At 41.4% G+C, this 72,089-nt stretch overlaps 1 long non-coding RNA gene and 2 pseudogenes across 3 annotated transcripts; 2 read left to right on the top strand and 1 right to left on the bottom strand.

The window, feature by feature from the left end:
* Positions 1-1,315: 1,315 nt before the first annotated feature.
* Positions 1,316-1,956, top strand: LOC311589313 (high mobility group protein B1-like; annotated as a pseudogene). Its single transcript has one exon. The product of its transcript is annotated as a high mobility group protein B1-like (transcript).
* A 45,019-nt stretch (positions 1,957-46,975) lies between these two features.
* Positions 46,976-63,978, top strand: LOC311589191. Its single transcript, XR_014776441.1, has 3 exons — positions 46,976-47,014; positions 61,345-61,410; positions 62,919-63,978. It is a non-coding gene; the product is annotated as an uncharacterized lncRNA (long non-coding RNA).
* Positions 53,949-54,490, bottom strand: LOC311589549 (large ribosomal subunit protein eL18-like; annotated as a pseudogene). The gene has a single exon. The product of its transcript is annotated as a large ribosomal subunit protein eL18-like (transcript).
* Positions 63,979-72,089: the final 8,111 nt, after the last annotated feature.

Below are 72,089 nucleotides of genomic sequence, written 5' to 3'. Positions count from 1 at the left end.
CAGTGAAACTTCCTGGAGGCTGAAAAGTCTACAGTACATAATGTATTGGTTTTGGCTAAATTAATCCAACTTTTTATCTCATCCAAGTCCACTGGAGTCTAAGTTTGAATTTGAAGTCCCTGTACTAATTTCTTCTATGTAGCCATAGGCAAGCTGGGAAAGGCACTACAGTTCTCTCTCTTATATAAGAAAGCACAGTTGATTACATTCACCACAAAATGTTAGTAATGGCTGAGCTACAATTGTGGCCCTGTGTGTATTACAGGGAATACAATTAGGATGCTAATCAGGTGAGTGCAAAGGGATAAAGATCCAAGAAGGACAGAGAATAGAAAACAGGTTACACAAGTGATTTGATGACCTTTATTATAAACAGGCTATTAGGACACACTTAAATAATGAATTGCAAGGTAAGAATTCTGATGGGCCTTACAATTAACATCAGCTGATTCATTGTATCTCATATTTCTATATCTACCAGGAGTAGAAGGAGAGAAACACAGATAAAGAATTTGCATAGCTATTCTTCCTCTGAGTGTCACCAGGCCTCCCCATCAAGGGTAGCAGCAGGCTACCAAGAAGAGACTTGATACCCTATGAGCATATATAGGAGGAGGAGGTCCCCCTCAGTCACAGTCATAGGGGAGAGAGTAGGGGGAAAGCAGAAGGGAGGAAGGAATGGGAGGATACAAGGGATGGGATAACAATTTAGATGTAATATGAATAAATTAATAAAATAAAAAATTAAGATAAAAAAATCAATCGGCAAAATTTCAGAAAATTTCACCAATGTTTATTTTCCCCAATAACCGAACTAGAAGTTAAAAGCTGAAAGGTTTATTTCAGAAATAAAATTGTGTTCCATATATGTAAAAAAAAGAATTTGCATAGTTATTACACCTAGGATATATATTCTTGTGATAAAAATAGACTAGTAATTGATATGACCATGATTTAATCAACAAACAATTAACTTGTATAACTTACTTGTCCTAAACAGCCGACAATAACACTTTCAAAGTATTGGCAGTAAACTTTGTATTATAATTGAGTTATATGGGTACAATACCTCATATTAGATTAGAAATATATATATATAATGTGGGTAAAGACCAGATAGTTTAGTTTACAATTAAGCTTAGTTGTTTAGGGGTTAAGATGTTTTTAGGTCTAGATAGATTCTTTAAGTAGATAGGGCCCCCTGTTCTTTAGGGCTGGGTGTGCTCAATTTACTAAGAGCCTGGTACCTTGCATGATTGAGGCCATTGAACCACTAGCCAAGATCCCTCCGCTGCTGACTGAAAATCAACTAAACATGGGCAAAGGAGATCCTAGGAAGCCAAGAGGCAAAATGTCTTCATACGCATTCTTTGTGCAAACTTACCGGGAGGAGCACCAGAAGAAGCACTCGGATGCTGCTGTCAGCTTCTCAGAGTTCTCCAAGAAGTGCTCAGAGAGGTGGAAGACCATGTCTACCAAAGAAAAGGGGAAATCTGAAGACATGGCAAAGGCCGACAGGGCTCGTTACGAAAGAGAAATGAAAACCTACATTCCCACACACACACACACAAAAGGGAGACCAAAAAGAAGTTCAAGGACCCCAATGCATCCAAGAGGCCTCCTTCGGCCTTCTTCTTGTTCTGTTCTGAGTACCGCCCCAAAATCAAGGGAAAACACGCCGGCTTATCCATTGGTGGACTTTGCAAAGAAGGTAGGAGAGATGTGGAACAACACCGCCGCGGATGACAAGAGAAGAAGGCGGCCACGCTGAAGGAGAAAGCACAAAAAGGATACTGCTGCGTACAGAGCTAAAGGAAAGTCTGATGCAGCGAAAAAGGGGATGGTCAGGGCTGAAAAGAGCAGGAAAAAGAAGAAAGAGGAAGACGATGAGGAGGATGAAGAAGATGAGGAAGAGGAGGAGGAAGAGGAGGAAGAAGATGATGATGAATAAGTTGGTTCTAGAGCAGTTTTTTTTCTTGTCTATAAAGCATTTAACCCCATCCCCGTACACAACTCACTCCTTTTAAAGAAAAAAAAAATTGAAATGTAAGGATGTTGTTTTTAAACTGTACAGTGTCTTTTTTTTTTTTTTAATAGTTAACGCATTACCGAATGTGTCTTTAGCTAGCCCTTTCCTGGTGGTATTTTCAATGACCACTAACCTTGCCTGGTACAGTCTGGGGATTGTAAATTGGCATGAAAATTTAAAGCAGGTTCTCGGTGCACAGCACAAATTAGTTATATATGGAGACGGTAGGTTTTGTTGTGTGTGTTTTTTTTTTCTTTTTTACCCCCTCTTTTTTTGTTTGTTTGTTTTTGGTTTTTTCCATCTTCAGTTGTCTATGATGCAGGTTATACCAAGATAATTGTTCTGTTAACTGAATACCACTCTGTAATTGCAAAAAAAAATTGCAGCTGTTTTGTTGACATTCGGAATGCTTCTAAGTAAATACAATTTTTTATTTTTAAAAAAAGTAGATAATAACAAGATATGCTAGATATTGACTTACATTCAGAATTTTAGATGCACCAAGATAGGGAAGATGTTTTCTTCAAGGCTGACAAAGACAAATAGCCAAAACACTATGAATGCAACATTTATATAATTCCTGACTTTTTATGGTTCTTCTTGCTGTAAGTACTTTAATGTGTGTGTGTGTGTGTGTGTGTGTGTGTGTGTGTGTGCGCGCGCGCACGCATGCACATGTGTGTAATAATATAAAAGTATATGTAAAAAACTCAAGAAAAGAATTTGCATAGCTAAATCAGTACATTCACATTGTGTTGGTCCCATGCATGCATCCTGCTGGAATAGTGAACTCACAGCATATTCCCCTGTATGCTTATTTATATACAATATTATACTTATATATAAATATATAAGTATAATATAAATAGTATATATACACATATCCTTTCTTGTATAGAGGTCTTAAATAGAGCAAATTATTCTTCCACCAAAAATTTTTAAATGCTCTATATTCCATCTCATGAAAATTCCTACCTCTACTTCAGAGACTTCTACACTAAATCCTCTCTCAAGCTTTATGGAGATGCAGAAGTTGATAAAGAGAATGTCTGAACAGTACTCCTTCTCATCACTGGATGCCATGCAAACAACCTTCGCTCATGGAACACTTTCTGGTCTAATCGAAATGTCAGCTCTGAAAATCCAGCATAATGATAAACCCATACTGCATTACTCACTCCTAAAGGAACATTTCAGTGCAAACCCCAATGGCTGGACATGTGCAATCTCTCAAAAGGAATAAATTAGCTATTGAGTCTCACCCCAGCAGTCAGTGAAGCACATTAAGCTCCTAAATAAATACACTGGCTGAGAAATTTTATTCACTTCATAACAAAAACAGATTAAATTGCCGCTTTGAACTGAAGAATAATTACTCTTGAACCAAGTATAATGGACCAGATGCACCAGCTTCATAAAAAAGGTCGGGGTTGGGGGGAGATAAATAGAAAATATAATTTCTCAGTCAGAAAGAAGTGAAAAGAAAAATAAGGAATGTGATAAGTCACGCGTGTATGACAGTGAGGGAGGCAAATGTTTGCCATGTTTTCTAGTCAAATTGTTGTTGTTGTTGTTGTTGTTGTTTTTGGTGATTTAAAAAGAAGTTACAAAACACGTGCTTTTCAAATTGGGTCCCAAAATAATTAACATTTTTGTCAAGTATGTAAAACTTAAGCTATTCCTATGAGAGTATGTAGTGTTAATCTATAACCCAATGATATAGTTAGAAATAGTTTCGTTTGCCAAATTTATTTCTATCTCCAAATGAATAGGTTAAAATAATGTATTTTTACTTTTGTGCCACTGTGACCAAAATCCTAGTAACTTAAGGGAAGAATTATTTCTGAGTGCTCATGACACAGAGGGTTCCAAAGGATGTCAGTGTGTACCACTGCCTTTCTCTTTCTCACCCTATTATTTACCCTGGATCCAACCCATGGGCTATTGCTTCCACATCCAGTATGGGTCCTCTCGTCCATTACTCATCTCTAAAAACAGACACACACACACACACACACACACACACACACACACACACACACACACATGTGCATGCCCACACAGGCACACCTAACTTGTCTAAGTCTGTTAAGGTTGACTGTGAGATTGACAGTCACAAATAATACTGAGATTTGCAGTGGTTTTTAACAAAGACTATAGAGACAAGCTTAATAAAATGAAAAGGAAAAATTCAAAATTATATGTAGCAGATAAATTATACTATGAAGAATACAATGCTATTGCAGATAATCAACAAATTTGGCTGGAGTGTCTGTTGCACAATAATGGGAGGCACTTCATTTAAATTATCTCAAAGAGGAAACCATCTCCTTGGGGTTACAATATATTCCTAGACAGTAAATCTGAAAAATAACACAGAATGTTTGTGTAACAGAGTACTGAGTAGACTAAGGGACACAAGTCTACAAAAAAGAGTGTTTTTGTTATTGTCATTTTTCAGATCATTTGTGTTAGTAACAGATCTTAAAGCCATGCTTACAGCATAATGCAAGATGCATCACACATAAATAAGGCAACATAGTGCATGCATTAGCTTTTTGGTGGTCTAGCTTGATCAGTGATTAGGGAAAACATATCCTAGTGACTACCTTCTTTAAACACCACATTTAAAGAAGGATAAAAAGACTCACAGCTGAGGCTGTACCTGAGGCAGAAGCCCACACATTTTATTTTGAAGGGAAAAAAAAAAAAGAATGTGTTCCTACGTGCTAATTCTTTTGGACTAAGACCAGCTTGCCAGCCCCAGTGCTCATTCTAAACCACTAATTTCTTAGAGCCTTGGACAATCTACAAATTGCCTGCCACAACAACAAATCTAGCCACTGGGGTTTTTCATCTTCAAATATTGTTCCCATATTGAAGCCTTTGAAAGGACAGGAAAGTGCCAGGCTCAGTAGTGCACACCTTTAATCCTAGAATTCAGAGAGTCAGAGGCAGGCTGATCTCTGTGGGTTAGAGGCCAGCCTGGCCGACAAAGAGAATCCAGAACAGCGAAGGCTACAGAGAGAAACCCTGCCTTAAAAAAGCAGGAGGAAGAGGAGGAAGAGGAGGAAGAGGGGAAGGAGGAGAAGAAGGAGGGGGAGGGGGAGGAGGAGGGGGGAGGAGGAGGGGGAGGAGGAGGAGGAGGAGAAGAAGAACAAGAACAAGAAGAAAAAGAACAAGAAGAACAACAAAAACAAGAAGAAAAAGAAGAGGAAGATGAGGAGAAAGAGGAGGAGGAAGGAAGGAAGGAAAGAGGGAAGGGAGAGAGGGAGGGAGGACAGGAAAAATGGTGTCTGTGTGCATATGCATGTTAGGTCAACTCTATATAAGGGCATCACATATGTGAGAATGAGATCATCAATGAATGGAAAATTTGGCCTTCCCCATCCCCAGTGCTTTTACATGAAGTTGTTTTTGGGTATCCACCAGGAAAGACTGCCCAAATGGGTTTTAAAGTCTTCATTATGCAGGAGATTATGCTGAGTGATCAGGACCCCAGAGAGGCTCAGTGCTACACTGAACTCTTAAGCACAAAAACCATGTTAACAAGAACACTTAGCCAGAAGCAGAACGACAGAAGCCGAAAGGCTAGGTTAGCGCATTTAGAGATTTTCTCAGATCTATGGACTTTGATGGATGAGATCTTTGCTTTCATTTCGGCTGGTGTGGCTGCATACATATAGCCTGAAAGGTACTTCCATCATGGAGTCAGTTGTGCTAAGGTCTGGGGGCCTAGCACAAAGTTAGATTGGTGGTATAGAAATAGAAACCTACATCATTCCTTCATTGACCCCAACTCATAAAGACTGACTTGGTACCTACCTTACACTTGTTGAATGTTGCTGCTTCAGAATAATCAATTTCATCTACACATTTTCCTTCAGCCTGCTCAGCTTCAACAATTGAAAATGAAGCAAGCCAGGCAGCACATGATAAGACCTTGCCTCTCAATCTGTTTCTCCACTTGTGTTCATCTAAAAGTGTTTCCCCTGTGACTCGCACCAAGCAACGATATAACTTTCCCACCCACCATATATGCAGTGGCCATTATAGAAGGACTTTTATGTGGTAGCATGCATGTAAAGACTTTTACCTCTCTACAAATTTAACACAGGAGTCCAAGCTATGACCACATGATGCTGAGTGCTCAGAAAATGTGACCCCAAAATTACTGGAAGATTTCCTGTTCTTGTGCATATTATGATGCTGACTCAATGCTCAGGTTGCTCGTATATATAAGTCAAGACCCTTCCCTATAAATGCTTAAGCATTCTTGGTTTTGCTCTTTTGATGTGGGAGACAGTGGGAGTTACGGATGTTGACATTAATTCCTCAAGCTGTGCCCTCTCACAAGCCGGTGTACAGACCCAAGCAGTTTCCTTGTCTTGCCTAAGAAATGAGGTCATACTTGATACCCTATGAGCATATAAAGGGGGAAGAAGTCCCCTTCAGTCACAGTCATAGGGGAGGGAGGAATGGGAGGATACAAGGGATGGGATAATCATTGAGATGTAATATGAATAAACTAATAAAATAAAAAAGAAATGAGGTCACATACATAACTTTTCTGAATTGATCATTTTCTCAGAAGAGAACAGAGACAGTGTCACTCCTCACATCTCCTTCCTCTTCTCATTGCCGTCCACTTGTAAATTAACACAGGACCACTTAAAAGTAAAATTGAACTTGCCTGCATGACACAGTTTCATTTTCAGGAAGTCACATCTCCACATCTCCAGAAAAGCCTATTTTCCAAAATCTATTGGCATTTAACAATGTGTGTGTGTGTGTGTGTGTGTGTGTGTGTGTGTGTGTGTGTGTGTGTACTCAGTTGGAACTCTGAGTTCAAGGCCAGCCTAGTCTACAAAGCAACTTTCAGGACAGCAAAGCTACACAGAGAAATTCTGTCTCTACACATTCCTTCCATATAGTTAGGTCTCAGTAAAAGTCTACAATATTTCTTAACATTGAATTCAAGAAATGAATATCACTATGTTCAAGTACAGTAACTTATATTAACAGTCCAATATAAAAATTGAGTCTTTAGATAGGTTATGGCCCTAGGGGGAACCTACTGATATTTTACTAAATGAACACAGCAATAGAATGATTCCTAATGACATATTTCCATATCCATAGAGCAGCCCATCACTCAGCCCTCATCTGAGACACTTCTTCTTTCAGTAGATGGGAAATAACACAGAAACCCACAACTGGACAATGTACAGAGGGTGAGAGACTTTGGGCACTCAGTTCTAAATTCGATGTGTTCGTCAAACCCTCCTCTCAAGGTTCAGTGACTTATGTGGAAGAGGAGGCAGGAAGATTATAAGAGCCTGAGGTGCTAGAAGACTTGAAGGAGACAGAATTTTCCAGACCCAATGAGCAAGATACACATATGAACTCACAGACTTTGACAGCATGCTCATCTCAGTACTGAGAAGAGGAAGTGGTCACAAAGTCCTACCACTAGCCAAGAAGCCATTGGAAATTGATACCTGCTGGGAGAGGCTGAGTTTTCTCCAATGAAATGACCACACTTTGGTGGTTATCAACCACGTTCCAGAGGAGACCCCATGCACAGGAATAGTTGTTTGAAACAAATTGAACTCTGTGTGGGGGGCGGGGGTGTGGGGGGGGGTCTGTGTGTGTGTGTGTTTGTGTGTGGTGTGTTTTGGTTTGATTTGTCTTTTTTGTCATTTTGTTGTGTTGTTTTGCTTTTGGAACACATGAAGCTGGGTGGGAGACTCTAGTGTGCTATGGGGGAGGGAAAAGAGTATGATCAAAATATTATACAAACAGTTTAAAAATAAAATTTTACATGTGAAAAAGAGAGAAAAGATGACTACAAAAAAGAAAAAGAAAAAAATGGTGTCTAACCCTTATTAGGTTTGAAAGTAAATACTACTTAAAACTTCTGATAAATATTATTTTTAAAAGTGAATTTTCTGTGATCAGAATTAAAATTTTTGCATTTGTTGGGAAATCTTCAAAGCATCTTTTATGGCAGTGGATTCCATCTTAGGAATGACAAAGGCAACCCCCACGTTTAAGATGTTCTGAATTCAGGCCATCTCATAGTCCTGGAATCTCTACTATTCTAGAGTCACCACTGTAACTGAGGCTGCACTCGCACCAGTGGCCTCTCTTCAGGCAAGCTTCAATCCTGCCACTCAGTGCCACAGTTTAGTTGCTTTCCATGATCCCTTTGTGTGGGAGTTGCTCACACATAATCTGCCAAGTTCTTTAGCCAGATTGGTATACAGTTTTAATCCCACACTGGGGCACAGCCTGTGCTAGCCCTGAGAAAGGAAGTACTCCCCAGTCCATTTCATGCTGGTCTCATATTAATCACAGCTGATTTTTCAACCTCGGCTAACCAGAATCTACCATGCTAGCAAAGCAAATGTTTTACCTCTGCATATTCTCAATCCAAACATATTATACAAAAGTCTTGATAGAGTCTAAGAAGGGTTCTCAAACTTCCCTGTTGTAGTTAAATTAATGTTATTATTATGCCCCACATTGGGCACCACTTGTTGTTTTTAAAGTATTAATAGGGCCTAATAATTGTTATTATCAGGCCTATAATTATTATTACTACATCAGTAAAACCCACTAGCAATCAATCAAGACACAAACACATGTTATACTTTAAAATAGCCTTAGTTAACCTGGGGCAGGGCAGACATTAATCCCCTAAACCACTTCCCATAGTGAAGCAAGTACGGAATGCCTGCCTCAGTCTCATGCCATTTGCTTCTAATAATGTCTATCAAGCTACCTCGCATCGATAATCCGAAATACTTGCTAATGTCCTTCATCTGGGCTGAATCTTCCATTCATGCTGGCCACATGCTTTCTTCCACCTAACCCATGATGACCTTTCTCTCTTCTTGGGACCCTGTCCTTGGCCTCTCTCTTCTTCCTCTCATCCTTTTTTCTTCTTCCCAGGATTCTCTCTGTATCTCTCTAAGCCTAGGAACCTTAGCCACACCTATCTCCTTTGCCCTGCCCAAGTGTGTGTCCTTTTATTGGTCAAAAGGTGGGACACAGAGACAGCAAGCAGTAATTACCATCAAAATACATCAGCTCATCCTCCAACAATTCCCTAAATAATTGTCTAAAATAAAAGGCCATTTCTTTTTTATATATACAGTAAATAATTCCACAAGCCATGAAAGCCTCTGTCTCCTGCATATCACTCAGTTCTTATCTTACAAACTCTAGCTACAAAAAAAAAAAAAAAGGCCATTTGTGAGACTTAACTGGCTTTATAGCCTAAAGTTCCAAAGGTTTCCACAGTCCTCTCCAAAATAACATGGTCAGGTCCATTGCATCAACTTCTTGTGCTCTGGTACTAATTTCTGTTCTAGTTTGCTTTCTGTTGCTATGGGGAGGGAGGAGAAAGCATTGACTAAAACCAACTTAAGAAGTAAAGGGTTTATTCCAGTTTACAGGTTACAGACTGTAGTCAAGAAAATGAGGGGAGGAGCTAAGGCAGAAACTGGAGCAGAGGCTGTGAACAACTGCTGTTCCCTGCCTACTCTACATGGTTTGCTCAGCCATCTTCCTTACGTAGCCCAGGCCTACCATCCCAGGGATGACACTGCCCACAGTTCAATGGGACATTCTCCATCACTTAAGCAATTTAAAAAGTGTCACCACAGACATGCCCACAGGCCAATCTGACAGATGCAAACCCTAAACTGAGGTTCCATCTTCCCAGATGATTCTACTCTGTGTCAAGTTGACAAAAAATTAACCAGTGCCTTTCTCCTCCAGAGTGTCACAGGATAGCACCACCTCATGGCTTACTGGATGTCTTGCTCATAGTTGTGGAATTCTGCCTGGCACTCCTCTGCTGCTCAGCAAGAAGAGCTGGCCTGAATATACAGAATACATTATTCTACAGTCTCCTATAGTACTGTAAAGTCACTACTACAAGTTGAGGGGCTAACTAGCCACTTAAAATTGAGCAATTGAGCTCTTGGTATGAAGATAGGATCTCTTGCCCATCAGGATATTGTAATTATGCCCCACAAAGAACTGTATCTGTCATTTGGTACAGCCCCCAATAGACAGAATATCTTTAAGTAGGAATCAAGTAGTACAAGAGTAGGAAAACCTTAACTTTCCATCAATTCCAGTGATTCATTTGAAAGTGTTCTTCCCATCCTATCTCTTTAAGGTTCAGATTATGAAAATCATTCTCACACAAAGGACACAGTAAAACTAAAAGTAATGAGTGTCTCACCACATGCTGGCGAGGATGTGGAGAGAAAGGAACACTCCTTCGTTGCTGGTAGGAATGCAAACTAGTACAACCACTTTGGAACTCTATCTGGCGCTATCTCAGAAAACTGGGAATAGGGCTTCCTCAAGACCCAGCTATTCCACTCCTTGGAATATACCCAGAAGATGCTCCAACACACAAGGACATATGCTCAACCATGTTCATAGCCCAAGGGACATGTTCCACGAAAGTCTTGACTTACCAGGAAAGTGGGACAGGTGAGGCCATCCTGTTGGGACTCTGGGTGAGAGAAGTATGGGAGAATGGGAAAATAGAAGGACCCAAAGGGTCCTAGAAACCTACAAGAAGAACACTATGAAAGGTGGATCTGGTCCCAGAGGTTCCACTCAAACTATGGCACCAATCAAGGATAATACCTGCTGTGAGCATCAAACCTCTACCCAGATCTAACCAAAGGACAGGACATTCTCCACAGTTAAGTGGGAGTGGGGACTGACTTTCACATGAACTCTGGTACCCCATATTTGACCATGTTACCTTTATGAGGAGGCCTGGTGGCACTCAGAGGAAGGATAGCAGACTACCAAGAAGAGACTTGATATCCTATGATCATATTCAGGGAGAGGAGGTTCCCCTCAGTCATAGTCATAGGGAAGGGGAATAGGGTGAAAGCAGGAGGGAGGGAGGAATGGGAGGATACATGGGATGGGATAACAATTGAGATGTAATATGAATGAATTAATTTAAAAACATAAAAAAAAAGTAATGAGTGCCTCATAGTCACACCAGGTTCCTTACATGAACAGACAACAAAGATGACCAGGAAGCTACACAAACTGAGCATCACAAATAACTACCACTTACAAACTAACGAAGCATAAGTTTATATGTCTGAAACTTTGCTAATCAGCCTCTTGGGATCTATTAATGATTATAAAATAGGCAAAAATAAGAACCCACTTCTAAGAGGCATGGAAACCAAGAGTTCATATGCCTAGAGGATGGAAGTTACACCTACACAAGCCAGGGATGTCTGCTTAATGTGAAGCAAGCAAAAAAAAAAAAAATTGGTGACTCAGAAAGGAGTTGGCCAGTATCAGCTAGAACATTCACACCAACTGTAGAAGAGAAGGTTGTGGTTTATCCCGCCAACCCACCTAGCAAGTAATTTCTTCTGGAATTCTAGTCTCAGAGTCCTTATGGATGGAGTGAACATAAAGCATGAGGCAAACTCATCTATGTAGTACAAGGGTGGGTAAATGTTCCTCTTATGCCCCATTCAGATCCTCTTCACCAGACCACTGTCTCCAACTACTGTGAAAATTATCCTCTACTAACAAGAATGGACTCACTAGAGAAGATTTACAGTACTCTTGACCCACCCTTGCCTCCAAAGGACTGGCTAAAGCAAGGTGCTAAATACAGCTAGTGTCTCCTCAGACTGGGATGACTCCACAGCCTGCTTCCATAGACAATAGCAAGGCAGGGTTTTCACTTCATGACACCAATGCTGTTTCTTTGTCCTTATCTCATTTCACCCACAACTTCCTAAGTTTTTCTAAAAACACTTCCACAGTAAATCACGTTATTATTAAAGCTATCCATCAAAGGTTATCCTCCTATGGAACTGGAACCAATTGGGTAAGAAATAACAGAAAGGGTTAGTTTAAGGCAGGTGTAGTGGCTCAAATCGGTAAGTGCAGTATTTGAGAGGCTCAGGGTAGACCATCACCATGTGTTTGACAGCACCCTGGGTGATATATTTAGTTCCAGGCCAGTCTAGGCTACAGAATGAGACTGTCTCAAAAAAAAAGCCAGTAGTTGGTCTGTGCTGGGGGCATGCCTTTAATCCCAGCACTTGGGAGGCAGAGGCAGGCAGAGCTCTGTGAGTTCAAGGCCAGCCTGGTCTACAAAGCAAGGCTAGGACAGCCAAGGCTAGAGAGAGAAACCTGGTCTTGAAAAACAAAAAATAAATAAAAAATAGAAAGAAAGAAAGAAAGAAAGAAAGAAAGAAAGAAAGAAAGAAAAGAAGGAAGGAAGGAAGGAAGGAAGGAAGGAAGGAAGGAAGGAAAAAAGTATTTTAAAAGCCAATAGTAAGACAGGACAGAAGAGATTATTTTGTCCTACCTCCAGAGACGTAAATTTTATAACTGTCTCATAAAGATGAGAATTGGGCATTTTAAACCAGCACTAAATATGGATTCAACAGAGTATCCCACTGACCACTCTATGGATCACTGGTCTGAACTATCCATCCGTGCACACTATCAACAACAGAAAGCTAGGAGCATCACTGCTGTGGCAACAACACTCAGCGAATGCAGCTGAGAACAAGTTTCTCTATAGTTACTGCCAGGACTTTCCAATTCCCCTAGCTTCAACTTTATGATATGACTTCCACTCTGCTCGTGTTTACAACTTCAAAATGTTAATAAAACATGATAAGTGCAAAAGTCAAAATAAAGTAGAAGAGGTGACATGTAAGTAATGGACTGCACAGTCTTAATTTAAATCATATATATTTATTCACTCACTGAATCCTAACCAAATGAATTTGTAATATATTCCAGTCTAGTTTTATTAGGATTTGTGCTGTATGGGTAAATGTGAAAACAAAGAAAATATATTGCTACATCAACTTGTATTATTCATGCATATAAAGTTCTGTGTACCTGCCCACACGATTGAGAAGATGCATTAGGAAGTCGATTACAATAACAAGAAAAGGTTATTTGAGTCAAATCAAAACAATAGATGGGCTAGAGAAGAATTGTAAAATATTTGTTTAACATTTTCCTCCAGTGACACATAAAGCATTATCTTCTTCTCTAAGAGATTATGAACATTTCTGCTCTGTCATGTGGCATAAAGTAGTGATTTGTTGAGAATCATTTTTATCTCTAAAGTTACACAAGCCTCCTGGTACTTTAGAAAAACTATAATTTTGATTATCTTGATTGTGGAGTATTACGGTTTTATTTATAATTACTCTTAGCTGGACAGAAGTATAAAATATACGTTAACAAAACTCGAATTTGCTAATGTATTAGATTCACCACATTTTGGCATTCCCTCTTTGATGCACCCACATATGTTGACAGGGTGCACAGCACTGGTCCCTGGTTGGCTACTCTTATGGCCATCCATGTTCTTCTCTTGAAGGTGGTGTATCCCTTCAAGCATTAGCTGTGTGTGTGCACAATGGTGCCTCTCATCTGTCTTTTACCTTATTGTATTTTGTTAAATTCTAGAGAATCATGTGAAAGATGGTTCTAAAGCTAATAGATGTTTCCCTGAAAACTGAGATGAGTGTTTTGAAGAAACTTGTTAATTTAAAGCATATATTAAAAACTCTAAGAAAGAAATCAAGAAAAATATTATTCAAATAGCTTTTTAAAAAAAAAAAAAAAGGCCTGTAGGAATAAACCTAGCCAAGAAGGAAAAAGACATTTACAGTGAAAACTTTAAGGCACTGAAGACAGACATTGAAAAAGATGCCAGGAAATGAAACACTTTTCCATACTTATAGATTGACAGAATTAATATTTTAAACAACAGCAGCTATATAGCTAAAAGCAAGCTAAGATTCATCGTTCCAATTACCTTCTCCATGGAGCTAGAAAAAAACAATCCTAAGATTGTTTATGGAAACACAAAAGACACCAAGTAGTCAAAGCAATGGCAATAGAATGAGCAGGGCAAAAGAACACTGATACCTGATCTCAAATTATATCACAGAGGCACAGTAACAAAACGGCATGGCAACCGCACAAAAACAGATGTGTAGAACAGCGGGACAGAATAAAGGAACCAGAAATAAACTCACACAACTACAACCATCTCATACCTGACCAAAGCTAAAAATGACTGCCTCTTTAACAAAATAGAAAAACTGGATCTGCACAGGTAAAAAAATGAAACTTATCCCTCTCACTGTACACAAAAGTTATTTCCAAATGGGCCAAATACCTTACTGTAAGACATTACACGCTGAAATTTCTAGAGCACACTGACTCAAGGCTCAAGGACTTTCTCAAAAGAACTCCAAATACCATGAGGAATGATTCCAAAAATTAGCAAATAGGATTATATAAAATTACAGTTTCTGCATAGGAAAGGAAACAATCACCACAGTAAAGAGACAGTGCATAGAATGTGAAAATGTCTCTGCCAACTGACTTTTGAAGTACATAAGCACTACACTGGGCTCAGAGTAAAGCTCAGTGGTAGAGTGCTTTTTCTGCCACATGTAAGACCCTGGACTCAATCACTAGCACTATCAGGAAAAAATGGTGGCCTTGGGATGTGGCTCAATTGGAAATTGTCCTGGTATTCATGAAGACCTATGTTTGATCACCAGAACCACAAAAAAACTAAGTATGAAGAAACATCTCTGTACTCTCAATGCCTAGGAGAGAAAAAGGAGACCATGAAACAGGAGAAAATGATGTGTATAGACAAAAAAAAAAGGATGGAATGCATGTGATATAAAAGCAGAAGAGAAATCATTTGTTGGGAACAAAATAGTGAAACCCATTATTTGTATTCTAACAGAAAAAAGTTATTCAAAGAAAACATGCCAATGCAAACATATACAAAATGCTCTCATGCCTGAGACACAGAACACTGCATAAGAAGGGCAGAAGTACTGTTACTGCCAGAGGAGCAGGACATTTCCTGTGAGACTTTTTCCCCTAGTAATATCAGAAGCTACCCCCATATAGTCTCGCCAGCATGGCTGCCTAACAGGAGCTGAGCAAGGACATGCAAGGAGGACAGGGGACAGCCCAGGAGGTTATATAGCACTATATAAAGAGCTACTGGAAACTTAGGGATGCTGAGAGTGGGGAAATAGGCTTCCCCCGTGAAGAGCACACCAACTGGTTACCCAATACCAAATGGTCAGCTCTGAAACCATACATATAAATAATAATACATGCATGTATGTACATACATGCACGTGACAACAATTAATAAGAAGACATGCACTTGAAAGAAAGCAAGGAAAGGCATATAAGAGGATTTTTAGTGAGGAAATGGAAGGAAGAAATAATGTAATTATAATCTCAAAAAGAAAAGAAAGAAATTAAAAATCCATGAAAATGCTCTCAAATCATATCTATAAAATACAAGGAGATAAACAATAAAGCATATCAAGGTTCTTTTTTTTTTGTCTTTTTAAAAAAAAAATTCTTAATTGAAAATCATCAAGGATCTAACATTGGTGTAATGTATACAGTAAATGCATTCCACACAGCCTTTCTAATGAGACTCATGCACACTCCCATCTTCCTTACTAATTTATATGTTTGTATATCTTGTATTTTTATTGAAACCTTAAATTTTTTAATAAATTGCAAACTTCAGGTGTTAAAAGCACTACATGCAATTAGCTTTACCATACATTCCTTTAACATAGGGTGCCACTCTCATTCTTCTTCAGTTATAGTCTTCAAGACAAAGACCGTGGCTGCGCATGTCTTTTAGGTGTCCCACCTACCCATCCACTCTGACTGAGTCTTAAGCTCTGGCAAGTTACGAGGTAACTACCTGTGTTGACAGGATGTACCTGTACATGAACATTCTGGGTCATGGTTCATGATCATCTTTCACTTTATAACATATTGCCCAATGGTTCCCCAAAATGTAAGTTAGAAAGTGCATCCTCGTGTCCAGGCTATGATCCCAGTTTCCTTAAATCCTTGTCTGCATTTATCATTGTCAAAATCAAGCCTTTGCCACTCTGCTAGATATAAAACTTTATTGTTTTATCTACTTAATAGAGCAACCTTTTAGTCATAAAACATCAGCCATTTGAATCTGTTCCTCCATCAATTGCTTTCCCCTTCCCCAAGTGAGCATTCCTCCTACTTGTAGATGTGTTGGGTACACTAAAAACATTGAAAATTACAAAGCTTACTAAAATGAAAGTAGAAATTCTTTGTCTGTCATCCACTCCTGGATTTTTTTCTCCAGAGATTCAATCACCTTATTTACTTTGAGCTGTTTTTCATAAAATTTATCTCCCCTATTTTGAAATAATGTGATTATATGTTGTTATTATTATTGATTTCCTATATAGAGGGTGAGGGTTTAACATTCTTACACCATTATCTCATCCTCCCAATAAAATTATAACTCATTTTCTTCTTAAAATATTATAATTTAGGATGGTAGATTATATAAAAATCGACCAATGCCTGGATCATTACTACCATTATTGCCTTTCCTTTTTTAACATTAGTTTTTCCTGAAATAAATAATAATTGCCTCATTTCCCCCCTATGGTGTCCTTCACTGATTCTTCCTATACTCTCAGCTCAATTTCCACACAACCATATCTAAATTATTCTCCATTTCTTTGTGAGAAGCCTCCTGTTCTTCTGCTCCAATTTGTATTGTTCCCTCTGCCCTGGTCCCCCTCCCCTGGGACTCCGAGGCCTGCTTCACCCTGGGAATTCTGCCAGTGTCTCCCTGTGTGGAGAGGTCTCTGGCTCCTGGATTTCCCTCCAGTGCTTTAGAAGGCATCCTCCAATGCACTGAATAGCTTTTTATCAAATGAGAACATTTCATCCTCCAACCTGTGTCTTGATCTACAACTCCTTCTTCTCTGTTTTGTTTTCCTTCTTTTTTGACTGTTTTTAAGTGTTGTTAAAGAGTTTACTGTAAATATGACTCAAGCCCACCCCACCTCACCTCCATATTTGGTCATTTTCTTCTCTGGTCTGGTAGCTTTGAGAGGTCCTTGTTTATCCGCAGTGTTCTGAAATCTCATGATGTTGGGGAAGAGGTTGTCTTGTTACTGTTTGAAGGATTGGTTCTGGTTTGGGTTTTGCTTTTTGATAGGATCTCTCTATGCATCCCATACAAAACAGGAATATCCCAAAATAAAACAAGTTTATTTCTCAGAATTTGGGGCAAGCAAGACTCAAGATTAAAATGCTACTAGCCATAGTGTGTGATGAGGGCCCATTTACAACTGTGTCAATGACTACCTTCTCGTTGAATTTTCATAAGGATGAGGGGCAAAAATACACCAAAGCAAATATGAGAGAAAGGAGCTTAATAGAGGTGTCAGTCAATAAAGCTTTTGTTATGCACGCCTGAATGCCTGAGTTTAATCTCCAGCACCCACACAAAAAGGTGGGTGTGGTGACCTGTGCTTGCAATCTAAGCCTAGGGAGGATGAGATAGGTAGATCCCAGGGATTACTGGCCAGGTACACAAGACTAATATGTGAACCCCAGGTCCCAATGAAAGACCTTGACTCAAAATAAATAAATAAATAAATGAATGAATAAATGGTGGAAAGTTTCTCAGTGGTACCCAAGGTTGAACTCTAGCCTCCACATATATAAATGCACGTGCGTGCACACACACACACACACACACACACACACACACACGTAAACCTATCTCATCTCTTGGATGAGGGAACTAACTCTATTCATGAATGTTCCACCCTCACGTCCTACATATCTCCCCAAGATACCTGACTCCTAATGCTGGCCTCAGCATAAGAATGCCGGGTGTACACAAACACTCTAAAGGCATGGCCTATGGAGATATGTTGTTTTTCACAGAATCCTAGTTTCCTTCACTAGACTAACATCCTCTCACCTGATACTTCCCTACACAGACCATATTACACCTGCTCCTCAGAACTGTGTCATTTCCCCCACCCTTTTCTGTTAGAGGCTTTCCTTGAATGTATGATGAGCCTTGACTATGCATTGTAATTAGGAGCAGATTACCAGCCAGCTGTTTGGAAGCTTTGTGACAAAGAACAAGGTTTATTAACTCCAAGGTGAGGTTGCAGAGCTGTTTGATTCAGAAGAACCATGAGCATCCATGTCTCTATTTTCTTTGTTACTATTGTGTTGGGGAGGAGGTCTTTCAGAAATGGAAAAGACCACTGTGATCATTATCATTGGTTTTTAACTTCACAGAATCCAGACTGTCTGAAGAGGCAATCTCCTGGCCATGCATGTGAGAGATCATCTAGGTTAGGTTAATAGAGATTGGCTTAAGTAAAACACACTCTAGATGTATATGGTGGTTTGAATAAAAATGGCCCCCATAGCCTCGTATATGTGAATGCTTAGTCATCAGGAAGTGGCACTACTTCAGAAGGGTTAGGAGGGGTGGCCTTGTTGGAGTAGGTGTGGCTTTGCTAGAATGTGTCAGCGGGATGGGCTTTGAGGCTTCAAAAGCCAGACCCAGAGTCTCTCTCTTGTTGCTGCCTACATATCTGGATATGGAACTCACAGCTCCTTCTCCAGCACCATGTCTGCCTGCATTCTGCCATGTTCCCCACCATAATGACAATGGAATAAATAAACCTGAGAAACTGTAAGCAAGCCCCAGTTAAATAAGGCAAACAGTCTGAGAAAGAAATTAGGAGAACTATGCCCTTCACAATAGGCACAATAAAACATCAAGTATCTTGTTGTAACTCTAACCAAGCAAGTGAAAGACTTGTATGGAAAAACAAAAACAAAAACTTCAAGTCTCTGAAGAAAGAACATAAAGAATATACCAGAAGATGGAAAGATCGGATGCTGATGTACAGGTGGGAATAACATAGTAAAAACTGACATCTTACCAAAAGCAACCTAGAGAGTCAATGCAGTCCCCATCAAAATACCTACGCAATTCTTTATAGATCTTGAAAGATCAATTCTCACCTTCATATGGAAAAACAAAACACCCAGAGTAGCTAGAAGAATCCTGTATAATGAAAGATCTTCCAAAGTATTCTCCATCCCTTATCTCATGCTGCACTGTTGAGCAACAATAATAAAAACGGCATGGTACTGGCATAGAAAAAGGCTGGTTGATCAATGGAATTGAATTGAAGAAATAAACCCACACACCTATGGATATTTGATTTTTGACAAAGAAGCTAAAACCATACAATGGAAAGAAAGATAGCATCTTCAACAAATGATCTGACTGTGCTGGTCTAACTGGATGTCTACTTGTAGAAAAAATGCAAATAGATCCATATTTATCACCCTGCACAAAACTAAAGTCCAAGTGGATTAACACCTCAAGATAAAACCAGACACACTAAATCTGTTAGAAGAAAAAGTGCGAAAGAACCTTGAACTCATTGGCACAGGAGACTATCAAACAAGGGAATTCTGAAATCTGCAATCAAATGAATGGAACTAGATAAGATCATCCTGAGTGAGGTAACCTGGACCTAGAAAGACGTGTGTGATATATACTCACTTTTAAGTGGATATTAGCCCAACATAGAGGTTCTCTGAGAAACTCCACCCAGAGGGGATTTGGGACAGATACTAAGACTTGCAGCCAGACTCTGGGAAGAGAGCTGAGAGTTGAATGGAAGAGCATGTAGGGAGGAGGAAGAGAGGGGACTGCTTCTGACATGAACTCTGGTTCTTGTAATTTGATCTCTGCCCTTTGGTGGGGCGGCCTTGTAGGCACACAGAGGAAGAAGATGCAGGCTACCCTGATGAGACCTGATAGACTGTGATCATATGGGGGGGAGGTGTTCACCTCTCCTTTTAAAGGTCTAAGGGAGGAGAATAGGGCAGAAAAGGGAGGGAGATTGGGAACAGGAATGTAAGAGCAAGGGGAGGTAATGTGAATAATAAATAAATATAAATAAATAAATGTTTTTAAGTTGCAGCGATGATGCTGTCTCTTCACAGCACTGGAACACTGACTGAGACAATGTAGAAAGTATATTCCATGGGCTAGAGTCCTTGAATGCATAGAAAGGACAAAGCTAGCTGAGAGCCAGCATTCATCACACTTTGCTTCTCACTGTGGATGCAATGTGCTACCAGAATCTTCATGTATTTCCTACCATTGCCCTCTTTGTCATGATGGATTGCACCCTCCAACTATAAATGAAAATAAACCCTCCTTTGGTTGCTTCTCGATCTCAGAAGCAACAACAGAAAAAAAGTATCTATACGCACACATTACCAAGATTTTATACATCAATCTTGAGAGCTGTGAAGCATCTTTCTCAAATCAGCCACTAGAATTAAATTTAATGCTCCTGCTTCCGACAGGAAGCCTAAGTCCACCCAACAGTTTCTCTGGAGAACAAGCCTGACTTCTCCGGCTGGGACTGGAAGAGTGAGTGTGCAGGATGGAAGTGGGAGGAAGGGACATAAGGTCTTCACACAGCATTTGAGCTCCTGCTCTTTCCTTTCTGCCTCCTAAGGCCCCAATGCCATCCTCCTGAGACCCCTGAGGTCTTTGAAGGGGATCAGCCCTCTCACTGGGAAGCCTCCCTTTAGCGTCTGTCTTGGGTACTTCTTTTCTCTGTTCTCCTACATCATCCTCCCTCATTCAATGCATTTTTCATCTTCCATATATATTAAATTTACTTTTGCCTGTGGCCATTTCCTTACATTATCCTTGTGGCTAGAGGAGGAGTAATGATAAATACTTGGATCTATGCATCACGTTTAAGTCAAAACTCCACGGCAAACACGTTCTCCTAATCTACAACCTTGTCTCTGCATTTGATCTTCTATTCCTATCAACATTATAGTCTTCGTATCCTTATCTTTAAAATGTTCTTGTGAGGCTCCAAAAGAAATGATACTTCCTAAACTATCATCAGTTCTAATTGCCGATGTGTATGTTAATCTCCTGTTGCTGTGGTGGCATGGTGTGCCATGGTGTGCTATGGCTTGCTATGATCTGGGATGGTATTAGGCATAAGAACAATTATACAGCTATACTTATGCACTTTGGAAGATGGAAGCGTGAGAGAATATTCTCTGTGAAGCCAAGGATGGATTACTGAAGGTCAACTGGATCTTTTTTGAGAAGCGTTTTTGAAGGAACTATGCTAACTGGATTTTGAAATGCCTCACAGGGTACTGCTTACCTTGCTCTTTTCCAAGTGACTGAAAACATTCTAATTAATTTTAAGTAAAAATTGTCAGAAAAACACTAAGCTATCCTCATTTCTGAGTGAAATTATCTGTCTACTTGGCCAGACTACAAAGGTATTGTCTTAAGGAGTGTAGGCTGGAGGATATATATTTTATAGTATAAAGAAAGAGATAATTAATATAAATTTTTAAAAGGCTGGTTGTGCAGGTTGATATTAGTCAGTGGTGTGGCATTTGATCTTCTGCAGCAGATACCAAGGTGATCTTTGCTTCAAAAGAGCTTCAGCTAGCTACTTTCCCAAGCATTTTCATAAAGAGAACCCCACTCAGTCCTTACCATAATCCTTTAAGTGTCTAGACTCTTAAGTGTCTAGACCCTAGACAGGGGTCAAAAGGCAAAGCCATTTGTCAAGCCTAATGATAACTTGAATCCAGACCCCCAGATGCCAAAGACAATATCTTGTTGGCCACTCCAGAGTCCAGCCACCAGAATTTCTTCCAACTGTGTCACTGTGGAAACATATCAAGTCCCATACCAGGTGAGGGAACAAAGTAGAGACACTGTCAGCCAAGGAGATTGTTGGCAGATGTTTCCTAGCATATGCCAGCACATTCTGTCAGCCCTTAGGGCACCAGGGCATCAGGTGACCAAAAGGACATGTTGCAAAAAGACCCACACTCATTACAAATGGCTCTTCTTCCCCTTTGTCTCATTCATTCTGAGCATCTGGTACCTTCCAGTGAAGTGTCAGAATTATACTTAAGACATAGTACATCATTAAAATAAAGCTCAGGGCTAATAATTATGTCTTGTTCAGGTGTTTTATGACTAAAGATTCTGATTTTCCCCTCAAGGTTTCCAACTCACTCTTCAAAATTGCTTTTCTCGGGGCATTTGTTACATTGTGGATGTGTCCCCAACAATTAAATAGCAATTTAGTTCTCTATCTCTGGATATTTCTATTCGAAGCAGTATCCTGGAGCTCAAGCTACTTCAGCTTTTAAGATGGTGTTTATGGAGTCCTCAATCAGCCCTGTAAGTGTGACTGCAGAGTGGAAAGTCAGCACCCAGCCTACATGCTGCGCACACCCCACAAATTTATCTCTTTATCAGGAGCCAGGTCAGCCCCTGCCTTCATCTCACCAATTATTATTCAATAGCTATCAAGACCTCCTGAACCCTAAGTTTCACTCACCAAAAGAGAAAAGAGCATGGGAGCTGGATTATACAAACACGAGCTCTTACTCTCAACATTCAAATGTATGTGTTAAATGCTCCCCCAAAGATCCGCATGTTAGGTTTGTGCCAGAGTGCTGCTTTGGGGAAATAGGGCTTTATGGAGGTTTTGGGGTGACTGAAAGCGCGCTGCTGAAGGAGATTGGAGGACCTACACCTCTCCTTTTTTTCCCTCTGTTCCCTAAGTCACTGGACCGATGGTGTGCTCTGCCACACACTCCCACTATAACACACTTCCCACACCAGAAGCTCAAACTAACAGTGGCGTTCTATCTCGGCCAGGACCAAGAACCAGGAGTAAAATAAATCTTTTGTCTTTATGAGTGAGTTGCCTCCAGGAACTCATTATAATGATGGACAGCTAGCGTGCTTAGTTGTTTTAGGGTTTACATTATTATTGTGAAAAACCAAATAAGATTGTAAGAGTGGGCATCTTTAATTATTTGGTAAGTTATAAAGAAGCAGTACTTCAGGGCTGGTAATAGCATTTTCATACAGACTGCCTCATTGAGTGCTGTTCGGGAACTGATAACCCCGGTAGTTTGTGTAATAGACCAGGACCATTACTCTGTGTAATGTAACAGAAAGATGCTTCTCGCTGCTTTACATTTAAAATGCTTCTTTAATGGAAAGCCTTCTTCTGCTGTTTCCGTCTGTGGGTTGGTGTCTAACTTGACTCTGCCAGGTAGTAAAACAACTAGCACATATTGGGGCAGCTCCTCCAGGCGCAGACGGCAAAAGCAGTGAACGTATGTTAAGAGCTTAGACACAGAGCAACGCCAACTCAGCCTTCCTCCATACGTTTACAGGAAGCAGTCTCTGAAAATAGTGTTTCACAAATTTTTAATTTATGTGTTAAACTGCTTAGCTTTCCTACTGTATGGGGAGAGTGAGAAAAGCATTCTGACTGAAACTTTCAATCACCCCCTCCCCTGAAATTCTGTTCTGTTCACCCTGGTTAGATCTTGAGAAGCGATGAGCTGAGCTTTCGCGATTTTATGGTCACAGTTAGAAATGAACACATGTCGCTGTGGGGATCCAAGTCTCAGAAGCCTATACACGTTTTCTTTCTCAGGTGGTTTGGACCTGTCCTGAGTTCTATTAGCAACCCTTTCCTGCTTCTTTTCGGGGCTGTGAGCTGCGGATTCAGGGATATAAAACCAAGTCCTGTGCAGCCTTCATGAGGTTCAAAAGTATTTAGCAGAGAAATCAGTGTCTCTGGAGGAAAGAGTCTTCGTTGTGTGACTCCCTTGACCTTTAGTGTCTCTGGCTCTACTGAACTTAGGTAAGTTCAGCTAACTCTAAGATACTTCTTACAGAATTACTCTAGCAGCTCATATCGTTATGTTGATGATATAGCTCTTGTTATTATTTTAATGAAAACAAGGCAGACTAGAAACCACACTTGCTCCTGTAAGTTCCCTTTGACTGATGGAAAATGTTCATGTTGATGAAATCAGCAAGGCTGGGAACTCACGCACTGTGACCTCAGTCATTCTCAAATTGGTTAATGTTGAAACACCAGAAAAAAAAAACTATGAACAAATACATAAATCATATTCCCTGGTATTTAGTAAATATTAACCGGCGTGACATGTTCTTCACATAGGTTATTTTTCCTAATGTTCATGATAAAATGAGTAACATGATATGAGATGAAGATTATCTCACATGTGGTGGGAGCTAAGCTGCTAACGTGTGTAGCCCCTGACATATTAGTGAAGCAAGAGCAACGCTTGTATGTCCTTATGCATTTGTTTTCACTTGCTGCGTGTTGAGTTTCTGCTGCATGTAAATCACTATGCTGACTTCTGGAAAGCGGTGTAAAAATGAAGAAGACATTATTTCTACTCTCCAAACCTTTCAAAGTCCAAAGGAGCGCACAGGATGAATAGGGAGCCGTGAGGCAGAGGATCAGTGGTTGGGAGGGTCCTTGATGAGAAACAGAAATGATCATGAGCATCGAGGTCACTCGGTCCTATTGCTTTAGGCACTGGGACAGAACATGTAGTGGGGAAAGCCTGTTCATCTCAGGGCAACAGCATAGCAAGGTCCCAGCATCTCCTCCCCACCACCTCAAGTCGATCTGTTCTCCTCTCACTATGTCTCACCTCTTACAGTTTCCCACACCTCCCAATACTGCCATATGCTGGTGATCAAACCTTTACTAAACACATACTGCTCTCAGGGAACATTCAATGACCAAACTAGAGCAGGTATTTTGAATTCTTTCCTCCAAAATATAGCTAACATACAGTGTTCCCCTCAGAATCTCAGACAAAAGAAAGCACTGTGTAAGGGAAAGGTCATCATGACCAGATGAAGAACAGCATCCTTCCACCACAGGTCTCCTGTGTCTCCCCTAGCTGCATCTCTATCTAGACGCTTGTGACCACTGTGACCCACACAGCATCCTTCTAGCATGGGTCTCCTGTGTCTCCCCTCGGTGCATCCCTATCTGGCTGCTTGTGACCACTGGCCCCCACACACTCAAGCCAGGCACAATGAGTCAATCTCCTCATGCATACTGCCACCAGACGAAGATGGCCTGAAAACCTGAGAAAGGCAAGAGAGGATTTTCCCTAGAGTCCTCAGAGAGAACACGGTCCTCCTAAGACCTTGACCTGTGACGCCTGGTTTCCACAATTGCCAGGGGGTATATTTTGTTGTTTCTAAGGCACTCATTTGTGCAACTTTATTAGAAGAGTCCTAAAAGAGTAATGATATCCAAGCTTTAAGGTCAATAATTAATAAATGGGAACTTACGAGGCTGAGAAGCTTCTATAAGGCAGAAGACACTGTCAAGAGAACAAAGAGACAGCCTACAGACTGGGAAAAGATCTTCGCCAACTCTACATCTGACAAAGGACTAATATCCAAAATATATAAAGAACTCAAGAAATTAAATACCACCAAACCAAATAACCCAATTAAGAAATGGGGCTCACAGAACTTGGAAACAACCTACGTGTCCCTCTATAGAAGAATGGATAAAGAAACTGTGGTACATTTACACTATGGAATACTACTCAGCTATTAAAAACAAGGAATTTCCAAAATTTGTGGACAAATGGATTGAACTAGAAATTGTCATAATGAGTGAGTTCACACAGAAGCAAAAAGAGCTAAATGGTATATACTCACTTATATCGAGACACTAGTCCAAGGTGTACGTCCCCATGAAAAACTGTACCTACCAGAATAGTGGGTAAGAGGGGAGGACATCCTATTGAAACTTTAGGTGTGAGAAGCCTGGGAGAAAGAGGAAATGGAAGGACCCAGTGGGTCCTGGAAAACTACAGGCGAGTCTGGGCCCTGGGGCCCTCCGCAAACTGTGGCAACAGCCAAGGAAAAAATAGGCAGTAAAAACCTTGAACCCCTACCCAGACTAGCCGATGGACATTCTCCACTGTTGAGTGGAGAAGGAGATCTAACTTTCACACAAACTCTGGTGCCCCATATTTGAACATGTCCCTTGGACGGAGATGCCTGGTGGCACTCAGAGGAAAGATAATAGGTCACCAAGGAGAGACTTGATACCGTATGAGCATATTCAGGGGGAGGAGGTCCTCCTCAGACACAGACTTAGGGGAGGGGAGGGGAGTAGGGGGGAAGTGGGAGGAAGGGAGGAGTGGGAGGATACATGGGATGGGCTAACAACTGAGATGTAATATGTATAAATTAATAAAAATGTATTTTAAAAAAAAAAAAGAAATGGGGCTCAGAACTAAACAAGAGAATTCTCAATAGAGAAATATTGAATGACTGAGAAACACTTAAAGAAATGCTCAATGTCTTTAGTAATCAGAGAAATGCAAATCAAAACAACTCTGAGATTCCATCTTACATCCATTAGAATGGCCAAGATCAAAAACTCAAGTGACAGCACATGCTGGCAAGGATGTAGAGAAAGGAGAACACTCCTTCATTGCTGGTGGGAATGCAAACTTGTACAACCACTTTGGAAATCAATCTGGCACTTTCTCAGAAAACTGGGAATAGGGCTACCCCAAGACCCAGCTATTCCATTTCTTGGAACATACCCAAAAGATGCTCCCACACAACAAGGACATATGCTCAACCATGTTCATAGCAGCCTTATTCATAATAGCCAGAACATGGAAACAGCCTAAATGTCCCTCAGTCAAAGAATGGATAAAGAAACTGTGGTACATTTACACTATGGAATACTACTCAGCTATTAAAAACAAGATAATCTTGAAATTTGCAGGCAAATGCATGGAATTTATCATCCTGAGTTAATTAACCTAGACCCAGAAAGATAGGCACAGTATATACTCACTTATAATTGGACACTAGCCCAACAGGGATGTCCTCTGTGAGTCTTTATTTAGCAGAGGATTGGGATAGATGCTGGGACTTCCTATTGGGACTCCAGGTGAGAGAGATATGAGAGAATGGGGAAACGGAAGGACCCAGAGGGTCCTAGAAACCTACAAGAAGACCATCAAGGCTGGCAGATCTGGACCCAGGGGGCTCAGCTCAAACTACTGTACCAACCAAGGACAATACATGCAGTAAACCTAGACCCCCTATTCAGATCTAGCCAGTGGACAGCACATTCTCCATAGCTGTCCTCAGAGACTCTGACATGAACTCTGGTGCCCCTATTTGACCACTTCCCCTTGGTGGGGAGACCTAGTGACACTCAGAGGAAGGGTAAGCAGGCTATCTGGATGAGACCAGATGGCCTGTGATCATATGGTAGGGAAGGAGGTCCCCTTCTGTCACAGGCCTAGGGGAGGGGAATAGGATGAAAGAGGGAGGGAGGGGAGAACATGCAGATACAAGTGAGGGGATAAAAATTTAGATGTAATCTGAATAAATTATTTAAATAAAAAAATAAAATAAAAGAGTAATGATATAAGAAATGGAAATGTAGCTAAAATCTTCAGAAAAAGCAGGAAGGTAGAACAATACAATGTAGACTGGGCATGCTGGGCTGCACCAGGTCATGGCTGTCAGCATTTCTCTGGCATCTCCTGAAATGAAGGTTCATTGAGAAATACCATAAGGAAAAGATAACCCATTCGTAGCTGTAAAACCTCATGGTCATAGCAAGGGACCTTCAGTCCCTCACAGTTAAACATCACTTCCCAAATGATCTGCCATCTCATCTACAAAGTCCTCTGTCGCCACAGTACCGCCCTGGTGGTGACAACCCTCCTGTTGTAAGAGAGCAAGCAGTTCACACCTTTGCATCCTAGCCTTCTATGTCTCATGTGCTGGCTTTAAACTCTGGACACAAGCTAGGCTCTAGGGGGATGAACAAGCAGTAGTCTGTGCCCTCAAAGCCCTACAGAGCATATGCATATACAAATGGGCATAGCTTCAACAATGCATAAAATAAAGTCTGAGAACCAGGCAAGGATAGGACGGGCCTCTCCTATCACAGTACCCTGATGTGTGCTTAGGAGGTAGGAACAGGCTCTCTAAAGCCTTTAAGTGACTTTGAAAGAACTGCTGCTTTCAAGTGGGGAAGGGGAGGAGCAGTGAGATAACATGTGGGAGGCAAGCTGGGGTAACAGAGGGCTGAGGGGCGTGGCTCAGTGGTACAGTACTTGCCCCACAAATTCCAGACCTTGGGTTGGACTCCTACCGCTGCAAAAAGAAATCTCTTGTCTGACAAGAGTTTGTGTTAAGTTTCAGAAGGGTTAGGGCATACACTAATTACTACTCTCTAGAACTGAGTACTTGATTTTGAATATATCTCTAAATATTCTCATTCCCACGGTTTCTTTTCCTCAGTGGACCATACATTGGTTATGACTGCTGTAAAACTCCTTTGTAACAGTGAATGCTGGCTAAATGATACTTTTTATAGCCAGAGAGAGTTTTCCACAACATACAGAGTCTGAACACACTTGGGCAACAAGTTTAGGACTCAGTGATAACAAAGGGCCGGAGAGACATTCACGACAACACATGTGCCCACATTCGGATGTCAGATCCTTTTATTAAATCTCTCAAATCCAGCAGCCTCTGAGCATAGTCGGAGCAGCAAACACATTCTCAAGGGTCCTAATCGACACCAAGGCAGGTGGGTCTCAGTAATTTGAAGGCATATTTTTTTTTAAATGCCAGAGATATAAAAACTGGGTGGTGGTGGTGCACGCCTTTAATCCCAGCACTTGGGAGGCAGAGGCAGGTGGATCGCTATGAGTCCAAGGCCAACCTGGTCTACAAAGCAAGTCCAGCACAGCCAAGGCTACACAGAGACACCCTGTTTCGAAAAATCCAAAAAAGAAAAAGAAAAAGAAAAAGAAGAAGAAGAAGAAGAAGAAGAAGAAGAAGAAGAAGAGGAAGAAGAAGAAATGACCAAATTATGTTTGTAATCCATCTGCCCATTAAGCAATGGTCACATGACTAGTATTTGCTGAAGAAAGAGGAAAAGAGAGGAAAGAAAGAAAAAATAGGAGGGAGAGTAATTTAAATTGGCAGGAATAGGAAGAAAACGCTGGAATAAAAAAGAAAAATGGAAAGGGCAGAGAGATCCAATCAACTTTAAATTGCCAGTCTGATCTGCATAATTGGAAAGACCCAGGCCTGCAAGATCCTGGGGTGCTCCTTAGGAGGAAAACCAGAGACAGCTTTTTAATGGGGTGGGCAGAAATTTACCGGGAAAGACAAGGAGGGATGGGAGTGGGGTGTTGGGATGGTCGTGGAAGCAAAGAGACACGCGTGAGCATGTTAATCACGCTCCCAGCAATGTCTCCCAGAGCAAAGCATCCTCGGTGTGCACACCAACACTGATGACATCAGAGCTGCCTTCTGCTGAGCTCTCGCCTCAGTAGGCAGGAGCATTTATGTGGAAGCAAAATGTGTCTTATCCAGAGCTCCCCCAGTGCGCACTGGCCTCAGAGATGCCATTGCCGCAGAGTGATGGACGGGGGTAGCCACCTGCGGTTTCCCAGGGAACCAGAGCATTATCACAGCAAGTTGGATCGGGAGAGGAGGAAAATGCTGGGCACGTTTGATTATGAGTAAGACTAGAGAGCACAGACACTCCCCGAGGACTTCTAGAATTACTGGAAAGAAATCGCCATTGGCTACAGGTCCCTCCAAATGCACTGGGAGAGACTGCGAGGTAGGGGAATACTGCTTTACAGCTTTGTGACTGTTACTGTGACTCCTGGGATTCTGCTCTGGAAAATATGAGACACACGAGCAAAGCAAACAAAGTTCTGTCAGGGCATCTGACCTGGAGTCTGAACTTGTCCTGACCCTGACGTCAGAGGGCCCCAGAGAGGACAAGTCCCCACTGCCTGCTGCAGCTGGCAGCCACCAGCATAAAAAGACAGCCAGCTCCAATGAGTCAGGAAACAAGAGCTGCGATCAAACACTTAGGGGAATACAGACATCTTCCTTGAGGCAAGGCACCAGATACTGTATAACAGAATACAGCTGCCTACATAAACCCATCCTCATTTCAAAAACCTCCGCTGGCAGAGTTCTGCTGTGTGGACCATTCAAGCTGAAAACAAAACTCCATACTAGAGCAGCAGCAAAAAGAACAAAGGTGCTTGATCTCTTTTTTTTTTTTTTTCCAGAACATCAACAATACATAGTAATGCAAATGGTACTCAATGCCGACTGTTAAGATTAATCCCGGAAATAGAATAAAACTTTCTAAAGGGATTAAAGGAAAAATTGCAACAGGAGGATTAAATAGGGGGTGGAGTATCATAAAGGAGGAAGTATTGGGAGGGATAACTAAATACTAAAGGCCATTTGAAAAGCCACAAGGAGCCAAGCCGTGATGGCATATACCTTTAACCCCAGCACTCTGGAAGCAGAGGCAGGTGGACCTGTCTGAGTCAATGCCACAACTAGACACCATTATGTCAAATAAAAACCCCAGGTACGGTTTACATTGGCCAAAGGGATCCCATAGACTTTCCCTAACATCACAGGCTATTTCCATTGCTACAGGTTACCCTCCACAACCTGACCATAAGACTCTACTGCTGAAGACACCATATACTTAAGTCACCAAACATGGAGAAATTGAGCTACCACCCAACCAGAACTAGCATTCATAGTCCTGGCAAGTGCTATACGTGCCACAGGGTCGAAGTGATAATCAATATGAACTGTATGAGTTACAACAATTACCTGACTGCAAATTATAACCACTGATACTATAGAGGCACAAGTGTTAGGGGAGTAACTATCCACTTTTTAATGAAAATTGAGGTCTGCCCCGTGAGATAAAAACCAATATCTGGCATCGTTAATTAGGCCAAGAACATGAGACTAGATAGGTCACGGGCTCTGGGGAGAAACCTGTTATTTTTATTCTGCTAAATGAACATAGCAATAAAATAATTCCATATTTTTATAACACATTGCTCTATCCACAGATTAGCTCATCACTTAGCCCTCATCAGAAACACTTCTTGCAGTTGATGGGATTTAACACAGAGACCTACAACTCGTCTACGCGTGGAGAGTGAGGGACTTTGGAGCGCTCAGCTCTAAATGGGTTCTCTATAGCAAAGCCCTCCCTCAAGGCTCAGGGATCTATGCAGAAGAGGAAGAGGAGAGAGTATAAGAGCAGTGGTGGATGACCCCAAGGAAACAGCATTTTCCGGGTGTATATATGAACTCACACAGACTGCACCGTGCGCGCGCGCGCACACACACACACACACACACACACACACACACACACAACTTGCACAAGCTCAGGCCAGATAAAATTCTAGTATGGAGAAGGAGAAGTGGCCACAAAAGTCCCACCCCTAGCCAAGAAGCTATTTGAAACTAATAATGCGAGAGAGAGAGAGAGAGAGAGAGAGAGAGAGAGAGAGAGAGAGACAGAGAGAGAGAGGGAGAGAGAGACAGAGAGAGACAGAGAGAGGGGGGGGGAAGAGAGGGAGAGAGAGAGAGACAGAGAGACAGAGAGAGGGCGGAAGAGAGAGAGAGGGAGGAAGAGAGAGAAATCCGTTTTCTTCAATGAAATAATCAAGTACACGCCAGGGCATGCCCCATGCTCAGAAGCAGTTGGCTAACACAAGTCAGACTCCATTTGCATGTTCTGGAGGCATGTTTGGTTTGGGGCTTTATTTTCATTTCAGTTTTTAAAAGAGATGAGGAATATAAAGTTAGAGGGGAAGGGAGGTGGGGGAGAACCTGGAGGACTTAGGGGAAAGGAAAATATAATTAAACTATATTGTATAAAATTTTCAAAAAAAAATAAGTCTAGGGCCTAGAGAGGGCTCAGCAGCAAAGAATACTGGCTGTCCTTCTAGGCTCCAGCACCCACGTCATAATAATCCCAGTCTTGTTCCAAGAGTTCATCTGGCCTCAGATGCACTGCATGTACATGGGACCCAGATATGCAGGCAAAACCTCCAAATATATGACATAAAAATAAATAAATCTTTCGAGAGAGAACGAGAGAGACAGCACCCAGTTCTATGAGATGTAGGCTTAGGGGGGAATTTGCTTGATTCAGAGACAATGGAAAAGAAAACCCCAGTGCTCCCCCTAAGACGTGGCATCACAAAAAAGATGTACTTTCTTGGTCTTGCATTATTTTTCCAGGCGTGAAAAGAAAACACAATTTGCTGGATTGTGTAAATGTTTACATTCTTGTAATCCAATTGCCATTTGGCCCAAAATTTAATGCACTGGATTTTATTGTTTTTGTAAGCTTTTACTCTTATAAGACAATATCTGGGTTCTTTTTAAAATAATAATATTTCCCTTCAAGTCACCCACTTTAGTAACATTTATGAGATTCAAGGTGGCAAAATTGCATCTCAGTGTTTTAAAAAAACCTGACTCCTTTGTGAAACACTAGTAAAAATTAAAGTTATAGGGCTTATCGAACTAGGGAGGAAGGCAGCCTATTTAGCAAGAGAAAGTTTGTATTTGCAAGAAATTATTGCTCAGAAGTGTGATCTCGGGTGTCAGGCTCTCCTGGCATGACCCCACCATACAGTCTCTTCTGTCCCTGGCTGAGGCCTTTGGCTGCAGAGAGATGGTATTTTCTGGAGACTTTGACTCCTCTGGCCAGCATCCCAGAAGTATTGATCAGCTCTGAGTCACTGTCTTACTCCCCACCAGAACGGCGCCAGGGTGATCTGAAACCCAAAGTTTATCTCGCCACCACCACATAAATCCCAATAGTTTTTCCTTGTCATCCCAGATGAAAAGGCTCAGCATCCTTAGAAGGGCTGAAAGGCAGTCCTAAGTGCTGGGTACCACCCTGTTCCCACTTCTCCTGAAGGAAAATGTGAGTCATTCTGGTAAATACCCCTCGCAAGGCCAGCACTAATGGGTGGCATCCATTGCAAACACTGGACTGCGTAATGACGGTTATCTCTTACCCCCACGCAACCATTCCCTCAACAAAAGATGAAACTTACCATTTTCAGAATCACTTGAAAAATGCAAATAGCATGTTATTCTTTGCTTATTAATTATTTCAAAACTTTTTAGTCAAGGTTGAAGGCCGGTAACAAATGGTGGGACTGAAAAGCCATTCCAGTTCACTTGAGAATAATCTGCTTTCTCCTGCTCTCTTCTTTCATCTGACAGTTTTAACTCGGTATTTATTTTTTCATTCCCAAACACTGCAGTCTGCCTGGGTACTTTCTTTAAGATGATATTTCCTAGATTGTGACAATTGTGACTTATGTTTACACATTTACTGTTAAAGGGCTAACGCTTTTCAACTTTCTGGTGGCAACAAGAATGGATGCAGGGGAAAAAATTCCTCTGTGGTCACTTGGTCAGCCTCCTCCTTTTATCTTAGTTCTTCCATTGCTCTGGGTGCTCTCTCTGCACAACAAGCTTTGTTGCTCTAAATTTTCCACCAAGATTTCAAAAGATCCAAAGGCAAAGCATCTGGAGGCTGCTCAGAGGAAGAGTGCAAGTATTACTCAGCCAAGGGTTGCCCTTGAGTGATACAAAGGTCACTGGCCCAATGGCCTCTTCAGCAATGTTGCTTGTCTAGCAAGTGACCACTGATCTCTGGGCAATTGAGGAACTCTGTCACCTGGTGTCTGTTGATGTGGCAGAGACCTGGGAACTTCCACCGGGCTTGCTCTGGACTAGAGATCCCTAAAGAGGACTGCCTTCCTTGCCTGCTGCTCTTGAACTAGAGGCCTTCCTATAAAAAGGAGCTTGGCTTTCTTTCCCGTTTCAGCTGGTGAAAAAGGTGTGTGTTTCCAGTTCATCTGTGTGTTTGGTCAAGGTATTCTATTTAGATAAAGAGTAGATAGAACTAGCTGAATGTCCCATCAAAATTATAAAATAAGTACATCAGTCAATGAAATATATTGTATTTTAGAATTTATTTTAATGAAAATATTGCATACTTAGAATTACTATAACAGTCTTTTCAGTCTACATTAATGTATATGTTTACCCTATATGATGACGTGTTATAAGGAGTGTTGAGTCCTGAATCTGTACTGAGAAATACCGATCTTTCCCCCATGATACCTGATCACCACCCAATAGCAGACCATAGCCACCCAACACTCAGCCACAGAACATTAACACAATGACATACAGGTAGATGACAGTGATGCGGGACTTTCTAGGTCATTTCTGGTCCTCAACGACTGGGCATGAAGCCTAGTCTCCCCAGAACATCCCCCTTGTTCCTGAAGAGGCTTCAAAAGCCAAGATGCTTTTGAATCTGGCCACAAGCCGCCTGAGGCTTGCGGACAAAGTCATACAGGCTGAGTTTCCAGGCCTTGACCAATCACAGGAGACTAGTTCAATCAGATGACAAATGTTACAATAAATTGTATCCCTTCCGCCTACAAAGCAAATTAACTGATATAGGGAGACTGAAACGTACTTTAAAGCTGCCAGCACTTTGCCGGGCAGAGTCTAAACTGATTCTAATCTACTTGTAAACTAAACAAACTACTCTAAACCTTATAACATACATATAGTCCAAGCACTTGCTACTATGACCCACCGGCTGGTCCCATCAAGTCCCCACCATCCTCCTCCAATTGTCAAACTTTCTGTCCTCTCCCAACCGTCAAACTTTCTCCTTCTGCCCAGCTGATTGGCTAAGCAGTGCTTTATTGATGACTGATACATTCACTCAGCATTCCTCCACAGACAAAAGCCACTGTCAGGACAAAGGACATCACCTCAGGGATCAAACAGGCAAGAGATGGGCTGAGAACGCTGCCTGGGCCTCCAGGGCTCTTCCTCCGGTCAGGAGCTCTTCCCAGGACAGGACAGATGACCACACTCTTTGGGCAGAGAAGAGAAGTTTACTAAAGGGCGCTGTTTTAATTGTATGTAACTGGTGTTCAAACCAAATTATACTAATAGTTACATTTTCCTAGCTCTTTTCTCAAAAGCTTCAAACTGGATGGCTTGCTTTTCTTGGCTAATCTCAGTGCCATGCATATAAATTACAGGCATACCTATGGAAATGAACTTTAAAAGCATTAATCGCACTCTGAAGCTTCCTCTAATGGCAGAGAGATTCTTCATCAGCTAGTGCCTCTGGATGGCTCCACATGCCAATCAGAGACATCCTCCAAGTTGTCACTCAATGAAGCTCGAATGTGTAAGCATCCTAGAGGGAGGGAGTAGCAGCCATGGTAAAAAAAAAAAAAAAAAAAAAAAAAAAAAAAAAAAAAGGAGGAAGGGACCCCCATGAGATTAAAAGTGGAAAGAAATTGTTAACAGGTAAGAGAAATTGTGTCTACGTTTTCCAGTTTCGGGCCTATTGAATATTAACAAAGGCTGTCTTTGTAATTATTATTTGTTTTAAGTGTGAGACTGGGCACTGAGAAAACCGTATGAAAATCTTTCCATGCGCTGAACATAAGAGCTTCCAGGTACCGAGTCCACGGGCCTAGACATCTATAGGGATTACTCTATATACTGTATTAGTTTTTGCTGGAACACAAAAGATACCTTGTACCTCAGAGTCTTCCAGAAGTTTAGAAACTTCAGATCTTGTGCATCCTGTCTCAAGTGTAAAATTACCATGCCCTATGCCCAATCTCTCCCTCGTGCTCTGTCACTCTGATGACAATGTGGGGAACATGTGCTAATCTGCTTGGGGAATCAGGGAAAGGTGTAGGAAGAACAGAACGTATTCCCCAGGAAGCCATTTGAGTCTGCTCAACAACAACAACAAAAAATAACATACAGACTTACTCCTCATTCACTCTGAAGTGCTGCATTTCAGATCCCTTGTAAAACACAGAAACGCAACATTGGGACGTGCGTCTCAACAAGAGCTGTCATTTGAGAGCTTAGGTCAAACAGAGCACAGCCTACCCAACAACTACCCAGTGCAAATAACAGGTCACAAAACACAGCTCCTATATCTGCCACTGTTTCTTTTCAAAAGGAAAGGTACCATTAGGCTTTGCCAACAAAACTAAAGTGCTATGAAAACTCTAAGAGAGAGAGAGACAGACAGAGAAAGGGAGGCCCGCAGGGGTGGGGGATGGAGAGAGAGAGAGAGAGAGAGAGAGAGAGAGAGAGAGAGAGAGAGAGAGAGAGAGAAGTAAAACAGAAGCAAATGACTTCTCTGCAATTTTTCTCCTTTCCCCCAACTCTCACTCAGTCTCCACCGGCATCCTCTTCACCATTTTCTAAGCAGGAAAACCTCAGCATCCTCAGCATCATGCCTGGCTTCTCCTCTCCAAGGCGACTGCCTGACCAGTCTTCCTGTTGCTCTCACTCCCATCTCACCTGCTGTCTCTTTGTCTTTAGTCATCTCTTCAGTCCTTTGCTGCGTACTCTTTTGCGTATTCATTTCTCCACTTTGCCAGGCGCAAGCAGATGGAAACATCTTGAAATCTTACCCAGAAGGCAAATTTGGTTGAATAAACCTCCTTCGTAAGAAATTTCTGGTGTCTGTCATTGAAACTTCTCTCTTCCTCACACACTATGACTTACTATTTCCTCTCAGCCAACACCTACCATTTTCTTTCCCACAGTATGTGTGATTGGATCCCTCAGCCTTTTCATTCACTCATGGCTTCTTCAGATATCACAGCTGTCATCTCATCACATTAAAAGAAAGAGATTCAGGTGAACATTTTGGTTCTTGAGCAGGATCGGTGGTGAAGAGCTATTGCGTACTAACAAACTAACAAAATAATTGGTTGCTTTTAGGATGACAAATATTTGAGTTATTTTTAATGGCTTAAACAGTTTTCCCAATTGTTTTCTGAAGCCCCCTGCTTCTGCACGTCTGGCCACCCTGCTTTCTAGAGTTGCACCATCCATCCTTCCATTGGCCAAACTCTATTTCTCTTGCTCACCTCCAGTAATCTGTGAACTCACCTAATATGCTCAGGGACAGCCATGGGCATCCTCCCCTGGATGGCAAATAGTTTTCCTATTATTAATCATTTACTTTGAAGTGTTACCTTTTTTCTGTATCTATAAATAAATTGCAGATTTCCTGGAGGGAGGGCCTGGGCGTCAGCTAGAGGGACACCGACGCCAGAGATACGGAAACTGTATGAGCACAATGAGCGCTTAAACATGTGTATTGTAAGAATGCACTGTCTTATCACTAATATAAGTATTTGGTATACTGACAATACAGAGAATTGCAGATTACTTGCTTTGTCACTAAGTCCATAGGATGGTATGTGCCTCTATTTAGTATTTCATTTTGTTTTTCTTCTCTCCTGTCAATATACTCTTTCTCTTGTAACTTGGCTTCTCTAGGTACGTAAACATTATCCATGTGTGGGGGATGAGGAGGGAGTCTTACCTAGCTCAAATTAGTCTTGATCTCATTATATAACCAAGAATGACCTTGAACTTTTAATCTACCTGCCTCTTCCTCCTAAGCATGTGATGTGTGAATCACCATGATCACATTCTTGTTTCCTTTTATTAAATTTCTTCTTTCATGATTTCATGCCTATGTACAGCACGTCCTGACCACTATCACCTTTACCCTCTCTTATTTCCCTCCCATTCTTATTACACACACACACACACACACACACACACACACACACACACACACACACACAAAGTCCCTTTCTCACATCCAGGTCTTTTTTATGATTTTGTGACCCACCGAGTTCAGCCAGGATCCTATGTGTGGCCATGGGTTTGGGCATAAACGTTAAGTACTTAGAAGACAACTTGACATTTTGCGTGGTGCTGGGGATTGAAGCTAGGGCTTTGTGTGTTGTTCCAGGCAAACGCTCTCATCTGAGTTATGTCACCAGCTGTCCCTTTTCGTGTTAAACATGTTTTACATTTTCTGATACTTCCTTCTTGCACACAAGTTCCTGCATGCCCTTGGTGTTCTCTCTCTCTTATTGGAATCCTCACTCCTATATTACCACATCAGTCTCCTTCAGTGTATAGCAATTACTCCATGTGGGATTTTGTTCTTATTGTTGCTGTTTAGATTTTTTTTTATTTTTAGTTATGTTTGTGCATCTCTCTGTGTGAGAATATGCACAGGAAGGCAGGTGCCTGTGGAGGCCGGAAGAGGAGCTGGTTTTACAAGCAGTGATGAGCCACCTGAAGCCTAAGAGGCAAACCCAGGTCCTCTGCTGCTGCAGTTGCCATTCTTAAATGGTGAGCCATATTGCCAGCACCTGCATCCTGTTCTAATAAGAACTAGTCATCACTCTGAGTTATTCTCCCTAAGATACTGGTTTTTCTTTCCTTTTCCTACATCAGCAGTCCTCAACCTTTCTAATGCTGTGACCCTTTAATACAGTCCCTCATGTTGTGGTGGCCCCCAACCATAAAATGATTTTTATTGCTACTTCATAACTCTAAATTTGCTAGTGTTATAAATCAAAATGTAAATGTTTGTGTTTTTGGATGGTCTCAGGAAACACCAGTGAAAGGGTCGTTTGACCCACAGGTTGAGAACCAGTGTCCTGGACCCAGAAGCTTTAATTTATACACAGTAACAAGGGGTCCTATTCAAGAAGGAGAACACAGTACTTAATTATCTTATAGGTGGGGGAAGAACTTTCAGGTATGATTAAAGCTCATTTGCTGAAGGCTAGGATCTCCTTAGCATAGGGTGAGGTATTTCCAGGAATCCCCAGGTGCTTGCTGAACACATTCTATCAGGAAAGGGTCAGGCCTGTAATCTTCCCTGAGGGCAATGTGACATCCCTTAGGAGATCTGGGGGTGCCCAGATCAGGCGAAGAGAAAGCCCCCGTGGAAAAAGGGAGCCCATCATAATACACCAAGCTCGGTAAGCTATCCAGAAATGCCAGACTTTGACCTCAAAAAGCAGGATTCCACACTCATGGATGCATTTCCTCAACTGAGGCTTCTCCCTGTCTGATGAGTCTAGCTTGTGTCACTCTAACACAGAAAACCAGGCAGTACCAATCCAGAGGGTCCAGGAGCACCACAAGAAGACAGGCAAGACTGGTGGATCTGGACCCAGGGGGGACCTGCACAAACTGCTGTACAAACCAAGGACGATGCATTCAGTAAACCTAGAAGCCCTGTTCAGATCCAGCTAATGGACAGCTCATTCTCCACAGCTGTGGGGAGAGTGGGGACTGCCTCTGACACAAACTCTGGTTCCTCCAATTTGACCACTCTCCCTTGGTGGGGAGGCCTGGTGGCACTCAGAGGTGGGGAAGCAGGCTATCTGGATGAGACCTGATAGGCTGTGACCATATGGTGGAGAAGGAAGTCCACTTCTGTCAGAGGTCTAGGGGAGGGGAATAGGGTGAAAGAGGAAGGGAGGGGGAAATGGGAAGATTCAAGTGAGGGGATAACAATCAGGATGTAATCTGAATAAATCATTTTTTAAAATAGCCGGTACAACTGACCCCTTGTCAACTTGACACACAAACACATCACTATTAAGCCACAACCTTTCCTTTCTTTTTCATCCTGGCGATCTCACATTAAAAACACAAATACCTTTTTAAAATCCCACAGTCTTTACAAATTCAAACACATTAAAATTTCAGCCCCTTTGAAATAGCCAATATCTTAAATCCAACGCCTTGTAAAATGCAAAGTCTCTCAACTGTGAGCTCCAGTAAAATACAGGGAAAAATCAGGACAGGATCACAATCAAAGCAAGGCAGAAAAAAAAAAACAAATTCTAACCTTCCAGTGTCTGGGATCCACTCATGATCTTCTGAATTCCTCCAAAGGGCTTGGGTCTTTTTTGCATCTCTGCCCTCTGCAGCACCCACAGCTTGTCTTCTTGGCTCTGGCTGGCTTCCCTCCACTGCTGCTGTTCTTGGTGGTCATCCATGGCATTGGCATCTCTAAAATGCTAGTCTTCTGCTGTAATTGGCACACACTTTCACCAAAATCCTCTCATAGGCTCTCTTCCTGGTGCCAAGCCTCAACCTCTTTGCATGACCGCTTCAGTCCTGGCCTTTGAACTGCCACTGAGGCTGCATCTTCACCAGTGGCCTCTCCTGGCCTCTCCCAGTGCCGAGCTTCTGTTGCTCTCTCTAACACTTTCTAGAAGATTTCACCTCAGTGATACCGGTGTGTTCTTAATCACCACTAATTTCTTAGCTCCAGCGGACCAGCATCAAGTATTCCAGCAAAGCACATTTGCCCTTTATTCGTTCTAGTGTCTTGTTAATCACAGCTGATTCTTCAGCCCTACCTCACTAGAATCACAGAATCTTAATTCAAAATAACAAATGGCCCTGAATCCTTAGAGTCTCTATGCTTGCTTCTAAAATCGTAAGTCAGGCCGCCATTTCCTGCACTGCTGTCAGGATTCTTATTTTCCAAGCTCCCACAGAACTCTTAAAACTCAGTGGCTCTCCTAGCCTCAAGTTCCAAAGGCCTTCCACAACCCTCCCAAAAAACGTGGTCAGGCCTGTCACAGCAATTCCTGTGTACCAACATTTCTTAGCTAGGGTTTATATTGCTGTAACAAAACAGCATCACCAAAAAGCAAGTTGTAGAGAAAAAGGTATTCCGTTTACACTTCCACATTGTCATGCGTCACAAAGCGAAGTCAGGACAGAGCAGGAACCTGGAGGCACGAGCTGATGCAGAAGGCTTGGAGGGGTGTTTCTTACTGGCTTGCTTCCCTGGCTTGCTCAGCCTGCTCTCTTATAGAACCCAGGACCACCAGCGCAGGGATGGCACCACCCACTATGGGCGGGGCCCTCCACCATTGATTATTAATTGAGAAAATGCCCTACAGCTGGATCTGATGGAGGCACTTCCTCAGCTGAGGCTCCTCCCTATCTGATGATTCTTGCCTGTGTCAAGTTGACACGTAAAACTGGCTTGAACATTATCTTTCCAAATGGAATTCCAGGACTCTGATTTCCCTACTGTGCAAAGATAAAGTTAGCTTTGTCAACAGCTGTTTGAGTAATACTCTGATTTCCAGCACCTTATCAGATCAGCACAATCATCTTCGTTATCAGCTTTACCATCATCATCATCGTCATTGTTGACATCATCATCACTAATACAGATTATATTCTCACTGCATTTCAGGCACTTACTAAATGCTTGGGAGTACCTGAGAAGCAAATTTATTTTCTACAAATAGGGTTTTCAAACAAGTAATTAAATTATATGAGGCACATTCAAAATACTTTCTAAAGAAGAGGTTAACGTTTTCCTTCTTTACTTCCACACTGTTCCTCATAACCAAAGGAAGTCAGAACAGGAACTCAAACAGGGCCAGATCCTGGACTACAAGAGCCAAACAGCACTAGCTCAAAAAATTGTTCTGTAGCAGATCTCCTTAGTGACTTTTAGTAGAAGCCATCTGTCGCCGCAGTGCTGTTGCCTTCCATGGCTCAGTGCCACTGAATTCTATCAGAGTAATAATACCAGTGTTAGAAACAAACTGCTCCTTTCAATGTTAAAGGGGAGTGACTCTATGGAAAATGTCACCTGATGAAATACATAAGAAAGTGTTAGATGCATGAACAAAGTAAAAGTGGGAAGCGTTATGGAGGAAAAAAATGCTTAAATTGTGCCTTTCACCTCCAAATAAAGAATAACAGGATCCTCTTTGCAAACCAAGAGAGGGAAATGGGGGGGGGTGGAGAATGGGGGGCAGAAAGTGGCTGAGCTTCTGAACCGAAACATCAACTATACACTGTACCTTCACTTTTGCAACACCGCATGCTTGGCTGTGTGGCACCACCAGCAAAAATTTATTCTCAGGCAGCACCCCTGAACAGCCTGTGCTTTGCCTCAATTCACTTTCTCTGCTAAAAGCCAAGAGGAGCGGTAGCCTCGCCTAAGGAGGATAGACGGCAAAGCACTCCATCGGAGGAGGCCGCACGCTAAATTAATCATGTTCCAACTAGAATTTGCAATTCTTTGAGAGATGTTCAAGATGGTATAAAAAATTTAGAGGTAGCAGGGAAAGGAGAGAGGTTGTGAAGCAGAAAGCGTCAGAGGGCACTTTAAATGTAAAAGATGCATTATCGTTCCCAGCACATGAACAAGGCAACTCGTCTTACCCAGAATGTGACAGATAAGGACCCTTCTCATAGATGCTCCATGTGATGGGAACTCCCCTCCCAGAACACAACACGTTTCAGATTCTGTAGTCATATTGGTGATTCATATTGCTCTAGTTTTGTTTCTGTTGCTGTGATTAAAACACTCTGACCAAAAACAACTTTAGAGGAGAATGGGTTTATTGGGTTTACAGTTCCAGGTCACAGTCCATCGTGAAGGGAAGTCAAGGTAGGAACTCACGGCAGAAACCTGAACACAAGCCTGCTTGCTGTCCAACGCGGCATTACTTCTGACCAAGGAAATCATTTCACAGGCAAGGAAGTGTAGCAGCCATTGTGGAAGCTCCTGCTTGCAGTTAGCCAGGTAGGCTTATGCCTAGCTAGTTGTTTTTTTGTTTTTGTTTTTGTTTTTGTTTTTTAACATACTTCATGATCGCCTGCCTAGGGAATGGTGGCACTCACAGTGGGCTGAGCCCTTCAAACATCAGTAATAAAGATTATTTCCCATAGGAATGCCCACAAGTCAATCTAATCAAGGCAATTCCTCAACAGCTCAATTTTAGGTCTTATCAAGTTGACAGTTAAAGTACATGGGAGAGTTTAGAGAAAAGAAAGATAATGGGAAATAGATGTAATTATAACCTCAAAAGTGTAAAAGGCTTTTTTTAAAAAAAGCTAACCAGGATATGTGAATGTGAAAGTCACCTGTCTTGAATCAGCATTGATTTGTCAAAGCTATATGAAAGGGTAGGGCCATTCTGCTGTCTCAGTCTTCTGATTTACCACTCCTTCTCTGTCGCTGCTTTTTTTCTCCCAAAGATATTTTTCTGAAAGTATCAAACTGCTTTCTTTCTGAATAAAAAGTAAAAGAATAGGCAAATAAAACCCCTATGTAATATAATATAATATGATATTTACGAATGCAATACAACTTAATACAACATGATAGTTGTATATTGAAATAGAAAAAACAAAGTCCTTCTTTTCCCAAGATACTTAGGTAATACTCTCCTGGGATGACTCCGACACACCTTGTTCTACGTCTCAATCAAATCTTAGGGCAATTTTCTTTCTTGTGGGTTAGAAATGATTTTATTATGATCATAGAAGAGGAGATAATAGGACATTGAATATTTATTAAATTACAAAGCCTCTAAATTCAGTTGCTGTGGAGAGGTGTGAACAATTTTGACAGTGATGGGATAGATGAGGATGGAGGAGAAGTCTTCCCTGACCCCCAAGGCACCTTCACTCTCTATCTGCCCCTGTCTTAGAATACTTTCTCTCATTCTTACTACCAGTTTCTTTTTTCTATTTTCCAAAGAAATGTTTCCGCTCCAGACAGCATTACACCAACAACTATAGTCCCTTCTCAGTTCTAATCATAACTGCCAAGAAGCTGAAATCCAGTCCATGCTGACTCTCAGGAGCCAGGTGTCTCCTTGCTGTGACAAAGCACTTTCCTCTTAGCATCAAATAAGTGTGATGGGCTGCCAGTTCTCTACGCTGCTTCCCTGCCTGACGATTTACTTTCTAAACTTCTTCCTGTCCATGCTTCTCTTGGAGAGATGAGCTTCCTCAACTCCTAGGAAAATACGGGTTGCACATGATGAGCCTGTCACTTACCAACTCACCTCAGAGTGCGTAAGATCAGCCCTTCAGGCTCACCATGTCACAAAGAGAAAGGAATAGAATTTTCCCTGCCTCTGGGCCTCCCCTGAGTTCCTCTGCTATACGGCACACTCCTCCGTCAACTCAAACTTCATGCAGGTCATTGGCCATCTTTCTGAAACACCATCCATTCTGCATCATCCGAAGGTCTAACCTGGTCTCTGGTTTTCAGTCTCAACAGAAACTTTATTGCTCACAAAGAACACACGGTATTTGTGCCCAGTGCTTATACCAGTATATTCTACAGTTGTGACAGTAGCACACTCAGCCTACTCCGTACCACTACCTCATACTCAAAATGACTCCTACACCAGATTGGAAAAAACACTGGGTCTGCATAGCAGAATTTTATCACATGGATGAATAAAGGCAGAAACAGCACTTGATTCTTCAAATACTATCACAGTATGGCTGCTACTTATCTGGTGTGGTAGCTGAGACCTAATTAGCATTCAGTAAAATGCTTGTGGATAAATGCACGGATAAGAACCCTAAGGATGACAGCTGAATTCAGCAGTACCCCGAGTCAGCTGGGAAAAGTCTTCCCACCACGGTTCTTGCCTGATCTCTCGGTGGGCTTCTTGCTGTTGAGTTGGCTCAGATGAAAGCTAGAAAAAAAGAGGAAGGAAAAAGCAAAAGTCATAATGCACGATGGAAACTAAACTGCCACATTCAAAAACAATATTCCTCTCTGTTTCTTTCAACTCTTACTGTTGAATACCACCCCTCCCCAGAGGTAAAGATCACTGGAAATACACTCATAAGAAAAAAAATCACCACTTTTTTTTTTCATAAAAAACTGTGCTATTTAAATCCTCACTCATGAATATGTAGCTAATATTGACTAATGGGAACCCTAAAAGGAAAAGAGCTAAGGCTTTTAAAGCAAATCCATTGAAATTAAGGTCATCTGTAAGAAATTTGTTTAAATTTTTTTTTTCTGAGCCACATCCAAACTCCAGAGGGCATGTTAAATAATGAAAGTGTAAACTATTGGGATTTGGTGCTGGTTAGTGTGTTGGCACAGTACATAGATCCCTGTGTGGGTTTAAAAAAAAAAAAAACTGAAATTCTCTCTTCTTCCTTTATCTAGAAGCCTCCAAAATTAAAACAGTTTTCTTTGTGAAGTAATGCATGCTAACCAAATTCTACTCTAATATTTTCATTCAACGACTTGGAAAGTCATGAAAATGCTTGTTTGGGGAGTTTGGAGCCATATAGAAAGAGAAAGCAAGAAAGAACCATATCAGGAGGATTTTTAAAAGAGAGAGGTAAAACAAAGAGTTCCAAGGATTGTCACAATCTGATCTGCATAAATAAAAGATAATGGCTTCGGTGAGCTGGCCAACCTTACTGTGGAGTGATCGGTCTGTGGAGAGCCATGTCTGAGAGGCTGCGGGTCATTATGGCAGAATAAAGCCTATTTCTCATTTATATTAAAGAACCTTGCCTGTTAAGGGCTTGATTTGAATCCCAGACATAAATGTGCATGGGGCTGCACACCTTGTTAAGTCAATTGCTACATATGCATGCTTTCCCTAACACACATATAGATTTTACCATTCACAACCCAACCATTACTCCAACTGTTCTATTCCTGATTTAGAAAGAATAACATTTAGATAGATCAGAAGTGCTCAAATGTACAGGATTAGAGGATACATTTTGCTCTTAAAATGGATTTTTTTGTTTCTAATTTTGCACAGAAGAAACAAATTTCCTTCCCCTTAGATGGGATTTGGTACATCAATAGGAGAAGGCTAAATTGTTTTCAGTTCTGTTTTACATGTTTGATTTATCTGATTATCTGGTTTCAGGCAAGATGGATTGGTCCAAGTTAGCATTTGGAGATTCTGCAATGAAAATATTGATATAATAAAGGAAAATATTGATATAAAAAAGGAAAAAAAGAAAGTCCAGTAAACAAAGCCTAAGAACAAAAATGAACTAGGAAGCCAAGGAAAACCGTAGCCCACTGGCTTTCAGCTTTCCTAATACTGTGGCCTTTAATGCAGTTCCTCATGTTGTGGTGAACCCTGACCATAAAATTATTTCATTGCTACTTCATAACTGTAACTTTGCTACTGTTATAAATCATAATATAAATATCTAATGTGCAGGATATCTGATATGTGACCCTCATGACCCACAGGTTGAGAGCCACTGTCATAGCTCCTTGAATTTTTTTAAAAATTATTTATATATTTTTATTTTATATGCATTGGTGTTTTGCCCACATGGCATGTCTGTGTAAGGGTGTCAGATCCCCTGCAACTGAAGTTACAGAGAATTGTGAACTGCCATATGGGTGCTGGGAATTGAACCCTGGTCCTCTGGAAGAGTAGCCAGTGCTCTTACCCACTGGATGTCTTCTTTGAATCAGACCTGTGAGATGACTGTAACTTTAACAAGAGCCCTACCTTCTAAGTCTTCTGGTTGGGAAACTCATGCATCACTTCATTCAGGTACACTCAAGCCCTAGTGAGTTGATTGACATCAACAGTGCAAAAAACTGTTGAGGCACTGATTCAAATAAAAGAACAACAGAGTAATCCTTACCACAGGAACAATGTAACATGATGGAAATGCTCTGGATAGAGGATAAAGCCTCTCAATTTGCCCCCACTGGGCAGATGAAGACACTGGGCCTCTTTGGTTCATAGTTTTTTATATTTCCTAGTGGATGAGTGGGAGTTGATTTAAATTTATGAAAAGGTAGTTTCATTTAAAAAATAGACAATGGCAGGATGAGAAGATAGCACACTGTGGTACTTTGGTCTTCAAACAAACGTCTAGACAAATAAAATAGAGCCAAACCTATTGGTAATGGGTGACTTGTACCAAAAACGTTTCACAGCACAGTTTTTGGGGTTCTCTGCAATATGTATATAAGGCTCATCCTGTGGAATTCTGTTAAATCTGTGATGTACATATCTTAAAGACAGTACAAAGGTATTTCAAAGAAAGGGGCCTGGACCCATGGGTCTCAATGTGAATGCTATGCCCCTTGAAAGAGGTTTTGGAAATTGGGTGGAACCAATGGCTGGGTATTACTGGCTTTTACGAAACAAAGGGCAGAGTTCTCCATGTCTTACAATGAACAAAGAAGACTTATTCTACTTCCCACAGAAAAGCTGCACATGATCACATTGATGAGCATGTGTGTGTCTACTGTCAAGTTTTCTTTTAGAAATGCACACACAGCATTGCATGCCCCATTTTAGTATGCGTGAACTTCTAGAGTAGCAGTTAAAACACCAATCAAGGGCATGCCATGTTTGTATTCAGATTTTTATCAATTGTGGAGGAATGCTTTGAGTGGATGTAGCAGCTGTCAATAAATCGAGGTTTAGCCAACCAGCTGGGCAGAAGGACAGGAAGTGGAAGGCAGGACTTCCTTCCAGGAGAGGAGTAGGAGCTGGGAGTTGAAAGTTGAGAGAGGACAGTTGGAGAGAAGCTGCCCCAGGAGAATCAGATTGGTAAGAGATTGAGATATAGTAGGTTATGAGGACATAGGATTAGAGTAATTTATTTTAGTTTACTAATAGATTAGCAGCAGTTTAGATTTGGCCCTGCATAATACTTGCAGCTTTAAATTACACTTCAATCCCATTGTATCGTTATTGGCTTCCTAGGCCATACAGATACAACTGCAACACATGAACTTGTAGAGTGGCAGTTAAAATCCCAATCAAGGGCATGCCATGTTTGTATTCATATTTTTATCAAGAGTCTGCACAATCTTGACAAAAGCATATTTCTCTTGATATTTGAGTAAGCAATGCAATATTTACAATGATCTGTATCTAGGGCTATAGGATTTATAGTGATTCTAAGTATGTGTCATATATCTTTTTAGACAAAATTCCTGTCCTCTTACATCTCCTTTATAATAAAGTGAAGATGCTGCTTTAAATTTTATTTTCCAGTACACAATACAGAATGTTTATAATGTAAAAATGAAGTTTTGGACATATCACTGTTGGAAACCCTGATCTAGGGCAAAGATAGTCTGTGTAACAAAGAAAGAAAATAAGGGAGGCTCTCAACAAACCCAATGGGAAGAACTGGCCTTTCTGAGTGTATCTAAAAGTGTGGAAATTTTAAGGGAAAGAGGAAAGCAGATGTGTATGGCTCCTGAAGACCCTGAGCATATACAGCCATTTTCCAATAGATGGAAAAATTAAGGCAAAGACAGGAGCCTTCAAGCACATTTCACATTTGGAACCCTAGGAAGACACTGTTTTGCCTAATGCCCTGCCCAGAACACCATAACACCAGCAAAATAGACAGGGCAGTGTGGCACATGTAGGCAGCAAGCAAAAATTATCAGCCTAAGATTGCTTATGCTGTACATAGGTCACATGACAGACATTAGTCATCTATAGGTTCTCTTGGTAGAAGAACTGGGTAACACCAGGGGTAGCAAGCCAGAAGGTTATCTGGAGCTTGCCCTGTCCATGGTAAGGTGGTCCTGAGTCAAGGCTTATGGGATGCAAAGTTAGGTTCTCCTGCTGTGGCGCAGATCAGATTTAGCACCTACAGCCCCAAGACAGGAATCCCTGACAATGCTGTAAGAGAATGGATCCCAGCAGCAGAGTCATGGAAACAGAAGAAGCTTGAGCCAGGGCCTCTCCAGGGTGGCCAGCTTGCACACCCACAAAACCACTGCGGTGTCACAAGGTCTCTTTTCATACCCAGAAGTCATCCTGTACAGAGAAACAAGAGCCCATGTAGTGGAGAAGCCTGAGCCACACCCAGAAATGGCAGAGAGCCTGTTAGACACTGGGCAGCTCTAGAGAGGTCTGGGTACTTCGTGGGACCGTGTTTAAGTCTTCTCATCAGGGCCAGAACTTTGCCCTACCCAGCTGGAAAACAACCAACCAAATTTTAAAAATCAGGAATAGACCTCTTTTTAAGCAAATCTCAGTCCACCACCTTTTACATTTGTGTTTAGTCTTCTGGGAGTATCAGAAACTGATCATTTTGAAGTTGGACTAAAGGAATAAGATGGGCATTCCATCTATCCTGAACCTAAGACTATTAAAACAAAAACAAGAATAAGAATGCCATCTACTGGCGTGGAAGGTAGCGAGACTCTAATAAATCCACAGTGAGCTAAAGAGACTGAAGGTGCTTCTGTTATTTCACTATGGAGACAACAGCGAGGGAATGGATTATTAAATAACAGTAGTAATAAAGAGCGTGGGTAAATAAAGGGATTCCTTCTTAAACAGGAAATCTTTCACCATGATAACAAGTTTTTGCAGTATTCCCAGCTGTAAGTTCCATTCTGACCCAGAAGAGCCAGCACGGAATCTGCTTTCCTGGCCTGTTACAATGCTTGAAACCAACCTAATCTTGAACTTTATATTTTAAAGTGTCATTGCAAACTGGCTTGCTGAGGCAGACGATGGAAAGTCATGCAATTGTCCTCTCTCTGTTTCTGCACATTGGAGCGCTGCTGGACTCTTCGCGTGTTTCTGCAGAAGACACACCAGGCACTGGTGAAGTGTGTATCAGTGCTGGCCCCTCTGCATGTGACCATTTCTGTGAATTCCCTCATGTGGCTGGAGATGCATTTTTCACCATTTTAAATTGAAATAGTATGTCTAATAACTTGTTATTTCGAAATCTTTTCAAATCCCCATATTTCATTAGATATTGGTCGTTAAAAATGTCCAAATCCCCAAGGTTTATTTGATTGAGTATAAATATCTCATTGTCCCAGCATGATTTACTGAAAAGATAAAGTTATCCTTTCCCCCTACCAAACAGCTTTGACACACTTGCCCAATACTAACTGGTGAAATGTGTGGGCATATCTCTGGGTTTTCTGTCCTCCTCCACTATTTATTTATCCATATGCCAGCTTTTCTCTCTGCTGATAAATGTAGCTCTATACTAGGCTTGAGTTAGTTGTTATAAATCATCTTTTTGATTCTTTTCCAAGATTTTTTTAAAATCTATTTTAGGCACTTCCTAGCACCATATAAACTTCAAAATCGGCTTAAAAATTTCTACCAAAAACTAGGCTATGGAAAAAATGGAGATTGTGTTGTATTTGTAAGTTAATGAGAAGCAAATTGACTAACGATGCTGACTTTTTTGCATATGACTATAGTATGTCTTTACATTTATTTAAGTCTTTAAATATTTTTATGAGCCAATCATTTGTAGAATAAAGCTTAAGTAAATAGAAAGATTAAAATTATAATCATTCTGAAAGTAGAAAAAATGACTTTATTACCCTGAGTTTGACAAAGATTTCTTAAATTTTACAAAAAATAAATAAAAAATAATATGAACTATGAGACTAAATAATGAGGGAGCCTTCACCAAAATCGCTGGAGAGGGGGGCAGCCAGAACCCAAACACTTGTTGCTAGCTAACTAATGTCTCCTACACATGTCAGAGAAGCTTTAGCCAAGAAATATCAACAAGATGGCTGCCTAAATAAGGCCTGTATAAATGACAACACCAGCTGGCATGCCAACATGGATGGGGAAGTTTTTTTATTTTATTTTATTAATTTATTCATATTACATCTCAATGGTTTTCCCCTCCCTTGTATCCTCCCATTCCTCCCTCCCTCCCATTTTCCCCTTACTACCCTCCCCTATGACTGTGACTGAGGGGGACCTCCTCCCCCGTATATGCCAAGGGTCCCACTCAAACTAAGGCACCAGCCAAGGACAATACAGGCCGTAAACTTCAAACCCCTACCCAGATCTAGCCAATGGACAGGACATTCTCCACAGTTGAGTGGAGAGTAGGGGTCTGACTTTCACACGTACTCTGGTGCCTCATATTTGACCATGTCCTCTGGAGGGGGAGGCCTAGTGGCACTCAGAGGAAGGACAGCAGGCTACCAAGAAGAGACTGGGAAAGTTTTCATAGGCCTCCACACCTAGATGAAGAGCTGCAGGCAATCAATGGCAACTGAGAAAGGAAGAGTCAGATTCCTCCCAGGACAATCCCAGTGATAGGCTATCCAACCCCAAGTAATTAACCCTAAACAGTGTGTATGAGCAACACTAATAGACTCAGTGAGTCGTACCTTTAACTACGTGTGTGTGTGTGTGTGTGTGTGTGTGTGTGTGTGTGTGTGTAAAACAATAATAATTTAAAATAAGACATCATTAATTTGCAAAGTAATGGGGAGCAGGGGAGCACAGTGCAGTGGGAATGACGTAAATGTAGTACTCATACGTGAAATTCTCAAGACAAAAAAAGATTTAATTAAATGAACACTTAGAAAACTTAAATAAAATCTCTACCTTATTATTTTGTGGATTTGAAATTAATTATCCTTGGAAGAAATTAAAATGTGATCCTTCAGAAGATGCTGTAACAAAGAATGAAAGGCAAGCCCCAAACTGAAAGAAAAATTTTTGCAAAACATAAGCTATTTACAAAAAAAAAAAGAAAAGAAAAAAAAAAAGAAAGAAGAAACATATCTGGCTGGAAAGATGACTAGGCAGCTGATAACACTTGTTCTTGCACAGGCCACTGCTGACAGAAAACCAAGTAGGCTGCCTGCAGATCTTCTCCTCTCTCTCTGTTCCCCCAGACTCAATTCCTAAGTCTGGTCCCTAGCCCTGCAGCAAACCACTGGCTGCAGCCTCCCTGCCTCCCTGCCCATAGCTTCTATGAATCCCTCCTTTTCAACTCCTTGCTGTGTCCCAGCCCCCAACTCAAGCAGGCATTCCTTGTGAATACACCAACTAATCAGTCCAGTAAAACAGGCAACACACAGCCATCACACTCTCCAATATTCCAGAGAGGAAATAGAAACCAAGGAAAAATACACCCAACCCAACAAAAAAAGACAAACTCAGACATCAGCACTTCAACCAATAATCATCCCAAAGCCAGATGTGAGGCAGCAACATAAAAACACCATCAATGACAGCCAAGGCAATGTGTCTCCACTTCCCTCCACAGCAGACCCTGAGTGTTCCAGTGTAGCTGGAGCGAACAGGAACCACAGCGGCAAGCTTGACCAACAGAATACAATAAATAGAAGAGAGAATCTCAGGCATTGAAGATGCAACAGAAGAAATGGATGCACTTGCCAACAAAAATGTTAAAACTAAAAAATTCCTGACACAAAACATCCAGTAAAACTGAGCCACTCTTAAAAGACCAAATCTAAGAAGGATAGGAATAGAAGAAAAAGAAGACTGCCAGCTCAAAGACCCAAAAAACATTTTCAACAAAATCATAGAAGAAAAGTTTCCTAACCTGAAGAGGGAGATGCCTATAAAGATACAAGAAACATACAGGACATCAAACAGGCTTGGCCAGAAAAGAAATTCCCCCTAACCACATATTAACTAAAATAATAAACATACAGAACAAACAAACATTATATGCTGCAAGGGGGAAAGACCATTTAAAAGTAATATATAAAGGCAGACCTATAAAAAAAAAATCACACCTGAGTTCTCAGTGGAGACTCTAAAAGTCAGAAGGGCCTAGACAGATGTTCCACAGACTTTTAAGAGACCACAGATGCCAGACCAGAATACTATACCCAGGAAAACATTCAATTACCATAGATGGAAAAAATAAGATAGTCCATGATAAAGTCAAATTTAAACAATATCGATCTATAAATACAGTGATAGAAAGAACATAAGGAGGTTAACTACACCCATGAAAACACAGGAAATAAATAATCTCAACCAGATAAACAAAAATAAGGGAGAGAGAAGGAGAGAGAGGGAGAGAAGGAGAGAGGGAGAGAGAGAGAGAGAGAGAGAGAGAGAGAGAGAGAGAGAGAGAGAGAGAGAACAGCCATATCTAATAGGAATAGAGAAAATCATAAAGCCAGTACAGATGCTGGACAATGATCCAGCAAAACTGAGTCAAATGATGCAATTACCATTGTGGCATCTTTCACTTTGGGTCTTGGTCTCAACATGTTGCAAGCTCAGGAGCTTTTAATATTTGTACAACTTGGGGATATTGGATTTATGGGGAAATTCTTATGAATCATTTATGCCCTCTCCCAGGAGTACTGCTTCTAAGCTTCCCCAGGAAAGTTCTGAATATGCTATACCTTCCACTTTTAGGGAGATATCATTATCTGGCCCTACTTAGAGAAGGTCTTCCTTATGATCTGGAGGTTATGACTCAAATAAAGATGACAGAGACCTCCTGTCTTACTCAGGAACAAGATATCAGAACAAAGGGAAATTTAAACAGTAAACACTATATCTTTTCCTCAAGGGGCATACCGTACGTGTCCCTCAATCTTATATGCCCCGTAATTGATTGAGCATATACTAGGAAGAGGCTTTTAACCTGATCTGCTGCCAACTTCTCTAGCCCATGGAATAGTGTATCTGAGTTCAATTCCACATGGAGGCTCACAACCATCCATAGTGAGATCTGATGCCCTCTTCTGGCATTCAGGCATACCTCCTCTTCCTAGAAAATTATCTGGTGCAAGGCCACTGTGGTAGCCAAGGAACAAAAAAGAAATATATCAAGATTAGGCATTTACATATAAACATTGTACTGTGGCAGAAATTGAGTAATAACTACAGCAGCTTTGGCCTGAAGATGACCATTAGAAACTGATAGAACATTGCTCAGGACATGCAACCTGCCCAGGCTAGCTTGGAGATTTTCTTTCTCTCTAGTACCCTTGGAACCATAAGATTCTTAAAAGTTGAGTTATAGGGTTGATGAGGGAAAATGATTATAAAATGATTATGATTCTGTCATGTTTTATCAATGGCGACTAAACTTATGACCAAGAGGGACAAAATGCCTGGGAACAAAAATGATACGATCTATGTTTGGGAACAACATGAATCTGTGCCTGTCTATTGAGTTCTGTACAAATAAAGAAGCACTCTGGCTGCCAGTCAAAGAGGATGTAAAACTCCCCCTGGCCTGATTCACTCCTCCTCAAGCACATGCACTCAAACACACACACACACACACACACACACACACTCCCCCCAGCGGCAGCAACAACAACAAAATAACAGGAATCAACAATCATTGTTCACTGATATCTCTCAATAACAATGGTCTCAATAAAAAGACACAAGACTATCAGAATGGAATGGAAAACGGGATGCTTCTTCTGCAGCATCCAAGAAATATCCCTCAGCATCAAAGACAGACAGTACCTAAGGTTAAAGGGTTGGAAAAAGATATACCAAACAAAAAGACCTAAGAAGCAACCTGATGTAGCAATTTTAGTATCTAACAAAATAGACTTCAAACCAAAACTAATCAAAAGAGATGAGGAAGGACACTACATATTCATTAGAGGAAAAATCTACCAAGATGACATTTAAATTCTTTTTGTTTGTTTGTTTTTGTTAACACCCAATGCTTTTTTAATAACAGTAAGATCCAGGGTTAATTTTTGTAGCCTCAGCTGGCCCTTTAGCCTCTGGCATGCTCGAACTTCCAGCCCTTGGAGCAGACGTAGGGTTTGGTGTGGCTGTGTGGGGTCCCTGAGGCCTTGCCAAAATGCAGGTACACTGCTCGGCCCTTCTGAGGACCAGAAAGGAGCATGGTGCCTCGGCCTTTTGGAGACTCCAGGGCCAGCTGGTCGAAGGTGAGGTTCTTACCCCTAAGCCGAGGATGCGACTTCGGGCCCGGCTGCTCACCCGCAGTGCACACACCTTCAGCTTAGGCACTTCCGGGATCCTCACATCATCTGTGACTGTCCCCACAACCACGGTATTTTTGTTTTCTCAACCATGAAGCTTCATCTTTCAGGTCATGTGTGACAGGGACAGAGGTGGCCAGTTGGTGCAACTCATGAATAACCTTTTCAGGACAGCCTGATTGAAGGTGGGGTTGGTTCGCCTGGCCAGAAACCTAGACAGCTTGACTAGCAGCCACAAGTAGATGTCGCGGCTCTTGGGCTCCTAGCGCCAAGCCTTTTGGTCCTTGTTATGATGAATGTCAACACCTATCATGGTGCCTCGTGCTCGGCCAGTGACATTTAAATTCTTAACATCTACTTCCCAAACACAAGGGCACTCAAGTGTGTAGAAGAAACACTACTACAGCTTAAATCATGCAATGACGCTCACACACTGATACTGGGGGACTTCAATATTTCATTCTCACCAATGGACAGGACATCCAGAAATGCTGGAGCTAACAGACGTTATGAACCTTCGGTGGATGTAAACATGTATTTGTTTTGATCCCAAGTGTGGGATGTGAAACTGCCTTGTGTGAGAGTGTGTGATGTTGTCCACTGGAAACAGACTTGTGAGAGAGCATATGATGCTGGTACACTAGAAATGGAACTACCTCTTCTGGGGGCATGATCTTTGCCCATTGAAAAACATTCTGTGTGTACTATGGGAGAGTATCAATAGTCCAAATAACAAATATCAATCACCTTTTGAATTGCTTCGCATTGCTTGGCTGTTCATCATTCTGCTTCAAGATGCTCCTAGAGAGAAATTCTCCAGAGAACACTTGTAGGTTCTGGCTGCTGCAGTTGCAGTCACTTTTGCTAAATTGTGGGTTTAGTGTTTAATGGGTCTGTTGGGATCCTAATGATGTGGTCTACTTCCATTGTCCCTACTAACCTTTTTTCTCCCCTATCTAGGGTAGGTGGGTTAGCAGGGAGGTAGAGGCACTAAAGAACCCCAAATAAAGTAGGTTTTAAAAAAGATCAAAGCCTACAAGAACCAAATGGACCTAACAGATATTTATAGAACATTTTACCCAAACACAAAGAATATACCTACACTCATGGGGCTTTCTCTAAAACTGACAACGTACTTGGGCACAAAGCACGTCTCAACACGAGACACAAGAAAATTGGAATAACTCGCTGCATTCTATATAATTATGTCACACAGGGTAATAACACTCTCCTAGGAGCCAGACTATCTAAAAGTACCATAGTGCCAGGGAAGGGAAACTTCCCTTCAAGTTATTGGTTATAGAGTTCCAAAAGACCCCCCAAAGCAAAACAAACCAGCATTGTTGGTTTCCATAGCCCCAAAGAACTTGAGCCTGTTGCTGAAGACACTTCATACATTAGACTCAGGACCTGCAGGTGGGTATTGACCTGATATTCACCTGGAACTCTTCTTCCTGAGGACTAGCTCTCATAGTATTGGAGGGTGCTATGCAAGCTGCCAAGGGAGAAGAGCAATCAATTTTCTTACTTGGCTGTAAAGCCTGCGAAACACAGCTCTGCCTTGCCCAACAAGACATGTTCCCTGGTGTAATAGCAATAACTATTACCAGGCGGGTAGCCGTAGCTGTCTAATTAGACTTAAAGCCTACTCAATAGGGGGAACTCATGCCTGCTACTGCAATCTAGTCAACTACACATGACTGGAGATGAAATAGAACTTCCCAAAAACAAGATAGCATCTAAAATTACTCTAAATATTTATCCTTACACCCACAGTTACATGTAGGTCTCACCCTTCATCAAAGAAGTTTCTTTTTTGCAGCAGATAAAGGTCACTACAGCAATCCACAACTTGTCAAAATGCAGAAAATAAGTGTCTGTGGAGAGCCTGGTGCCATTTTGTATATCTACAATGCAATCCCTACACCTAAGGCTCAGGAAACATTGAGAAAGGAGAGCCGGGAAGAAAGTAAAGGCCAGATGCCAGGATGCCTGATGCAAGATAGCATCTTCTAGGCCTGACAGGGAGGCTGAAGCCCTCAAATCTCAACGGTATGTCTGCCCAAGGAGGCCTGAACAATAGCACGGTTATCCATTCCATTGTCACTGTTAGTAGCTCCAAACAGTCGTACGTATGTGCAACACTAAATGTACTCCATGCATAATATGTCTTCCTCTGTGTGTGTGTGTGTGCATGCATGTGTGTGTAGAACAAGCATATTCTCTGCACAACTGTAAGTCATAAGTAGAGCTGTTGTAAATATTAAACAGGATTTTTATGGTAAGAACACAATAGTCAGTCTCTAAAGTACTTCAGATAAAACATTTACATCCTTGAGTCTACCATTAATGCTAATTACAAAGTTGAGCATCTCTAATCTACAAAATTCAAAAATCTAATACTCCAAATTCAGGAGTTTTTAGAGGTGACACACTATCACAAGGAAAATTCCAAATCTTGTTTCTCATTATGGTAAAATATGGTGCAGAAAATTATCATCAAGCTAAATGTATAAGATATATACGTATACATATATATGTACATATATATGAAACATACATGAATTTTTAAGTGTAGACACAATGTTTATCCTCAAAATGTTTTGCTATGTATGTACAAATATTTCAAAAATTCAAAGGAAAAACTGAAATCCAAAGTAGTTCTGGTGCCAAGTACTTCAGATAAAGACATCCAATCTGTACTAGGCAGATCGCATTACCCATTCCTCTGGAGGGAGGCCTTCTACATATGTGAGCAGATCATGTTGCTCCTCTGCACAAGAACTTCTCAAGGCTTCCTCCTTCCTTAGGAGGAAAGCTAATCTCTTCTAAAGGCCAAGAGGGGCCCCGTCCATCTGCACTGTCCTGTCCCCTATATTACCATGGTCTTTCTCTATCTTCATCTGCCCCTGCTTCCTAATCCTACACACACACACACACACACACACACACACACACACACACACACACACACGCACGCACACGCACACACGCACGCACGCACGCACGCACGCACGCACACACGCACACGCACATGCACACACATGCATTCCTTCCTTCCTTTCCACACTCCTGATGATATTGTGATCTCAGAGACCCAGACTTTGCACAGGCTGCTCCCTCTTCCTACAGATTTCTTTAGGATTCACTTCTTCCACAGCTTTGGGCAAACATCCCTGTCCCTAACCACCCTATTTGAAGTCACAAATCTCTTTTCACTGGTTTCCCCCATAGCCTCTATCATCATGACATTCTGTATTTAGTCATTTGCCTTATCAGCTGTTGGTCTCTCCACACTGTAATTTGCTACTGTCTGCAGCACACGAAGCATCACATTAGGCAATTTATATGTGTTGGCTCTGTTTGATTCACACAGTGACTCTGGAATGGTAACTCTTTGTCTTGTAATAATAAGAAAACAAACTAAAGGAGAGTGAGTGACTTACCCACGACTATCAAGGTCTGTCAAGGATGTCTTAAAGCTCAGTTCTGACAAAATAAGGTGCATTCTGGGTGATAGGCTCATCAACAGTGAGTCATGAATTAAGAAGGAGCCCATGGGGCCCTACCACTTCCTGTGAAAGTGCTGGCTACTAATGGATTCTGGGAAAGAAGTAGTCATTGTCTTCAGTTGTGCAGCCACTGGGATGCCCACCATGCTCCAAAAGCAAGATACAAGCCCAGAGTCACACAAACGATCCTGGTTAAACTCAGTTGGTCTCACTTCTGTCAATCACCATGGTCCATTATTTTCTACTGTGACTCAGGACTTTCTCTGGTGAGACAGACAGAGCCTGCAGCCAGACTCCCTACCTACAAACCTCATCACTCGCATCCTTCCCTGAATTTAAGTGGTCACTTCTTCAAGTTGTCTCTACAGACACTGTAATCTTCAAAAAGGAGAAATCTCAAGTTAGCAGTGTTTTATACTCTGGGGAGAGTGGAGGGCAGTTGTAGTGCACGACAGGTAGAGCCCGTATTGTGAGCCTGGCACTACAGCTGATGCTGCAGAAAACTCAGCATTATAGAACTGAGAATTCGGAGCCGTGTTCCATCAGCTCAGAGAGAATTTCAAGGAAATAAGTGAATCACTACTTCCTTTCTCAATTATAGATTGCCAACCGACTGGAATATCTCTATTGATGTACTACTGTTTTTGCTGTAAACTTGAATCTGGGGAATATAGATCCTCTGTCTGTAAATCCTCCATGCCTAGCACATGAAGAAAGAAGAATAAGAAGAAGAAGGAGGAGGAGGAGGAGGAGGAAGAGGAGAAGAAGAAACAGAAAGGAAGGAAGGAAGGAAGGAAGGAAGGAAGGAAGGAAGGAAGGAAGGAAGGAAGGAAGGAAGGCCTAATGAGCATTTGCTGAGTCAATGAAGTGAATAGATTAATGATGCAACAATACCTAGGAGGAGCTGAGAAACGTAACTCTACAGAGCAGCAATGCTGTTTCTTAAAGGATCCTTTTATCTTTTCTCCTGACTTGAAACATAGACAGAGCTAGCTTAAATAACGCTATTGCAATGGGATTTTAAAGTGAGCACTGCATATCACAATAAGTAATGTTCCAATTTAAAGCTGTGGGTGATTGGTTCAATATGGAACGGCAGTGAATGCTAAGAAAAGTGTCTGAAATCCAGTAGCTTATTGGTTAAATATTGGTTTAATTTAAATCTGAATCTTAATCCAAGCATACCCCCCCTCCTCAGGCAGCCCCTTTTAAGTTCTCTCTATCGTATGGCAGTATTTGCATCTGTGTCTATGTACTATATTACACCATAAATACTGGAAATAAGGGACTGTGGCTTATTCTTACAACCAAAAGCAACGCTGCGAAGTTGGTGGGCATTCACACAATATTTCTGTAATCGAATAGATTTAGTCTCTCCCTAACCACTCCCAGCTGCAGTAAATGAAGACAGATATTTTTTCCCCTATGGAGAGTCAGTTGGGATAACTGGTTTAAGCACTTATCAGAATGGGAGGGGACACGTTTATAAATAGCTGGACTACCAGTCAAATAGCTTCATAAATATCAAATCAGGCATACTACTAGGCCATTTGATGGACCATGCCTAAGGAAACAATTATCAAAGTTCCTCCAATAAATCCATGATGATTTAACATGTACTGGCCACATACAATTCATCAATCCCAGTACCAACATATTTACATACATCGAATCATTTAGTTCCAACTTCATTAATCTACATTGATTACTGCCCATTTTCTGGATGAGCAAATTAAGGTGAAAGCACTGAGCAAATCTGGAGCCACCCATACGATTGGAACAGGAACAGGAACAAATAGTCTCTGATTTTAACATTGTGTTTATTACATTTCCTTATTAAGAGATTATCTCTTGCCTACCAGCTGTCTTTATTTGCTCTGGTTATCTTTTATTCCAACTAGCTCTAGACGTTGATAGATGGCCTTCTGATGTAGGGCCTGGCTCTCTGTAGGAGCTGAGAGACGGGTCTTGATTGCCCTGCACTGTCGTATCCCATACAGTAATAATTACATAAGTAAAAGTGCAATAAAGTGGGAGGTTTTAACCCATAGTTTATGAGACACAAATGAGCTCTAAAAAGCTGCCATTTTATTATTTCCTTTACAGATACTTAATAGGTAATGTCAGTAGTAAAGTTTAGTGCCCACCAAGCACTTAATACTCCCTTCCCTTAGAATGATCAGACCCTTAAAGGAAGAACCATCGAAGGAGCGTGAAGATGTGTGCGTGACCCATGCTCACATTGCTGGGGCAAGAACTGAGATGGAAAGGAGCTGGGACTGGAGTGTTGCAACAACTATACAGATTGGCCAGCCAGGAAAAGCTAGGGGTGGGGGGAAGAACCAGAATGAGGATATTATCCAGAAAATTAAAATTGTATGTGGCTGTGCTTGCAGCATACACCACCTGGAAGAAATGGCCCTAAATTGTAGACACAGCATGAAACAGGCATTGCTGAGTTGGTTTGTTTCACATTAACTCACAGTGTCTGACCTCCTCTGACATAGTTCAACATCTGAACATTTTTCATTCCTCCCTAATAAACTAAACATCTCTTTACCTCAGAACAGCGAGGCTCCCACTAACTCCTCTTAGCCTCGAAGCTGGGAACCCAAATCCCTGACAAGCTGGCTTCTTTCCATTCCTTGCCTTCTTGTTTCAGTTCTGAGTCTTGTTTTGCATTTCCTCAAAAGGAGAATGTGGCTGTTATGCTTGGGTACTACTAGGAGCAGTGGCTCAGCTCAACAGGCACTCTGCCCGCAGCCTATTTCTCCTTCCTCAACACCACCAACCCAAATCCAGAACACTCACTGGGACACTCCCAGAATCCCGCACAACGAGTAGCTTACAAGGTTATTAATCCACGCTGCCCAAAGACATGGAAGCTTCTGTCAAATTTTGCACTACATACTAAGGATATTTTATTAGAGATATACAAGTTTGGACTTGCTATGTCTTCCTGGCAATTTTAGTTAGTATATTGCTATTATTTGTGGACCTTTTATCCTTTTATATAAAAAGCCTGTTACGTGTGCTATGTACATCTATGGCTTTTGTTTGGGTGATTTCTCGGCGTGTATGATTGATTACATTCCCTAAGCCATCTGTGCCCTTCTTTACAGTTTTATACCTGCGTAGAGTCTTTTAAATTCAATCTGATCATCTTGTTATTAGCTAGTTTACTCGATCTATGTCATAGTTTTTGTCCATCTGACATAAGCCTAGACAAACCTGGGAAGAGAGACTCTCATTTGTGGGAATGCCTCCATCAGACTGGGCTGCAGGCACGTGTGTGTGTGTGCTGTTTTCTCGATTGCTGATGGATGTGGAAGGATTCAGCCCACTGAGGCACTTATAATTCCTTAGCAGGTGGATCTGGGATGGATAGGAAATGTAACTGAGCAACCCAGGGGAAGCAAGTGAGTAAGGAGCGTGCCTCCATGGTCTCAGCTTCCGTTCCTGTCGTGATCTGGGAATTGTGATCTGGAAGAGGCCCCTTTCCTCGGGACTTGGTTTTGTTTGTGGCAGTTTATCACAGCCCCAGAAAGCAAGAACTGTCTGTCATTCAATTTGAAGCATTTTATCATTTCAGTTTTCTTTCCTTATTTAATTAATTGAATGCTGACAACTGCTTTTCTGTATCTCCAAAATTCAGAGATGTTACTTATCTTTAACTACAGAATTGGTTGAGACTCCAACGTTCCAAGAGTACTCTGGGAAGGTAAGCTATTTGTTTTTACTTATGGAACTTAATAATATAATTGCACATGTCTATAATGTGTAGTGATCAAATTAGATTCCTTAACCTTACATCTCTCCAAATAGTATCATCTCTGTGTAATGAACTTCCAGCCTCTTCTCCTAGTTATTTTGAAATGTGTGATTGGTATTGCAGCCAGTATTTAACTCTGGGCTGGAAAATGTTGGGCCCACAATTCCCACTGTGAACTTGTACCCATTCCACACGCCATCCCTGTACTCTAGTGACTTCTGTCTACTCTATGCTTCTCTCTGATCAACTGTCTTAGCATCCTTTAAAGAGTGTGAATATAGTGATTGATGACAGGACTGCTTTTAGCTTCTTTTTTTGTTTGTATTGGTCCCATCCTTGCTTCTGTTTGTTTAGTTGTTGCTTAGTATGTAATGGCCCTATCTCACAACCACCTCAGAGTCTCTTGCTCAGACTCATCCTTTATTTCTGCTGTTTCTATGGTAATATCTATGTGGCCCCATTCAACCTTGGGCAGGTGTCACCTGGTGGCACCTTGCCTCACCTTGACACATGCTTCTCCCTTGCTTTCCTAGAGCAAGCCTCTTGGTGAAGCCGTAGTTTGGAGTACCACCCATGAAAACATAGCAGGGAAAAAGCATCAACTGATAAATACTCATTTTCTTTCTGTCTGTCTTTCTTGGAAGACAGGAATGAAAGTTATTGCCCATAGCTTGTCAGCCATGTCCCTAATATGTGATTAAGCACCCTATTACCTGCAACAGTAAAGAAAAGCTTAAAGTAAAAGATCCTCAACCCTTGCCTTTCAAGAGCCACTTTCAGTGGTCAGATTTTTGACACAGCTTATAAAACAAGGAAAATAATATTTAATTCCTTCGCCAATTCTTACAATTATTAAGTAGATAGTATAGACAAGGCCACATTTTTAACGTTTTATTTAATTTTAAAGTACCACTTTACTATGAAGATGTATTATTTACTGTTGGTAATATGTTGTGATAATAAACGATTTCTATAATCTTAAGATGATTTTAATATGGATAAAGGCAAAATGACTTATGTGCTAACAGCAGTGGATTTTCCTTAAAATTATTCTACCTATCTATCAATTTACTTCACAAATATTTACTGTGTCAGGTTTTTCTGGTGGTGCTTTCACTTTGAAGCTAGTTCATTTCCAGGTCTGCCATAAAGTATATAATGTGGCCCAATTGTTGAGTACCTCTCACCTCCTTTCCCTTTTTAAAGGCAAATAAGAAAGGTAAGAGCATCACCAACAATAGAGACCTTGCAACACCGACGGTGAGACCTGCCTGCTTTTCCGGCACATCCACACAGTGCGCGGCTGATCGCTATTGAATACAGGGATATTCTTTTCAGATCATTCTTACGTCCTTCACTCAAGAAAGTTCTAGAAAGTGCTTGAATAGTAACAAAGAAGAATTTGTGGTTCGGGTTGACCTATTCCTCTCACCACTTCTTTTACTTTGTTTCGTCAGACAGGCTGTCTTGAAAACGAAGGTCATCAGAAGAAACCGGAACCCGGAAGTGCAGAATCGCAACCCTCCAGGGTTGTGATGAGCGGGACAGCACACACACCCTGACAGGAAATGATCACCCAGCCTTAAGAACTGAGTCACTTCCTAGCGACATTACTTAGAACTAATGCCATGAGTCTTCTGCCTGCTCCAAAGGCACACAACGAACACTTCCGGGCACCAAGCACTCCATCGAGGAAAAGCAGGAGGCGCCTCTGCTTAAGACTGCTGCCCAACAACTCCCTGTTGACCCCTGTCTAAGGCTGAAGTTGATGCAAAAAATTTCCATTTTTCTGGTTTTATCTCTTTTTTATGGCTGGGATATGTTATCTAGATCTTTGTACAGCTCATATTAATGTAGTCTCTAAACACAAGTCAAAATTCATTCTCTGATCCCAAAAGAGGCAATAACTACTTTAAAGAATTTCTCTCCACCAATTCTTTTTCCTAGGGAATCCAGCTGACAGGCTTGAGTTATTTCAGATGGTTTAGATACAGGATTTTATGCACGCATTTGTTTTTATATATACTCACAGGTGTTCTCACATATCTTTCACCTCTTTCAAAATTTAGAAGGAATGAAAACACCTTGAGTAAATCATACAAGATCTACTGTCTGTCTGACTCGCCCTTTGTTCAGGCCCGTCTCCTTTTCCCATCCCTTTCTTTGTCTACTCTATTTTATTCCATTTGAAGAGGTCAGAGTAAGTCTCTTCGGCCTGCACTCCAAGGACCTTGTACTCTTGTTTAACCTGGGAGAAGAATCTAAAAACAAGCCTCCTCGGGGACTTGAGAAGCACCAGAGCAAACGCCAGCAAGCGGGCAAAGCAAAAAGAAGAAGCCAAGCAGCAGCTTACTCTACCCCTCCGAGGAAGGCTGCGTAAGAAACGTGTTTACACCTGAGTCAATACAGCCAGAGCAGTCTTCAGCGTGCGAGGTAGGCTTCATATGGGGCTACAAGATAAAAGAGTGCATTGCAGCTGTCAAATTATTTACCAAATAAAACAGCACTTGGCCAGAAAATGAAGGAACAGCTCCAATAGTGTTGCCCGGTCTCTGTGGTAACTGCACCGAGCAGTATCAATCATATTCCTTCATAATTTTAATTTTTAAATGGAGCAATAAATTTACATGGTATAAAAATATCACCATGTTTAACATTTCTTATTTGTGCTGACATTTTTATTATTCCAAACATAAAACAGTTTATATGTAAATTGCCATATGCTCTTAAGTTAAACCAATACAATACTGACTGGAAAAAGAACTCATTGTTTTTGTTGTAAATGTGTATAACAACCCACTGCACAAATAGTTCAAGAAAATTATAAAAAGTGACATGTGGACAGAGAAAGAAAACTTTCTGTGTGACTCAACTGGGTCATGAATTCTGTTTTGTGCTTGCTTTTGGTTGTGTTTAACAATAAGCATGTTCTGTTTTAAGTAAACAACATTAGGAGATTGATTGTCCTAATTAGGGTCACTGTTGCTACGAGGAAACACCTTGACCAAAGCAACCTGGGGAGGAAAGGGTTTCTTTGGCTTATACTTCCACACCACTGTTAATCATTGAAGGAAGGCAGGACAGGAATTTAAACAGGGCAGGAACCTGAAGGCAGGAGCTGATGCAGAGACCATGGAGGCTTGCTAGCTTGCTCCACATGGATTGCTCAGCCTGCTTTCTTCTATGACCCAGATCCACCAGCCCAAGGAGAGCACCATCCACAATGAGCTGTGTCCTCCTCCAGCAATTACTAATTTTAAAATGCCCTGGAGACTTGCCTACAGCCCAGTCTTCTGAAGGCATTTTCTCAGTTGAGCAGTGAAGAAAGTAAAATCACCAGTCAAACTGTAGAATAACATTCAGTAGTGGTAAGTTCTATGAAGAAAAGAGGCAAGTCAATGGGAGGCCCAAGGAGGGCGTGAAGTAAACCTCTTTGTACCCTTCAAACACTATCTGGCTGCTGTGTGGAGAATGAGCTACAGGAAGCAGCTATGGACGCAGAGGCAGTCAGAACTCAATTGTCTTCCATAAAACAAGGAATAAGGACAGCTTGAACTACAGTTAATCCAAGTGTTAATCCAACTACGGAAAAGGAACAAGAAGTTGAAACTTTGACAATAAAGGAAACAAACGTTGCTAATGGTGTATCAACCAGAGGCATCAAGAATGATCTGAAGGTTGGGAAATAAATATTGTTTCAGCAAGGCATGGTAGCACACACTTATTATCCCAGCACTCTGGAGACAGAGGTAGAAAAAAAAAAATCTCAAGTTAGAAGATAGCCTGAGCTACACAGTGAGATTCCATCAAAAAAGAATGTGTGTTTGTGTGTGGTACTTGGAGGGTAGCTCAGTGGTGAACCAGTTGCCCTGAATTCTATCCTCGGCATGATAAACATATATATATATATATATATATATATATATATGATAAAAGATAAACCATTGCATAAAAGAAGGATTATGACATTAATGTATAAAATGTAAACTATTTCTATTATGTAATATTTATTAACAGAAATATAATTATTTATAATACATAATATATCACACAGAATAAATAATGTATTAAGTATATACTATTTTGTATATTAATTTGCATAACTAAAGGCCAACAAGATGGCTCAGTGGGTAAGTGACTGTGACCAAGTATGACAAGGTGAGTTCAAACCTGGACTCCACCTGGTGAAAAGAGAAAAATGCCGCCTACAAAGTTGTCCTCCAAACGTCACTCTTGCTGGTGACACAAAAGTAACTAGCAAAAGAGGTCAAGAAAAGGAAGGCTATATTAATATAATGTTAATACTAGAAATTACAAATATATGTCATATTACCTAGTAATACATAGTATAAAGATACATTTATAAATATATAAATTAATAAATATGATAGGCATACACTAGGGAAAAAAGACTTGAAATTCCAAATATGGATAGACCAAGTGACTGTAATCTCAGTTACCAGGAAAATTATATTCTAAATTCAAGTTAGCTGATCTACACAGTGAGTTCCAGGTCAGCTTCAACAATTTAGTAAAACCTTCGTAAGAACTTGTCTCAAAAAATAAAGACTGTTTTCTCAATAGGAAAAAATAAAAATGACTCCTCCATTGCACAGATCCTGGTAGCTGACCAAGCATGCCATCTGGCAGGCTCCATGTCCTCACACCTCCAGCTCTAGCCTTCATTCTCTTCTTTTAATGAACTCTACCTTTGGCCTTTACCTAATCCCTATGAAAAAAAAATCGTGATATACTGTTTTAAGAAACAATGGTGTAAGTGTATTAATGCGGGCCAGGGGGTTGACAAGAGCTACAGCCTCACCTTCCATAACGATGAGCCAGTGGGGACTTCTGAAACTGATCAATCTAAACTTGATTCTACCAAGAAACAAATAGTCAAGGGAGCGTATTGTCTAGAAAGAGATACCACAAGAAACTAATGATGGGGATGGAAAAGATGTGTTTATGGGGAGCAGGCTTGAGGAGGAAGAGCAGGGTAGCAGCTGGCTTCTCCTATGGTATGTTCTCAGTAACCGTTCAGGTGGGTTGGTGTACATCTATACTTCTTAAATTTGGGTCACACAGCACGTTCTGAAATCAAAAGATGGAATTTTGAACATCAAAGCATCTATATTCTAAATCACTTGCCCACATCCTCAAGAACTGACACATAACAACTTCAGTCCCAAGTCGAGCATGTATGTCATTAAAGCTATCAGTAAAAGAAAAAGTCAGCATTTTAACAAAGGCAGTAACATACTCACAAAAGTTATCAAACAGAATTCCAACCGAAAATTTATTTGTCTGAGTCAATTCAAGCTAAATGAGTGCCCTTGGGTTGGAGCTCACTAACATTAGAACAGAGATGAAGGAGGAATCAATGGGCCCTTTGTCTGGAATATCATTTCCTCGCATTTGAAAACATAAAGTGCCTTTTTGTGTCTCAGAATTAATCAAAGCAGCCTACATTTAGAGTCTGGAAAGCTCCTGACAGTTCATCTCATAAGGATAAAACTCCATCCTGGTGCTTCATCCTTCTTGGATCTTGGGGGCGGGGGGGGGGGGGGTTGTTTTGTTTTGCTTTTTTGTTCAGGATGCTAAACAGCACTGAAAATTGATAACAAATCAAGTCAGCCTAGTTCACCGTCTCTAAGTTAACTGACACTACATTAAACAGATGATCAGCCATCAAAATTACTACAGCAGTGCTTATTTTCCAGATCATATTTTGTAGTCTTTGAAATGTCAAATACGCTCTCCCACTGAGCAGCAAATGTGGATCTCCATATGCAAGGCTTGTCATCAGCCAGGAGAGGCTTGAAGGCAAATTTATAAGGATTCATTACAGACTTCATCCTTCCTAAAATTCTGATTAAGCAAGGGCCTGACAAGTTGCCTGGTTCTGGCGGATTAGGGTTATTGATTATTGACACAGGAACTTGAGCTTCTGAATGTCTGGCCAAAGGAATTTCAGGCTGGGCTGCAGCGTGTGGCTTCCAGACACAGGACACTCACTGGGATGTGATGTATTCAGGTTAACACTGCACACTCACTTCTGATCTGATGAGAGATAAGAACTTGCACCTAAGTGTGTGTTCCTGTTGTTTCACCAAGGCACCCCAGGATACCAGCGTGCAATAGCATACGCTTGCAATTTCATCACCAGCCAAGATGACAAAGGGGGAAGCTTGGACAACATAATGATGCATGCCTACAATCCCAGAAGGTAGGAAGTAGAAATAGAAACATTGCTACAAATTTGAGGTAAGCCTCAAAAAAGCAAAGAAAACACAGAAATAAGCCAGGAATGGTGGCACATGCCTGTAATCTTGGTACCAGGAGGCTAAGAGAGGAAGAAAATTGGGGGTTCAAAGATGGCCTGTGCTACATGGAAGGTTCGTGGCCAGCCTAATAAAATGTTTTAATTACAATTTTTTAAAAACTAATTTTAAAAGGGAAAAGGGGGAAGAAGAAGAAGAAAGGAAGAAGAGAAGGAAGGAGGGGAAGGAAGGGAAGGAAAGGAGGAAGGAAGGAAGGAGGGAGAGAAAAAAGGAAAAAATAAATGTTTTAGAAGAATGATGGGAAAATGTTATTCCAGACCTAACATCAATCACTCATCTCAGGGACTTGAGCTTGTCTTTTTTTTTTTTTCCCCTGAACCAGCCAGCACTGCCCTTCCTACAGCCTGCTTTGGCCATGCCCACTGTCCACACAGAGCAAGTGACCTCCTGGCCATCCTCTTCCACTTATCAGCTCCTGCTGGGAATGACAAAACATCCTTTCCTTCACACTGCTTGTTCCTTTGTCCTTACACTATGCGTAGAAACAAAAGCAGAGGAGTCAGAGCTTATGGGAAAAAAAATCAGTCAGGATCCGCAGACAGAGCATGAGACTCAGAAGTGAAGGGCCAGTGAGGGAGAGAGACAAGGACAGACATGGTCCATTCAAAGCAGCATTGCAGCAAGGCTTTGCTTGGGACCTGGATGGGGTAGCAGTCAACAGATGCCAAGGGCAACATTCCAGCCTGAAGAATAGCATCCTGTAGGTGAGTTTCAAGTCAGGGAATTTCTCATTAGGGAATTAAGGATGCAAAGACAAATTTAGGACTAAGTTATAAAGGGCCCCTGTACTAAGCTAAGGAGCTTGCAGCTTTCTAAGTGACAAAGCCATTAGATTTGGGAGTGGGGTGGAAACGGCTTGGAATTGAATGCAGAGTATTGTGCACATTAGGCATGCATTCTACCACTGAGCTGTATTCCTAGCTTCTAGAATGTTCAAGTAAGACAGCAGGCTTAGAAGTTCTGGAATTGGGCCTGAAGAGAAGGATCAGTGGTTGAGAGCATCAGATGCTCTTCCAGGGGACCCAGGTTTGACTTCCAGTGCCCATATTGCAGCTCACGACTGTCTTCAGTTCCAGTTCCAGGGGTTTCAATGCTCTTTTCTGACCTCCTTGGACATGAGTCAAACACATGGTCTACATATATGCATGTAATATATACATGCAGGCTAAGCACTAAAACACAAAAAATCAAATACACGGTTTTTAAAAAGAAGTTTTGAAATTAATCTGCTTCTTCCCTACCATCGATTCTCCTGAGTCTCTGGAGAAGCTCTTGCCTCTAGAGTGTTTAGGAGCATCTACCAACCAACCGTCCACTGACTAGCCCCAGACCAGTGCTGTGCAATGGCCTCCTTCAACACTAAAAGGAGCTTCTTAAACAGAGGGATAAAGAACAGTAACAAAATAGCTTCAACTATTCCCTGAAACTGAGCAGATTCACTAGGCCCCTCCTTGCCAGAGTAAGCAGAGCCTTGCTTACTTGCTGAGTTGCAAAGAAGACCGAGACCAGGCAGGTTCCTGAAAGAAGCAGAAACCAGCCAAGCTGCTTGGAAGAGGGGGAAATCAAGTGAGGCACCTGGAAAGGAGGCTCTCCAACCTGCTGGGCTGCCTGCAGGCTATACAGTGTGCCCCAGATTTTTTTCAGCTTTTGTGAATTGTCACCCATGCTGGGGTGGGTCTTGGTGATACAGTTGTCTTTGAATCATTTGTGTTTCTAAATAACCCTTCATTCATATTCCTGTAAGTTGTCCCAATGAAACTCATTGGTTCACCAAACTGGACTTTGGTAGTTAGCCATACATTGGTCTGTCATGGGTTTCCTATCTGGGTTTAGTAGACAAGTATGTTTCTTCCCTCCCCCCCCCCAAAAAAAAAGAGTTTTGTCAGGCAGCAACCAGAGAGCAGAGAATGGGAGAATCCTACTTTATGTGCCATCTGCCATCAAATCCATTTGACCCTAAGCAAGAACCCTTAAGTGATTACTGAATCTAATCCTTAGATGTTCTACAGAGTTCTGCAGTTTCAACTTCTCTCCAAATACTGCTTAATGAAGGGAATGGCCATAAGCCTTCCAGCTTTGTCTATCATTTCTTCAGTGTCTATCACTTCTTCATTTGCTCGTCACCCTCCCAATCAGGTTTCCAAGACCAAGCCATGGTGAACACAGTAGTCAGATGTAATTAACTCAAAACCTTCCATGGAGAGAGAAGACTACAGAAACTAGGCATAGTGGCACACACCTTTAATCCCAGCATTTGGGAAGTAGAGGCAGGTAGATCTCCAGGAGTTCAAAGAAATCCTGGTGTACACAGGCAATTCCAGGACAGCCAGAGCTAAATAGTGAGACCCTGACTCATAAAAACAAAACAAAACAAAAAACAAATAAAACTGCTACTGGGGCCTAGGAAAGAAGTAGTGCAAGACTGAAGGCCAAGGGCCAGTGTATGGCAGAATAACAACCTCAACTTCTTATTGTAGAAACAGCAGGACAGGAAACACAGCTCCCACTGTGCAGTCCCTCTGAGCCCCACTGCAGCCAACACATGTAAGCAACACCCTGAGTGACATGTCAGTCAAGATGCTATGCCCATTCCCAAGACCACATCATTATTTTACAATGATCGCTTTCGTTATGGCTGCTTTGTTTTCTTTCATCTTGTGTTGTGTATGTAAGTGTAGGCAAAGGACAGCCTGTGAGAGTCAGTTCTTCCACCTTTATGTGGATTCGGACTATCAAAACTTTCCATGCTTGGCCACAGACATCTTTACCCATGGGTGAGCTATCCCTCCAGCCCTGTAAGCCTTTGTGGAGTTTTTTGTTTTGTTTTGTTTTGTTTTGATTTGATTTGATTTTGTTTGTTTGCTTGGTTTTTTTTTTTTCCAGACAAGGTTTCTCTGTATAGCCTTGCCTGTCCTGGACTCACTTTGTAGACCAGGCTAGCCTCACACTCACAGTGATCTGCCTGCCTCTGCGTCTCCGAGTGCTGGGATTAAAGGCATGCACCATCACGTCTGGTTGGTTCTTTACTTTTTTTTAAGACTGCTTTTCGTTTTTGTTAATGCTTGATAGAAACCTGAATGCCTTCTAAGCTACTGTTGCACTTATCCCCATTTCCTCTTACACAGCCCTTAGAAAACATATTTCTCCCATTCTTGAGTTGAGGAAAATGAGACGCTATATAATACTCTCCTCATACAGCTTTTAAACCATGCAACCAAAGCTAACCTCTAGATTTTTTTTCTGTCCTCTTAGTTAATTCTGCTATATATTGTTAATTCAAACTACCTCTTGGGATCTGCTGAGACAATTCCTGAGAATTCACGAGTGATTGGAAATTTCCTTCTGGAGACTATTTTCAGGATTTTGTATATAAGCATTCACCCAAAGGGGTAGTGTATGTGAGATGTGTGCAAGAGTCACACACCACACACACCACACACACCACACCACATATGTACATGCATACATAAAGAGGAAAAAATGAAGGAAAGTAGGAGAATTTGTTCTCTAAGCAAACATTATTTGCACAAAAAATTTCACCGTGTTTTCTAAATAAAAGTTTGCCTGGCTTTAGATGAAATAGCTAGATTTTACATGTGTAGTAAGTGTCTCCAAAGTTTTGTTTTGTTTGTTTGTTTGTTTGTTTGTTTGTTGAGACAGGGTCTTTTTATATAGCCCTAGATGTCCTGGAACTTACTATGTACATGAGGCTGGCCTTGAACTCACAGAGATTCAAGTGCCTCTGCCTCCTGAGTGCTGGGAACAAAGGCAGGTGCCACCACACCCGGCTTCTACAACATTATGACGTGACTGTTGATTTCCTCCGTCTCTATCTCGGAATGCTGTTGCCATTCCTGCTCTGGTGCCCTCTAAAGGCATGGCTGCCGGAAGGTCATGGGACACTTCGGAAGCTCCGTGCATTGGGGACTGCGTGAGGCTCTGAAGGCTGTGCCTTGGCTGGTGGTGGCTTCTTGGGATAGAGCACCAAAAGGCATTAAATTTCCCCCTTTGTGACCAATTTCCTGCAAGAGTCTCCTTTTCTTGCCCTGCCTTGTGGCTCACGGGCACTTTCCTGCTTCTGTGACCCCTTAGAGCCTCTCCCGCTCCTCATGCGGCGTCCCAAAAATATTTAAGGAAATGTTTTGTGAAGTGCATCGAGTGATTTGAGACTAACGGCTCCTTACAGAAGGAAGCTTCTAGGTGCCAACACCAGAAACATCAAATTACAAACTGTAGACTTTGATTGCTGACATACAGTAATTAAATTATGTAGAAATTTCCTTAACT

This window comes from Acomys minous (assembly GCF_964271855.1).
Source record: "Acomys minous genome assembly, chromosome: 18".
Classification (NCBI taxonomy): Eukaryota; Metazoa; Chordata; class Mammalia; order Rodentia; family Muridae; genus Acomys; species Acomys minous.
Note: the sequence above shows the minus strand (reverse complement) of the source record. Positions and strands in the feature narration are given on the sequence as shown.